The sequence below is a fragment of the Helianthus annuus genome, chromosome 6, assembly GCF_002127325.2.
Source record: "Helianthus annuus cultivar XRQ/B chromosome 6, HanXRQr2.0-SUNRISE, whole genome shotgun sequence".
In the NCBI taxonomy this organism is placed as follows: domain Eukaryota; kingdom Viridiplantae; phylum Streptophyta; class Magnoliopsida; order Asterales; family Asteraceae; genus Helianthus; species Helianthus annuus.
The window spans coordinates 110,083,580-110,155,668 of record NC_035438.2 but is presented as its reverse complement, the minus strand read 5'-3'; positions in this window follow the sequence as shown (position 1 = coordinate 110,155,668).

Here is a 72,089-nt window from a genome sequence, read left to right as displayed (position 1 = left end):
CAAAACTCAGACTATATAATTTGCATAAAGCTCGGACTAGACATCATGTTATTATAAACTCAGACATATGTTTTCACAAACTCTGGGCAACATTAATCATATGAATCGTAAAGATTAAAGCAGTTACGTTTTCCATGTTTCATCATTCTAAAAACCCTAACTTCATACGCAATGACGGCAGAACATAACAAATCATCAAATGCTAATCAACAACAACAATTACCACAATGATAACCTATCCAGCATGTATCTAATCATGTCATAATCTCAACTATTCAAGATCAAATCACAGAATATCACATGAGAAACTAGGGTTTTCCATGAACACATAATCAAGAAATCTATAAACAATAATCATTTGATAGAATCAAGAAATCAACAAACAATAATCATTTACCTTGTGATGATCCTAGAGAAATGTGGAATCAAAAGTGATGATTAGCTTGTCAATGTTGATGGTGATGATTGCTATAGAGCCAAAGAAATGAAAGTACGTGCTTGGATTCTTGTGAGAGGTTTAGTGAATGATTTAGGGTTAAGTATAGTTTAAGTTCACTAATGGCCCTCTACACCCTTAACTAATATATTTTACTATAGTACACCATCTCAAATAGTTTCACAGTTTCACCACCAAGTTTATACATTTGACAAGTTTATCACAATTAACATATAATCATGCACAATCACACAACACACCTCATTGTATCAAAACATATACAATTCCATAACAACTAATTGTGAAATCAATCGACTAAATAATACAAGAACATGCAATAAATGCGAAATAGAAATCTTGGAATTTCGAGTTGTCACATTTAGCGTGTTGTGATAGTTCACAGATGTACTATCATTTCCTCTTTTTCACAACAAAACTCGTTTTTCATTTTATCATGTTTTTGACTTTTTCAAATTTTCTAATGTTTTTCGATTTTCTGAAAATTTCTTACTCCCCCTAAAATTCAAAATCATTAAAAAGAAATTTGACATGCTGTACAAAAAAAATGACAACTGTTGTGAAAAGATTCAATTTCCATCCACTTGGCATAAACAATCAGAACTCCCCCTGACAGCAAACTATTTTCCCATTATGATTTCAAAACACTTAAGTTTGTTTTAATCAAAATGGTTGTTCCAGAAAATTAGTTTTGTTGATTTTACCACTTGTAGACTGGGGATTCATTCATCACTTTGTTCTATTCAAACACTTGAAAAATTTAACAATTTTTTAGGTTCTACCAACAAATACCACTTGTAGAAAATCAAGTACAACTTAATGTCCCTGATTAACCACTTGTAGATCGAAATCTCACAGTTACCAGCTTGTGAATTTCTCAAGAAAGATGCCGATTCCTACTCCCCAATTACAAACCTGGGAGTTTCGGCAAGTCAGGATTTTACATATGAAAAACTGCCATCCAAGCCTGACCAAACTTGGATGTAACCTCCTCAGCTTCTGCTACACTCAGGGTGTAAGTAGCTTTCTTTGTTTCATTAAAATCTTTTACCCCTTTCACCTTACCATCGAACATTTTACCGAAAATCTTTTTAACATTTCCATTAAAAACTTTTTCGGCATCAAATTCTTTCTTTTCAGAATAGAATTGATTCGAGATTTCCACTTTACCAACTTTTGTTTTAAAGTTTTCAGCTCGCAATGGTGGAAAGTTTACATCATCCATTTGCGGAACTGAATTTTCTTCTTTTTGAACAAATTGTCACTCCTCTGACTTTGTGGAATCAGATTCATTGCCAGATTTCACATCAGATTTCTTAACAACCCACATTTGGTTGTCAAGATTCACCCTTCTATTATGTTGAGTTTTTGAAAACTTTGAATTTTTCAATTGGTGGTTCAGTTTTATCAACAATTTTTCCTTTCAGTTTAGAAACAACTTCCTGTTTGGTTTTGGTAGCCTTTGGACAGTTCCATGCAATGTGACCAGCTTCATTGCATCTGTAACATGTTCTTGTTTCCTTTCTCTGATTAGCTCCATTCTTTTCAACATTCTGTTTTTCAGCAAGAAATTATGTGTTTGATTGCTTCCAGAATGAGCTCTTTGCTTCTTTCTCAGAACTTGTCCCTAAAACAAATACAGTTGTTGTTTTAGAGATTTTCTCATTTTTATGATTTTCTAGAGGAATAAAACCTAATCCCTTCTTTTTGTAATTACCGTTATGGTTTGATTTCTTTTGAAAACCAAAACCAAAACCAAAACCAAAACCAAAACCAGAACTGTAACCCTTTTTCTTGCTTAAACGTTGCCGAACTCTTGAAGTGTACTTTTTAGGTATTTCAATAAGATTTAAATCTTTTATTTCAGAAATATTAATTTCTGTTAATTTGAAAACTTTTTTAATTTTCTCAATCTGAACACTTCTTATTGGAAATTCTTCATCAGAATATAATTTGTCTGAATCATTCAAAGTATATGCCACTTTGATTGGTTCGTCATTCAAATTAGATTTTGATAGCAGAAACTCTTTACTGTAAACCCTTTTGACCGACGATTTTGGACAGTTGACTGACGAACTCGAACTTCCAGACTCAAACTTTGACTCTGATTCCTCATCCTTATCCAACACCTGATCGACCACTTTCTTTATTAACACGGACTCATGATTAGTGTCAGACGATGTGAACGTGACGTTAATGTTTTCTGGTAACTCGTCAGTTATTTCAAACTTTAACTTTATATTGACTGCGTTTTTTTACTTGCTCCTCATTTGGTTTTCTGGGAGAATACCCTTCCCAGACCGGAGGTGAACACTTGTTATAACTGACACTCTGTTTCTTACCAGTATCTTTCTCTTTCGGCTTTTCATCTTGAAATGCTTCAAGACCTGCAACAGTTGGATAAATTCGATCAATCAAATAATCAGAACTAGAATAACTTTGCAGTAAACGTCTGATTCTTTCATTTTCAATTCTCTCAGTCTCCAACTCTTGCTTCAGCTTTGCGCATTCTTCAATGTAATGATTTTTAGCTTTCTGTTTGGACATCATTACTGCATTCATCATTGTCAGTGCATCTTCTCTTTCAGAATTTGTCTTTTGTAGACCATTCACTGTTCTGTTCAACATATCATATGATTCTTTCACATAATTGAGATCAAACAATAACTTTTCTTTCATCTTGTTCAACTCACTTAGCTTCTTATCCTTCTCTTCACATTACTTACACGATTCCAAACATTTTAAACATGGTTTTGTTACTTCAAAAATCTTTTCAATCTCGACAATTTTCTCAACTTCAACTACCTTTTCTACTTCAAACACTTTATCAGCTTCAACTATCTTCTCAACAACTTCAACTTCTTCACTTTGTTCAGAATCCTTTTCCTGAACAACGCTTTCACATTTTACCATTCTCTTTTCTTTTGCTGCACGTTTCTCCTTCAGCTTCTCCAATCTATCTGCAAAATAAAATTGAAAACTTTCAGGAGATAATACAGATTTTCCAATATTTATTTGAGTTTCTTCTTCATCATCACTGCTATTAGATGATGATTGATCAAAGACTGTTGTCTTTTCTAAACTTTCATCTGAAGAAACAAACTCTTCATCTTGATTCTTTTCATCACTAGCAATCATGCCCATCCATTCTTTCATCAAATCTGGTTCTTGAACTATTTGTGCAATGAATGCTCCAAGCTTTGTATTAGGTGGAACGTATTTGTCCCAGCTAAAACCTTCAGCTACTTTCTCATCATCTTGATCAATTATACCATAATAAGCTTTCTTATTTGCCTCTTCGATCATTTTCTTCTTTCCGTCTTCAAACTGTTTTGCATTTGATGATGAAGATTGTTGTTGAAATGGTTGTTGAGCAACTTGAAGATAAATTGATTTTTGATAATAATCATTATTGCCGAACGGATTCTTAGCTCCACTTGCTTCCCGATTGGTACATTCCCTCTTGAAATGTCCTTTTTCCCTGCATCGAAAACAAGTAACTTTAGATTTTGTCAAAATCCAAAGTAGAAACATTTGCATCTCTAAAATCATCTCTTCCTGTGATCATTTTAAACTTTTCAGCTCTCCTCAAAACACTCGTTAAACACCATTTAATATCCATAAGTTCCATTTCCTCAGCATCAATCTGATCGTAATCCTCCTTGGTCAACACAGGATTTCCGATCCTTCCTGCAACCAATCCTTCATATGATTCTAACACTGTAGCAAGTAACGCCATGTGACTTTAAGCAACTTCTTCAGAGAAATTTTGACCATTCTGAAGGTGCAACGCGATGTTGCAGTTCAACACCTGACCATTACTACTGTTTGAATTTTGGAATTGATGGCTTGAAGTAGAAACCTTCGGATTAACACTCGAGTATGAAGAAAATCCACTACTGCTATGTGGACTTGGATTGACTGAACTAAATGAATTTCCGGCACTGAAAGCAGTTTAAACCTTTGGACTTAATTCAACATCTTGAACACTTCCTTTGTAGTACATCTTGATGTCTTGTTGACCACTTGGATTGTTCATCCTAGCGATCTTTTGCTGCTCAAGAACTTGTCCTTTAATTTTTTCAATGAATTGAAAAATTGTCAACCCATCATATTCTCCAGTGTTCTTTAATATCATAAAAAATGTACCCCATTCTTTCTACGGTAGAGCATCAGCCAATTTGTCAACCCATTCTTCTCGTTCTTTATTTATATCTAACAAAGACAATGAACGGACTAAGTGACAATATCTCTCAATCAGTTTCTTTGTACCCTCACCCGGTAAACTTGTAAACAGATTAAATTCTTTCTTTAATAAAGCTTTCTTATTCCTGATCATCTTCTCACTTCCTTCAAACTTAATACGAAGTGCATCACAAATCAAACGTGAAGTATTGTCATGTTGAAGTAATATAAAGATGTCTTCTTTCATAGCTTGCTGCAACAAACTAATCATCATCTTTTCTGCTTTATACATGTCTCGTTCTTTATCCGACAATTCAAAAATTTCTTTGATAACTCCTACGTCAGTACGAGGTCTAACATATTTCTTCTCAATACATTCCCAAGATCTCAAATGATTAGCTTGAACCCAGTTCTCAAATCGATCTTTCCAACCATAATATTCTTCAATACCCATTAGCTTCGGGGTTTTTTGCAAAGTTCCTGTTTCATTTTCCATGTTCATGCTTTGAGCAATGGTAGCAGGAGTACTCGCGGCAGTAGCAAATGCGTTATAAAATTCCTCTTCCATGATTCAGTTCTCAACAACTTTCAAAAACACAACTTTCAAACGAAATACAAACTCAAACGAAATGCCTTGTTCAAACGAAATGACCTGCAAAAACAACTTCACACGAAATGAATGATTTCACACGAAATGGTCAAACGAAATACCAAATTGGTGCGAAATGAACTGATTTCATGCGGAATAAGTGATTTCGTACGAAATAGCTGAACTTTCAAGCGAAATGAGGTGATTTCGTATGAAATGGGTGATTTCGTACGAAATGAAGAACTCTCAAACATAATGACAAACTGGTGCGAAATGAGTCTATTTCGTGCGAAATAGATGACTAAAAAGTGATTTCGTGCGAAATCAAATACTCAATTCGTACAAAACGCTGCTGATGTCATCATCTCGAACTGTTTTTGCCAATATTGATCAAGTTCTAAGCTGAATTAAGGTCTGATTCTTTCAAGGTTTGTTAAAACACTATTGTGCGTATAATGTGTGAAATTCAAGTCATTTTAACTGTGAAAACTTGTTAATTTTGAAAAGAAGGTGTAGAAATCAGAAATTTTGAGCTGAATTGGTAACAACTCTTCCTCCTGAGCTCTAATACCACTTGTAGGATCGTTTTCTGACCCGAATGAGTCGATCAGAAGAGATTTTGCTCAATACGAAAGGCGGAAACAGACGTATCGAGGTAATTCAGCTTGAAATTCACTTTGAATGGTCTTTTGATTGATTTGACAAAGTTTTACAGCGAGTAGACACTTCGGCAGCAGTTCGGCACTGAAACCGGAAAGTTACAAAAGAAAATCACAAGGCACCTATTTATAGGCTTGTGGTTTCGCACGGAATGGTTGAAATGAAATCAAGTTCATGCGAAATAGTGATTTCGTGCGAAATAACCAAGTCATTTCGTACGAAATACCTATTTCTCATTTCATGCGAAATCAACTTTCTAACATGTTTTCTCGTTTTTCATGCCCTGATCTATCTATTCTAATACAAGACGAAGTCGACAGACGTATGCACCAACATTTATTTATTACTTCTTTTATTTTTTTCACTTATTAATAATCATCTAATATTTCAATGGTTCTACCATGTGTAATACACATGTTTCAAGCCTAATAATAAATAAGAAACAAATTAAAATTTTAATAAGTAAATAGTACATTGAATTTATCATTTAAATACATATCTTGATAACCGAATGTGTTAATCGATTACATTACATTTATATAACTCGTGCAATATACGAGGTATTTAAAGATATAACTGTATTGTTTATTATATAAAAAAATTATGCAATCTGTGTAAAACACGGGGTTCTAAGCTAGTCATATATATATATATATATATATATATATATATATATATATATATATATAGGATTAGGTTCAAATGTGAACAATTTCTCCAGCATGAACTGCGTGAACTGATCTGAGCCCTTGATTTTTATGACCTTGAGATTTTAAGTGAATGGCATGATGGTAATTATTTGGTTATTTGTTACTATTTAATTAAGTGAATAAGGGTATATGTGTAATTTCCATATCATCTTGATTGCATAAATCCCGTTTATATCTACATTTATGTTTCAAAATCCCACAAAAATCTCTCTCTCTCACATATCATCGACATAAAGAAAAGCAAAGGAGACCATCGATCCCTAAACAATAAACGAACCCAAAATCCATCCTCGCCGTCCGCCTCCCACCGCTACCACCACCTAAAAGCAGAGGAGACCTCTCGTCGTCGCGTTTCCGGTGACGTCAGCGGCGGCGAAGCTGAACAGATCTACCGCCGACGATACAGATAGGAAACACACCACTTACTGGGTGTTTATTTTGAAGATTCAAGTGGATTAGGATGTTTATTTTGAAGATTCAAGTGAATTAGGGTGTTTATTTTGAAGATTCAAGATTCAAGCTGAACAGATCTACCGCTGGTGACGTCAGCGGCGGCGAAGCTGAACAGATCTATCGTCGTCGATTACAGGTATACCGGCTCAATCTGAATGGGTGTTTATTTTGAAGATTCAAGTGAATTAGGGTTTAACATAATTTTGAGTTAGTTGATATTTCAATTTAATATATTATTCAGTTAATAAAGTTGTGTCCTTGATTTAAGGGATTAGAGTTTTGATGATTAAGTTTGTTATCACTTTTGGGATTTTCTTGTAACTGTATTTTAGGCAAACTGTTACATACCTGCATACCGGCTAAAGAATATGATGTGTTTGCACTCTTATAACTGAACATATGTGATTTTGTGTTTGCACTCTTATAACTGAACATATGTGATTTGCTTCTCAGCTTACTCGTTACAATTTAAGGTATACCAGTTCATTATAATTGAACATATGTGACCACTTTTACAATTCAAGGCATACCAGTTCATTATAACTAAACATATGGGATTTTATTGGATTATTTACCTAGTTTTTGTTGTGATAGGTTTTTAATTGTTTTTGCTAGTTATTGTACTTGTAGTTTTTTTGTAGATTGTAATTGTGAGTTTGATTAGCATATGTGTGGATTGTAAAAGTTCGAAAACACGATCGCCAAAATGGATGAATAAGTTGAAAAACTTGTTTAGATTATCTTGATGTTGAATGGTTAATCGCCGTCGTTATCAATAGTGGGTTGGGGTTTAGTTTCTTTTTTTATACCATTGTACACACATGTATTCCGATTATTGGTACAAATGTTTAATGCAATGTACACATGTGTATTCTGATTTTGCTCTGTTTTTAATGCGATGTACACATGTCTATTCTGATTTTGCTCTGGTTTTAACGCGATGTACACATGTGTATTTTGATTTTGCTATGTTTTTAATGCGATGTACACATGTGTATTCTGATTTTAACGCGATGTACACATGTGTATAGCGTCTGTTTTTGTGATATCTCAGATTTTTTTGTGTGTCGAATGTGTAAGGTTGTTGATGTACACTTGTGAATTATGCAAAATATTAGTGCTGAGTTTTTTTTGTGCTATTATAGGAGATGTCGTAACGAGAAAAGTGGAGATGGAAGGTGAATAAGGATGATTCACGTATGAGGTCGATAAGGATGATTCACATATGTTTGTTTGCTTGGTCGATAAGGATGCTTCAGCATACAACGTGGCGAATAGTTGTAAAAGATTATGTTTTTTTTGTTTTTTCGATTATGTTTGGTTTATTGTTTTTAGAAAATGGAACTTGTAATTATATGTTTTTTGTTTAGTTTGGAAAACATTATGCAACTTGTAATTTGTTAAATATAAAATAGTTTTACAGGTATTATTTCTATATATGTATTATGTAGCTAATTACACATATGTACGATGTTGAGTACATATGTGTACTGTTCTATTTATATCCAAGTACACATGTGTATACCGTTGAAATATGAAGGTTACGTGGATCTTAAAAATCAAAATTTGAATTTTGGTTATGAAATCTGAAATAAAAATTAAAATTGAAATCTAGTGATTTGTTGTTTGTTTTGATAATTATTTCATTAATAAATAAAACATAATGTGGATAATGAATGAATTTAAATTAGGAAAGATGTAACTTAATTCAATTATTTAAACCAATTTTTTTAAATAATTACAATCCTACCCTTAATAACTAAAAAGGAAATCAAGGGTCCAGATCTGTTCACGCAGTTCACTCTTGGGAGGTTGTTCACGCTGGAACCCTACCCTATATATATATATATATACTAGCCGTTTACCCGCGCGATGCGGCGGGAAACATATCAATTAGGTTGGTGAGTTTAGGGCTATGTACGGGGCGGTTTGTTTTTGAGCCATAACCAAAACCAAATTCGCGATGCAACGGAAAATACAACACTTGTTAGTAATTCTAAGGGTGTGCATGAGTGCGCCTCGCGCCTTTAATAACTATGGTGGAAGCTAAATTTGTCTCGGTATCCAACTATCTCGGATGGTGAGAAAGGTATTACTTATTTATGTTGACAGCTCCTAAATATGGCCAAGTTAAACCAGCATAGGCTACAATTCACTAAGTTCAGACACACCAACACATTGCAGGTGTAACCAAAATATTTAGAGTACAAATCACAAGTTTCAACAACAAATATACTCTACAAAAAGCTACATTACCTCAAATTTCAACTTTAACCCGGTCGATGAACTGAGACTTATTGAAACTTGTACTCAAATTTCACAAAGCTACAAGTTTCAACAGCAAATCTACTCTTCACAAAGCTACGCTACCTCGATTACATCAATCTAGTAGGATACCCGCGCGATACGGCGGCGGGTGGTGGGTGGTGGGTGGTGGCGGCAGCGGTGGTCAGGGGTGGTAGTGGCGTTGGTAGGCAGTAGCGTGATGGTCAATAAAAAATAGATAATCCTAACGATAGAAAAAAGTAGGTTTTAATAATCTAAACAGTGAGCTATCAATAAAAAATAATTCATAGTAATAGTTTGACCAATGATAATCCTAACTTTTATTTTTGTTGCCAAGAGCAATCGAGGTAGCATAATTGTCATTGATTCTACACTCAAGTTGACCCGGATTCGATTCCTACCCTACGCGAATCGAACGTATAAACCAGTTTAAAACTGGCCGAAGAAAAAGGATCCGAACCGGAAACATCAAAACCGGTTCCACCTCTACCCGGTCAAAACACGGACCTAAACCGGCCAAAATCCAAAAAAGAAAATGGTGCAGACCTGTCAAAACCAGGTAAACACCTCGAACATGCGCTGTACCTATTGTTGACCAAACTCAGATGTGATTTCGGTTTTAAAAAACCCTTTTATGCATCTCTAGCCAATATGTTATAGTAAGAATTCTTAAAATACATTTTTTTCTTAATTATTAAAATACATCTCTAGCTAAAGGATGTTTCAACAATTCCCAAAACATTTTTTTTACTTAATTGTTAAGTAGGTAACACTATGTAAACACTAACTTATTTCTTAGTACACTGCCCAAAACACTCTTTTAACTTAATTTTTTGTTTGCGTTTATCTTTTTAGAGTAAATTACTTTTTGAGTCCCTGTGTTTTAGTGCTTTTAATCACTTGAGTCCAAAATCAAAAAGTTTAACGCCCTGAGTCCCTAGCCATTTATTTTATAACGTTTTGAGTCCAATTTTGTTCATTTTATAACGATTTGAGTCCAAAAAATGGGACTCAAAATGTTAACATTTGGACTCAAAAGGACTCAAATGGTTAAAGAAAATGCTTATAGGGACTCAGGTCGTTAAACTTTTTGCTTTTGGACTCAACTTGTTAAAACTACTAAAACACAGGAACTCAAAAAGTAATTTACCCATCTTTTTATAAAGTAGTTACTTTCAAAAAACATTCCTAACTTAAAATATTGATCATAGACGGATATAATCTATTTAATATATCCAGGTTTTATGTTTATCTTAATGTCATGGAGTGATGACAAACATCCTCATACATATTGCTTGTTTGCCTAAAAATGCATAGCATCATGTGGTGCTTTCCAGATAGCAAAGCCCAACTACATAAACTAAACATCAAATCACATGTTTTGACTTTTCAAAGTCAAACAAATTACTTTTCAAGTTCAAAATAGTTTTAAATTCTTTAGTTTCTCTAATCAAAACTATTTTAAAATCAACAGAAAATCATGTCTCATGTATTACTAACAAAAACATATGTTTTGGAAAACACAAGGTTTGAGGTGTAAAGTCAAACAAATTACTTTTCTAGTTCAATATACTTCTGCATTTTTTGGCTTCATTAACCAAAAGTAATCCTAGAATAAACAGGGAAATAATTTGTGATATATTACTAACAAATAACATATGATTTTTGGAATAAAACAAGGCTTCAAGTGTAAGATATCAAAGCATCCTCTTGATTTGTAAATATATATCTAACAAATAACATATGATTTTTGGAATAAAACAAGGCTTCAAGTGTAAGATATCAAAGCATCCTCTTGATTTGTAAATTCTACAGCGACTCTATTGCCGCTATATTATATAGCTGATCTCCATTAGCTTGGTAGGTAACCATTTTTGAAGAAATTATTTTATATTCAACATAATCGATATATTGTTTGATACAACCTGAAAACAAAAGCATAAAAGAAAATTTAACAAATCATCTTTGACACAACAAATCAACTTTGACTTCTAAAGTCAAAGCAAAAACTTTTAAAAGCAGAACTATGAAACAAGACCATAACTAAAACCATTCAACCAGTCCAGATAAAAACAGAAAACTTGTTTTAGTCTAGATTCGACTCCTTTGATTTGTTTTTAATAAGCATAACCCAGATTGACCTTGTTTCCATTTTTGTGGGTTCAAATTGCCACCTCTGTTTTGTAGACAAGGATGTATAAAAGTGTTATACTACATGATTATCATCTTATAATCGTTTGTGGATACTTATTAAATGTAAGAAACTAAAAGCAGGGTGAGAAATATGTGGTAAAGTGGGTGTGCTTAGTTAAAAATTGGAAGGATCAAAATATTTGGTATGTTTCAGTTGACCTGGCAATACTTCTTTTTTTTTGTCATTTTTAATTGAATTTAGCAAATAATTAATGTATAAATATGCTTCTTTGAGCAAACAGTCATGTAAAAACTCAAATCAAAATAAATAAAAAAGATTTCATGTTGATTTTTGAACCAAATAGGTCCAACCCCATGCCACAAGTCACCAAATGAAGAAGGAAAAAACACCTAGAATAGTGATCCAGCCATAAACCAGGCGATATGAAGCTCGTTATACACTCTTCTGATGCCTTCTACTCTTTCAAGAACCTCGGACTGATACATAAACATGGCAATTGGCAATGTAAATTAAACTTCCCGCCCCTTTGTGTAAAAGATTTTTTAGATGCAATTGGCAACACATCCAATATGAAAATGACAAGTTTCACCTTGAACCCGTTTTGACACATTAACCAACCAATGACCTAGCCTGTTTATCCAATATTAAAATGACATGTTTCACCTTGAACCCGTTTCGACACATTAACCAACCAATCAGACCCACGCCGTCTTGCAAGTTGCAATTATGCAAGATAATTCAAAATATGGGTGCCAAGCATATATAGAACTTTAAGGCCTCAATGATATCATTTTTGTTGTGACTGTTAGCAACATACTATTCTTCTCAGTCGTGACATATTTACCTAAAAATAAGTAGATACAAAGTATATTTTATCTTCACTGTGTCAAATAGATGAACATTTATCTAATAAAATAACATGCCAAATAAGTAGACTATTATTTAATTTTCATAATCCTATTTACATTAATTATTATTTTTTTTTTTTTTGAAATTAAGAGGAATTGGACAAAAACATGTTAGTGGGTAAATCCCAACTGTTTAACCCCGCTTATTTTGCGAACCTCGGTTTGATGAATTTCAAAGACTTAAAATATAAAAATTAGGCTTTCCATACCTTCCAATGCTTCATCATCAATCATCAGTGATGATATACTATTTGGCACGACCTAGATCTTTCAGAAAGCTATGCTCAGGTCCAATCCAGGGTATTCCAACCTACACATCACAAATAATTAAAAGTTTAACGGCTAAAAGCCCTCAAAAATATATACCAAAAGGACCATGAAGCACGATTATTCTTGTTTAGCAATTTCAGAGAAACTCCCACTTCCAAAACACCCAAGACCCCCGACACCTCCGGAAGAAACAAAAAAACAGGACCAGAACTGAGTCGCCTACTGGAACATAGCTGTGTAAGATTGATATATTTATTAACCCCGCCAAAAGAACAAAATAAACACGCCACACAAAACAAACAACCCTTCACGAACCAAAGTACCGAGGCTATAATCTTTACAACCAACAAGCCTAAAAATTTCAAAAGGACAATCATCACAGGTTCGATTATAATCAGTAAATCCATTAGGCTACAATAAATTAGAACTTACGCCCACTTGGGGTCAGGGGCACCACAGATCAGCCCAGGTTTGATTATCACATTGCTGCAGCAGTTCTTTTAATCATGTGTTACCTACATTACAAGTACATGTTCTTTAACATATGAGAGCAATTATTAAAGGTTTATCGTAACATGGATTGCCCTGAATGAACCATATTATTATTGATGCCAAGCATGTGAATATTTGTTTCAGTGACAGGTGAGACCTATGAGCCTTTTTTTCTCTGCCCGAGCTTTTTTTTTTTTGCGTTTCTCGCCTAGGCAACAGGCAAGCATATGCGCCTAGTGCATTTGATAACTATGGCCCAAATCAACTCTTTTGAAAGTAGCGGGTTTATAACTGAGAACTCTATTAGTTTTTTATACAAAAACTGCAATTAAGGTTCAATTTTTTGTGCCTTCAACATAGCTAAACGAAATACTGGAATTTGAAAGTGCAACTACAGTCAAGAATTAACATCATATACAACCTGTAGACACTACTAAAAGTTAGATAAAAACATGTCTTGAGTTCATACCATTAGGATTAAAATCATCCACCTGATCTTTAGTTCCATCATGTGGTTTTTTGACATCAGATTCTTTTGAAGCATCAATAGCATTAGCATTATCATCTTCCATATCCATGTCTACCTGACAAGTTCATAGGAGTCATTATTCATACGATTTGACTCCAAAAGAAACAGATAAATCAAAATTTTGTAGCTTTCTTTGAGTTTACCTGTACCCATGAAAACACAAGAGAACGAGACACAGAGATATTTTAAATTGCTAAATGAAACATCTTTTATCTCTAATTCCTAAAGAAAAGCAGATAATAGGTATTTGGGGGTATGTGTAGGAATTCAAAAAAGAACAACGAAAGGGAATTGAGCCAGATCTCTGGTAACATTTTAGGGTTTAAAGGTTACCTTCACGGTCCCTAAACATTGATGTGTAAGAAAGCTGGAACGGTCGTCTTTTTTAGGTCGGGTCTGAACAACCACGAAGCGGCTTTCTTCGCCGCTTGCGGCGAAACCCTAGCCGCCGTCACCTCCAAATCCGCTAGATCCGGTACCTCTATTAGTGGGTGTAGTCGCCATCGCCACCGCTAGTAGCCGGAACACACAAATTCTCTACGACTCTAGCAAGATGTAAAAATTGTGAGAGAATTGAGAGTGGAATCTGAATTTCAAAATTCAAGGCATGGAGCCAAATAGATTCAGTGAAATCTGTGACCACCAGTTTTGCAAAGAAGGAAAGGAGTGTTTCTCCCTTCTCTCTCGTTTGAAAAAGCTGTACAAAAGTAGGGACTGTATGACAGCTTTCAAAAGGGCATGTGAGGATCATGATCCGTGTGAAGTAATGGACGATAGGATCATGATCAGTGATGGACGGTAGGATCATGATCGTGTGCTTTTGTTTGAGTTAACAAGGGTATTATTGGAAAGTGAGGTTATAAATGTGTTTGTTGTGCTTAAAAGACTTGTACAACATGTTTTATGGGTGTTTTAAGGGAATTCACATGACCTTAAGAAGTCCTTTGGATATGCTTATTAATATAGTATAGATATAATAGTTGAAATTTGTGATAGTGTTTTGGTTTGTAAATTGTAGTGACTGTATATTAAACATCAACTTTTATTAAAGTTCTAGTATAATTGTTTGCTAAAATGAACTATTCGAAATCAATTCAACAAAAACCTAAAATAAATTAAGTTTACATAAGCTTGACTCAATCAAAGCATATTTAGAGGGTGTTTGGGATTACGTTTTGAAGGGATTATTTGATTATTGCGTTTGTAAAACATAAATAATCTAAAAAAGTGTTTGGATGAAAAAGTGATTATCTGCCTCCAAAATGCAGTTTTGGAGAAGCATGTACCTACATGCTTTTTCAAAACGCAATTTTGAAAACGCAAAATCCATTTTAAAAACGCATAATCTATTTTGAAAACGCAACACCAAACACCCCCTTAATATGCGAGTTCTGATAATTTAAACGAGTCGCTGTTGTTTGTTTTTTCCAAAACAGTTCTGCGCAGACTCTTCAGTCTGCGCGGCACAGACCACCCGTAGACATTGCCACACGTAGACTGTTTGTTTTTTCGAAAACGTTTCAATAAAAAACGTCGACGCGAGCTCTTCTTAACGCATACTTGGCCCAGACATTTCTAAGATCTTCTAAGGTCTGCAGATGGTTAAACACCACTACCCACCACGACCGTCCATCACCACCACCACCACCATCGTCCACCACCCACCACCCACCACCCACCACCATTCATCACCACCCCCGTCCACCACCGTCTAGCACCACCACCACCAGTTTATTTTGAAAGTTTACATATGTTAAAAAACAAACAATCTTCTTTTTGTAGACTGCAGAGATTTAGCCCACCTTATACATATGTCTATAGACGTGGTTCGCAGAACACAATTTTAGCTCTTAAAAAAACAAACAACATCTTAGGTCCCCTGTAGTGGTGTCACACCCCAACCGATGGCGAAAACATCGGGGCGCGGCACTGAGCGAAACTGATTGTCCAAGAGAAATCCATAACAACTAAATTACTGTATAATTAACATTATGTCCCATACCTTAACTTATCTAATAAATCAGTTATTACAGACAGAGATATCCCAAAGACAATCATAGTTTCAACAACTCAAAATATTAATGGTTTGTTTCTGGACTCTTCCTAACTTGATTCCACATAGCAAGCATCCTAGCATCTCAAACACCTGTCACATACGTTAAAATAAAAGTCAATACACATAGTGTAAAGGTGAGCATACATGTTTAATAGCATAATAGATAGTGAAATCGTTTTAGGCATAACCAGGATGTAACATGTAGCAAGGTGAAGCTAGTAGGTTATCGACAATGAAATATGCACAGACGTGACTGCGAGTTGTAGAGTGCGCAACACATATCACCACTGTGATACGTGAAGAAATACCCTTAGCAACCCCCGTCCACGATAGGTGCTGAGTCCAAACTATAGTACTATCGTTGCTAAGGTGTCAGGCAACAATCACTGTGTAAACATAACATACAAGCATTCATCGAGTAACACATATAACATGCAGTAAAGGTTAGCGTATGAAAGTGTTTGCGTTATGTGTCGATTGTGATTAAAATATAGGTAACGTGTGTAACACCCAAAAGTGCGTAAAGCAAAAAGGGATCGAGTATACTCACAGATCGTGTTTAGTAAATAAACACTCTCTTGGATTGAGGGGAGTGCTGAAATGTTAGCCTGATTACAGAATGATAGCGTAAGTGAAGAACGGCGCGATGCAAGTGAATAGTGGCGGATTGTTATCCGATCGGATGACCTTCCAGACGGATGGTCATCCGGACGGATGCCCATTCGTTCAGAGGGTAATCCATTTGGGATGGATGTGTTTGTGTATGATGGCTTTGAAGTTTTTGTTGTAGCATTTTAAAAACAAAGAAGTATCTCTACTTTTCAGGTCGTCCGGTCAAACGGTCGCCCGGTCGGATGGTCGTTCACTCGGATAGCGATCCGTTCTAAGTGAGATATTTCAGGAGAACAAGTTCACAGCAGAATAGTCATTCGACCGGATTGTGACAACTGTGCTCTTTAATCGATGAACAATGCAAAACAATGTTAATTATCAATAATACAATGTGTTTTGGTGTTATTATATGTGTTTTATGTGTTTGATGATTTCACAGTTCGATTCGATTCGATTTCAGACTCTAAATCGCTTTCTGGAAAGTTATACGCAAACTATTGCGTAAACGCAGTCAGTTTAACGCGAAAAACACTCTGGGATAGTGAAATAGGCTTAACATACCTTAAATAACCTTCACATAAGTTAGAAATAAGTTTTGGATGGTTTGTTGTGTTGAAAGCAAATCTATTCGATCGAAGGGACTATTTATGTCAAACTGCGAAACTATACCGACTCGTATGGTGTCGAACAGTCCGGAACTTGATCATAAGCTAAACATACCATAAATAACCTAAACATAGCTTAGAAATAAGCTTTGAGGGGTTCGGTGTGTGATAACATGCTTATTTGATCTTACAGGGACTAAAAGTGTCAAAAATGACGTAAGTTTGCATTTTCACGCATATCTTACGTTCTGATCACATCTGGACACCCAAAAAATTATTTAATCATTAAAATATTTTATTTTAGTGATTGGCATGATAAAATTCCATTCTTCGCTTAATTTGGATCGTTTTTGCGTTCGTTACGACTTCCGTCATAATGAACCGAACAACGCGATCGTACGACCAAACGAACTGACATCCGAGATATTTTTGAGCATGTTTTGAGTTCCCAATACTTTAACATCATTTTAGAGCCTTGAAATGAGGTTAACAGGGCTTAAACGTGTCAAAAATGGGCCGAAATGCATGTTTTGCAAGTTCAGGGACTAAAACTGACAATCTGTCAAAGATGGTCAGGCGGGGCGCGTAAGACTAAGTGAAGTCTTATGCGGGGCGCGAGGGCATGTCAGACAGAGACATTGAATTTGGTCATTTAGCTCGTTTTTGCTGGTTTTGATCTCTAGTTTTCAATGCTAGGGGTTGGTTTGTGTGGGGAACAAGTCCCCCAATCAGTCCTTAACACTTGTATGGCTTGGATCATGCCCTCTTCTCCAAGGAATGATCCTAACGATTTGCGAAAAACTATATATAGCCCATCTATTTCACTTGTTTCTTTGCTCATTCCCTTCTTCTCTTCTCTACATCTGCATTAGGAGCTCTCTCAATCTGATTTGGAACTTGGTTTTCTTGTAGAAAAGATAGCAAGGACCCTTGGTGAGCAACCTTTCATTCTTTTTATTGCTTTCTTAGTTTGAAAGTCAAATATAGTTTGACTTTCAGCTTTGACCACGAGTTGGTCAATGAGAAGTTCGCTTGAACTGCGCAACGTGAGCGTAATCACGTTGGTTATACTCCTTAGTGACTATAACCACTGATTACCACGTTGACTAGGTGTAGTGACGAGTCAAAGTTTCGGTCAAAATGCGTTTTAGCACGCATTTTGCCATGGAACTACTATTAGGTATCAAAACACTTTGTTTTGATACCAAATCAGTAGGTTAAACATGTTTTGACATGTTTAACTCGTCACTAATAGTTAGTGCTTGTTTAGAGTCGTAAGTCGAGCGGTCTAAACCACCGCTTAGACTTTCGAGCTCGACCCGTTTGGTCGATCTTTATGTTTAGTGATCATAGTTGCATAGGGAATACCCTTCCGAGGTTATACCTTATGGTCACCGAGTTTAAGTAGTTGTATGATACGAAGATTATATGCCTTAGGTAAATCACCAAAACGCCCTTTTCATGCATAATTGGACTTTAAGCATATGTAACCTAACTTTTGTCACCTAAACTGATTATGCAACCTATTTAAACATGTTTAGGCATATAATACTTGTCATAGGACTAGTTAGACGTCTCGAACGTGCATTTACACGCACGACACGTTAAAGTAGTGTAAGCTACCTTAATGGGTCGCGATGGGTCGAAAGCAATTATGTTAGGTTCCGATTTAGAATGTAGGCTTTGTTAAACCATATCACATGAGTTCCTGCACTCATTTGGTTTACAAGACCTCATTCTTTCCGATCTTCCTATTTAGGCGTCTATTGTTTGACTAGCGATCCGATACTAGGTACCACTTGATTCCTTGATTGCCCGAGCATTGATAGTTCACTAAATCAGGGATACCCTACAATCTCAAGTGAGTACATAGTTCCCCTATTTTACTGTTTTCAATTGTTTTGGGGTGATTCATATGTACAAAACGATATCAAGGTTTAAACGATGATTTCAAAAACGATTAAAGATGGTTTATACTAAACTAATAACGATTTCAATAAGGTGAGCCGACCAGTATTAGGTTATGGTACCATAGGATCTGACAAATCCCGTTATCAGACTACACCCATGGTTATGTGTGGGGGTTATGTAGGTAACGACCGAATGTAATGATTGTTAACTTACCCTTTGGTGGTTTGTTAATACGAGAAACGAGTTAGACGAGTCACGAAGGTTTGAATGTTGTTAGTGAGATGACAAAAAGTAGTTTCACTATTGTTGATGCACTTGTGTCTGTACTTTGTCTGTATTTGGTCACGATGTAAACGATGTCCTTGTCAATCCTGTAAGTTTGACCAAGTCAACTGTTCTCCTAGTTTGACTTGGCCAAACAGTTAGTATATGGTTATTTATGGTCTGTCTCGAAGGATGAGACATCGAAGGATGATGTGGATCCTTCGATGTGCTCGAAAGATTAACCTTCGATAGTTAACCTTCGATAGATGCAGTTGGACCTCGAAGGATATACCATCCTTCGAGATATATGTGTATCGTTCGAGAGCTGGATACTCGACAGATGATCTATCGAGCAGTCCACTTGATCCTTCGGTCAGACCTGCTGTGTATGGGTATAAATACCCATGAAGTGTGTTGTTTTGAGGTGAGACTTGAGAGACTTGTTAGATAGATGCACACATAGAGAGAGTTTGAGAGCATTCTATCCAAACACACACACACACACTAGAGAGTTTGCAAGTTAGATTCGTAAACATTGTGCTTGTAACCGGAACCTTCATTCGTATTAATACAGTGGTGTTAATCGGTGAATCCTTGTGTGTTTGTGTTTATACTTGTCTCATCCCGGTTTGCTTGCTAGCTTGGATTCCGCACTCGCTAGTGGGTTTGTATAACAAGGTTTAGGTTCGTCATCCTCCGAAGAGGGACCTACAAGTGGTATCAGAGCCGTGGCTCTTTTCCTTGTTTAAAACCGGGTTTTGTTCAAGTCTTGGGTTAGTTTTCGTCAGATCTGGAAAACTAACAGTCGCTGTGTTCTTGATGATCTTATCATCTTCATATTTCGAAAGATAAAGTTCATCTTTTTCTTCATACTTCGAAGGATCATTAAGAACCTCGAAAGATCAAAATAGTATTTCGAAAGATCATCTTTTCCAGTCAACTGATTCGAAAGGTCAAACCTGATTTCGAAAGGTCAAAACTTATTTTGAAAGGTCATCACAACAGAATCGATAGATCATCTATTTGTTCGAAGGGTCGTCTTCACAGTTAAACAACTTCGAAGGGTCATTTTTTGTTTTTCGAAGGATCAAGCTAAAATTCGAAGGGTTATTTTTGTTTTTCAAAAGATCAAGCAACAATTCGAAGGGTCATCTCAACAGTGTCTCTCAAAGTTGTTGTTGATCTGTTTGTTTCGAAAGATATATTCGAAGGATAACTTTCATGGTTCAGATCAGAGATATTCGAAAGATATTTTGAAGTTTAGTTTTGTGCCGCCCAAGAAAATAAAGGGACCTACTTGTTGTTTGGTTGTGCACCGCCCAAAAGCACCGTCATTTTGTTGATTGGGGCACCGCCCAAGTGACCAATAAGCTTTGGTCGGTTGTTGTTGGGTTCACGGGCTAAAGCACCGCCCACAAGAAAACAAATAACTCTTGTTTGTTGTTGGTACTCACTGCCCAAGAAAACAAAGACTTTTTGTTGGTTATTGTTTGTGGTCACCGCCCCAAATAGACCAATAAATTTTGTTGGTTCTTGTGATCACCGCCCAAGGTTCACGGCCCAAGAGACCGCCCCAAGTGACCAATAATTTGGTTGTTTGTTGTTTGTGATCAGATATTAAATTCGAAGGATCTATATTAAATCACGGCCCACTTTCTTGTTGATTGGTGTGCACCACCCAAGTAACAAATCAGCTTGGTTGTTTGTTGATTGGTGTTCATTGCCCAAGGATCACGGCCCAAAGCACCACCCAAGAAAATAATTAAAAAAAAAATATCATTGTGTTCACTTTTCAACGGACTGCCAATTTTGTTGATTATTGTGCGCCGCCCAAGTGACTAATAATCATCAACCTTTATGCCGCCCAAGTGACCAATAATCATCAACCCTTTCACCGCCCACTTTTAGATAAACACTTCAAAAGACATATGTTGGCTGTTGATCACCGCCCAAGGCACCAACCAAGTGTCCAATAAGCTTGTTTTGTTTGCTGTTGGTATTCACGGCCCACGTTTAGAAAATCACCAAAGCCCAAGATCTGCTAATCATTTTTATTTTCGTTTGTATCAACTTACGAAAGATCATATCTTTCGAGACCGGTTTGGTGTTTGTCTTTCGTGTGATCTTTCGGTTGATCCTTCGACAGTGGAAAATACACGTGTACAAGTTTATCTCCATCAAGGGCCGAATCTCCCACACCACCTCGAATTACTGCAGAAATGGGAACAAACGGTCAATGGGATCCATCCGCGTGGACTACAACATCCTTGGCTTCGCAATCATCTGATACGCAATCATCTGCTTCTCAATCTGCAACAGATTTCAAGACTGCTTGGATGCAGGCTATTGCCCCACCTTCAGCTGCCATGATATCTGCAAATCAGTGGGCATCAGTTACCAATCAAAGGCAATGTGAACCGAAAATAACAACAGATTGGTTTGACAATCCAATACAAGTTCCTGTAAAGCCGGCTCCAACCACAGACTTGTATGGAAATCCATTACCCCCAGTTGGTTTACAACACCATCGTTCTACTGTAAAACCATCATCTCTTGACCCAAAGAATAATAGTCAGACAAAATCGACGTTGTATGCTGAAATTGTCAAAGATGCAAGCAATGGTGAAGCCTCGGGAAATGATGACAATACTGAACATGACAGAAGTTCAGATGAAGATGTTTCAACTTCAGTTGAGGGTGATACAACTTCAAGTTCAAGCGAGGATGGATCTGAATGTGAATCATCAAGGAAGGTTATTAATTCTGATGCAGAAAGGTCAACACCTGAGAGTGATTCCAGTCAGGTATGTGTCGATGAACCCACTGCTGTAGATTGTGATAATTGTGCTAGATTAACTGTTGAATGTGCTAAATGTGTAGAATATGCAGAAAAGGAAAGTCTTTTTGACATCACACACAAACACAATCAAGAATTGATTGTTGATCTGTCTAAAGCAACTGAGGCTAACTTGTTTTTAACAAGAAATGAAAAAGAGTTTAAAGCAACAATTGCGTCATTAAAATATGATGTTTCTGAACTTCAAAAGGCTGTTTTGAGAAAACAACATGCTAATAATAATTTAATTGACACAATTGAACAACAGATGGTAGAGTTAGCCACAGTCAAGTGTGAATGTGAAACAATCAAGCAGAAATTGGAAAGCTATTCCAATTCCCGCTATGTATTGGATCACATTATTGATGTTCAAAAGAAAAAGAAGGATGAAAAATTCATTGGTGTAGGATACAAATCATGTCCTCCACCAATGAATCATAACTACTCCAAGTTGCCTAATGACGAGGATATGCCCCGTTTTGAACCTACAGTGCCACTCTGTCTTGATGATTTTGCAGTAGGCCTCGGGTTCACAACTGGTACATCATCCTCAGGGCAATCTGAGTCTGAGAATGTGAACAATTCATTGTGTGCTAAGGAACAGAGTCCTCCCATCATTGAGGATGCTGATTCTTCTGATGATGAATCTGATGATACCATCCCAGCAAAGTCTGATGCGGTAGTCAAAGATGAGGACATACCTCTCGAGAACTACATTCTATGTGATCCTCCTGCAAAAACCGCTAAGACTGTTGCGATCGAGTCCACTGCTGAGAAAGAGTCGGAGAGTGTGAGTTTGCTGTACACTCTTGTTGGTGATGATAAAATCTACTCTGACAAAGTTTTTCCTATTAAGAATGTTAATCAATCTTTAATAAATGAAGTCTTTGAAAAGTCGACAAGTAAGTTTTTGGGAAAGGCAGGACCACATGTTACAGTTACGCAGTGTCCTCCTATTCCAAAGGCCGAAATTCGAAAACAATATGGAAATCAAAAATTACCAACAGAAAAGAGGCAGCCAAATCATACCAAACCTAAGGGAAAGGCACCGACTCAGGGTCAGAAGAAACAGACCCAAAAGAAAAACAAGAATGTGAACTTTGTGAAATCTAAGGGAACGGACAAAATCGAAACTTTTGAGAACAAATCTAACTTAGATTTTTTTAAACAAGCAACAGTGTTGAAAAGAAATAATCCAAACTGTTCAAAACCTAGTACCTCGGGATCACAAAGTTCATCGTCATCGGCAAGACGATCACATGATGCTTCGGGGATTGTTGAACGAAGTTATTGTTTTGAATGTGGTACAATTGGACATATAATTCGAAATTGTCCATATCTTCATAAGTTGAAAGCAAAGGTTGATGATCCCCGTGAACAAAATCATGCCGCCCAAGAGAATAGAAAAGGCAAACAGGGCGAAAACAAGAAAAGGGATCGGAAGATAAACTTCGTGAAATCAAGAGGAACTGGTAAAATTGATACTTTCAAAAGCAAATCCAATAAGGATTTTGTTAAACAAAGTAAAATTTTGAAAAGAAACAGTCTAAACAACTATACACAACACACAAACGGTTGTGATGTAGGACCAAGTACCTCAAGATCACGAAGTTCATCATCCAGCTATTACAATTATGATACTCCGAGGTTTGTTGAGCGGAGATCATGCTTTGAATGCTGTGAGTATGGACACATCATTAAGAATTGTCCATATCTCACCAAGAGAAAGTCAAAAATTGAAGTCCCCCATGGTAACAATTACCATAAAAGATCTGTTTCACCAAAACAGGACCCTCATCTTGTTAAACAACGAGAAAAGAAACAGAAAAAGAAACAAAGAAAAGAAGTTGAAAAGGCTTTGAAACCGGAGGTTATCCAAACAAAACCTATTAAATCAGATGTTAAACATGAAAAACAGAAAGAGATTTGGATACCAAAACCGGTAACTGTTTCAGGGGGAGCTACATCAATTCCGAATCATCGGGAAATGGATGTTACAATTCTCGATGATGACGGACGACCCAAGTCTGTGAAGGCTTGGGTCCCCCTCTCCAACTAATCTCTGAATAAGTGTGCAGGATGTTCCAGGAGGAACTATTGATAGTTTTAGGATTGTTGATAGTGGAGCGTCCATGCACAAGATTGGAAACATAAGACTCCGAAATATTGATACATCTAGGAGAATGTTGTTGCCATTGATGGAGAGAGAGAGGAAAGAAAAAGAGAAAGAAGAAGAACGTGGTTGAATGAAGTTGCAAAATTCGACCAGATGAAGAACGCGCCAAAATTTGGTTGCTATGGTTTTTAATCGGGTTCTCAGGAAAGAATACAATGAACGATGTGCAGATGCCGTGGTGTAGATTGAACATCCGCACACCGCTTCTGAAAGAGAAAGACAAAGACCTTTTGCTGGTGCAATGTGGAAGACCAGCCGGAACCAAAGGTTTTTGATCGTGTTGCTGTGAAGAGATTTTTCAGTAGCTACAAAATCGACTTTGAAGTCCACATCCAGTGGATGTCCAGTTTGGGAGAGTGCTCAGATTCCTTGCAATGCACGAAGCAGTTGCAGTATACGGTTTTTAAATTTCTAATTTCTCCTATACTTGTTGATTTTTAGGCTGCTATATGAATTATATCGTCTTGTACAGCACTCTTTGGCCTGACACGTTGATCTCGAATATCACCTCACACGTGATTGTTTCTTTATGAAACTCGTCAATGTTGTTATGGTCCGCACCGCTTACCGACGTGCCAACTGATTTTCCCAAAATTCGATAAATCTTTTCTGATAAAAACTTAATTTGGGTAACCGGCATTAAGGTCAAGCAAGAGTAAAACCAACATCGGAAAATCATTTTTGTAAATATCTTGGTGTTTTAAATTTCTCTTAGTTTATTGATTTTAGGGGGAGTAAATCCAAAAATATGAAAATCCAAAAACATCGAAAAATTTCAAAAACACAAAAACAATAGAAAATCAAAAATGAGTTTCCTGGCGAGCAAAAGAGAAAATGATAGTACATCAGTGGTCTATCCAAGCCTCTTTAAACCCTAAATGAAAAACGATAAGCAGCTCTATATAAGATGTATCGGTAGGCTCACAATCATGTTAAAGTGTGCAGGGTGATATAAATCTTAAACCGACTAAAGACCAGGTGGGAACCATTCATTGGCATATGGTCTTAGTACCGAAATTTCGTTTGATAGATTGCCGTGGTTCTGAGATATTCGGTCTTTATGTTGCTTATCATCTGGGTATCATGGTTGCTTCTATAAATAGACTAAGTCTAAGATCTTCCATGATACTATACATACGTGTATATATTGCATACTGCATTCGACCTCAATAAGTGATAAACAATCACATGTCCATAACAAATAAGTGATAAAATATCACATTATCCGGGAGTCAAGTTCGTCTCTCTGCTGTACGAAAGTACTGACCTGTTCACGGACTTGCTCCTGTGCCCTCATGCATATGAAAATCAAGTTCCTCATCAATAAGTGATTTTATCACATAGGGCTTGTTTTCAAATCAAAATAAGTGAGAATCTCACATCATATACGGTCAAACAGATGATAATCGGTATACTCACCGGTAAGATGAACCATCGTGCATACCTTGATACGGGAATGTGTCGTGATGTGGATGAACACCGGTCAGTAAGTTTAAATCATAACTTAATGTATCTCCTAAACATGATTACATCTGATAAGTTGAGCTTAAGTGGACAACAATACCGATAATTGTTATAGGATGCTTATCTTAATGTTAACTAACTGAACAACAAGAGTGTTTTGGCATGACCGTACACTGATATGATTCTCTTACCCTCGAAACTCGCAAAAAGAATGTATGTATATATTTATTTACTGCTTTCAGTATTTACATTTAGAAAAGTCAAAAATCCCAAAAAGATTTTAGGTGTGTTTTAATTTAAACTTTATAAAAGCGAAAAAGATTTTATTTCTATTTTATTTTCGATCGTACGATGTTGGAACTCGAGTCTTCGTTGCCTGAAACCTGAACGAAACCGAAATGACTAAATCTTCATAAACGGTCGAAATTTGCATGTTTTGAAAGTTGAAATCTGAAATTGATAAATTTGAAAAACTTTCAAACTGTCGGACGGTGTTTGACTGTGACATGGTCATCCGTGTGTCACTTGTTTATGATTAACTATATTCCAAGCAGTTGTTCTCATTACGCGTTTAGATTTCTTGCATGTGCAGATTCTAAAGGCTAGGAGAACATGGTCAATGACAAAGCTTTGGAATGAAGACACGACGAGAAGGCACTCAAAAGATGAAGATGATCGAGTTGCCGCTGGCCATCATCAACACCACAAGGATCTCACTTCATAAAGATAAAGTATTTCACGAGCATAACTTGTCACACCCCCCAAAATCCACCTGCGGAGTATCACCGCTTGGGAGCGTGACTGACCAGGATCAAGCCACCAATCATATCGAACATGTAATTAATGTCAAGTATAATAAATGTAAACAAATCATTCAATACGATTGATGTTCCAACAAAACATAGTTTAAGTTGCGGAAGCGTAACAATGAGAATCCAATGTATGTAAATAGTTCAAGTGTTGTAAGTTTATCAAAACATCCACGATCCATGCACCACAACGACCTGCTCCTCCCTGTGCAAGCTCCATATGTACCTAATGTCCTGCAAGGCATGCAGCAGAAAGTCAACAACTAGTTGAGCGAGTTCACAGTTAACAGTTCAGTAATAGTATTGCGTGAGTAGTAGTATGTTCGTTCGTTATGTCACGTATCGTACTAGTTTCCATCGCGGCCTCCCAGGCAGGTATGCGAAGATATTAGGGGATGTTCATCCCAAGTATTCTAGACTAGGTTTATCTGTATCGCGGCCGACCAGGCAGGTGTGCGAAGATTAGTAAACTACAGTTCGCGGCCTTCCAAAGGCAGGTGTGCGAAGTCAGTCATAATATCGCGGCCAACCCTTGGCAGGTGTGCGAAGATCAGTTCAATAAGTGTTACTAGTCTAGTCGTAGTTCAATCAGCGGAGTATGTACCATAGTTCATCAAATCACATCACTACGTTCCAATATAGATAAGTACCAGTAAACAATCAAATCCCATTCCCACCCTGGGAACCCCATGCCTTGGCTGTGTGAACTCACCTTGGTTTGCTCGGTATGTTATTGCTTCTAGGGTTTATAAATCTCTAAGTCCGTAACACACGACCTAGGATGTGTTGCACATGATACGATGTAAGTGTTTGCATCAAATTAGGGTTTGCAAATCGTTGGCATTCAAGCAGTTGTGTCTTGTGTGTTTATTGTGTACACGACGATATTACATATAATGTTCACACACGCCGAATCATACCGTTGCACACTATTATTCACATAGAATCATACGTCATACAGGCTTAACAGGACTAACATAGTATCGTGTAGCTACTTGTTTCAATTTGACAATTACACAGCATCATACAGTTACACAATATCAGACAAGTGTGTGTGTGGGGGGGGGGGTTTCCCCTGTTTGAAACTCGAATAACACATGACATAGCATACAACCTCGGGCATATAACCAACATACAAATTCGGACATGTATGATCATATTAATCTCGGTCCAATAGTTAGTTCATTAAACTCGGTCCAATATATAATCATTAAACTCGGTCCAATATATAATCATTAAACTCGGACACATGAACTTAATATACTCGGCCCAAAGGGAACTTAATAAACTCGGTCCAAGGGAACTTAATAAACTCGGACCTACACATACTCGGACCATTTGATATACATTAAACTCGGTCTACACAAATCAATATACTCGGACCTTCCATCATCAATAAACTCGGACCTTAATCATTCAAGAAACTCAGACATGTCACAAGATTAAAGGTCGGACTCTCCATAATTTAAGAAACTCGGACATTATGCATGTGTTTAAACTCAGACATACTTGACTGATTTAAACTCGGACCAAAGCAAGAGCATAAAATTCGGACCTTGTGCTTTCTTATTTACAAACTCAGACAACTTGAAAAAATCAAAGCTCGGACATAACAATATCACTTAAACTCAGACAGTTACATGCGTGAACTTCAATTTGCACAGAATCAATATGATCAGAACAGTTACGTATGCGAATATGAAACCCTAAATTCATTCATTTAGGCTGCAGAACTATAATCGATCAACCGATGCTTTACAACGAATAATCATTACAAGAACAATCTAATGAGCATACAACTATTCCTATTCGTTTCTCAAAAATCAGGATCCACAAACATAGAAGTATTATATGTAAAGCTAGGGTTTTTCATGAATCACCCAATCAACAATTAATCACAACAATGGTTAGACAATTACCTTGATTCGATTCTAGATGGATTGGTAATCAACTTGATGCAAAACAACTTGTGAATCCAAGAATGATAAGAAGATGGTTGTAGAGAGGATTAGAGGAGGTGAAAGTACGTGTTTTGGTTTCTTGTGATGATTAGGGAATGATTAGTGAAAGAGATTAGGGTTTTAAGTTGTTAAAGTTTCACTATTCGCACAAAACACCCTAAGGAATTATCTATCACATATTTCATGCACAAGATATACAATTTACAGTTTCACCACCACCTTTAAGTATTTGACAAATCATTCACCAGCAATACATAACCATGCATACTCACACAATACAATTCATCGTATTTAAAACGCATACAATTTCGTAGCAATTTATTTGTGCAATCAATCAACTAAGCAATACAAGAACGTGCAATAAATGCGAAACAGAAATCTTGGAAATTCGAGTTGTCACATTATCCCCAACTTGAAAGAAATTTCGTCCCGAAATTTGGTACGCACTCACTGGGGAAGCTAGGTAAGTTATATCGTTCACTGGTTTTCTTGGGGTGTCACATCATCCCCCCGTTGATTTGGAATTTCGTCCCGAAATTCAGTAGTAGTAGCTTCAGCCTCAGTAGTGGTTGCATTGGTTTCGAATAACTGGGGTACTTTTCTGTCATCCGGTTTTCGCGTTCCCAGGTGTACTCTGGGTCACGTCGGGAGTTCCAACGAACTCGAACAAGAGGGTTTCTCTTGTGTTTGAGGACCTTAACATCCCGGTCCGTGGTTTCGACTGGTTCCTCGACGAACTGCAACCGCTCGTCGATAGTAGGTTCCTTAAAAGGAATTATGAGAGTCTCATCTGACAGACACTTCTTCAGATTCGACACGTGAAATACATTGTGAACTGTACCGAGTTCAGCTGGTAGGTTCAGTCTGTAGGCTACTGGGCCTATTCTTTCAGTGATTTCGAACGGTCCAATATACCGTGGATTGAGTTTGCCTCGTTTACCAAAACGAACCACACCCTTCCAGGGTGAGACTTTTAATAAAACCCGGTCCCCGACCTGAAATTCCAATGGTTTCTTACGCTTATCCGCGTAGCTTTTCTGGCGATCGCGAGTTGTCGCCATGCGTTGTCGTATCTGTGCAATTCGTTCAGTAGCGTCAACTACCATTTCTGGGCCTGTAATCTAACTATCCCCCCCCCCACCTCTGCCCAACCGAGAGGTGACCGGCATTTACGTCCGTACAATGCCTCGAATGGAGCGGCTTGTATGCTGGTGTGATAACTGCTATTATACGAAAACTCCACTAACGGGAGATGCTTTTCCCAGCCGTTGCCGAAATCGATAACACATGCCCGAAGCATGTCTTCAAGAGTCTGGATCGTTCGCTCAGACTGCCCATCCGTCCGAGGATGATATGCTGTGCTCATGTCTAATCGTGAGCCGAAAGATTTGTGCATCGCTGGCCATGGTTCTGACGTGAATCGTGCATCCCGATCCGAAATAATGGTGGTGGGCACCCCGTGCCTCGAAACAACTTCTTTAAGATAAATGTCTGCGAGAGTGGAGAACTTATCCGTTTCTTTTATAGCCAGGAAGTGTGCAGACTTGGTGAGTCGATCCACGATCACCCATATAGTATCATTCGCACGCTGGGATCTAGGTAAGCCTGTAACGAAGTCCATGGAAATTTCTTCCCATTTCCACTGTGGTATCCTGGGTTGCTGAAGTAGGCCTGAGGGTTTCTGATATTCAACCTTGACTCTGGCACAGGTCAAGCACTTGTCAACATAGGTGGCGATGTGGGCCTTCATGCTAGGCCACCAATAAGTAGTTCTGATGTCGTGGTACATTTTGTCTGACCCTGGATGTACCGAGTAGCGAGACTTGTGTGCTTCACCCCACACAAGCTCTCGTAAACCGCCATAAAGTGGGACCCAAATACGCCCCGTTACATAGTAGGCGCCGTCTTCCTTTTGTTCTAATCGTTGCCTTGATCCGCGTTAGGCTTCAGCCCTGACGTTTTCTGGTTTCAATGCGTCAACCTGAGCACTTCGTGTCTGAGCAGGAAGACTGGACTGAATTGTAAGCTGTAGCGCTCGCACGCGCTTAGGTAGGGTGTCCTTTCGACTGAGGGCGTCGGCCACAACATTGGCCTTGCCTGGATGATACTTGATGGCGCATTCGTAGTCGTTCAGTAGTTCAACCCATCTCCGTTGACGCGTGTTCAAATCCTTCTGCTTAAAATATGCTCGAGACTTCTGTGATCGGTGTAAATCGTGCACCTAGTACCGTACAGGGAGTGTCGCCATATCTTAAGCGCGAAAACAACAGATCCCAGCTCTAAATCGTGCGTCGTGTAGTTCCGTTCATGAATCTTGAGTTGTCGCGAAGCGTAAGCAATTAACCTTATCCCGTTGCATCAACACACGACCAAGACCCTGTATCGATGCGTCACAATAAACCACGAAGTCATCTGTGCCCTCCGGCAATGAGAGAATAGGTGCACTGCAAAGCCTATCCTTTAAGTACTGAAAAGCGGTCTCTTGGGAATCTCCCCAACGGTAGGTGACACCTTTCTGTGTCAGCATAGTAAGCGGCTGCGTGATCTTCGAAAAGTCTTTGATGAATCGTCTGTAGTACCCTGCCAAACCCAAGAATTGGCGTATTTCCGTCGGTGTACGCGGTGCAGACCAGTTCCTGATCGAATCTATCTTGGATGGATCGCATCCCTGTTCACCACATGGCCTAAGAAGTGGACTTCACGTAGCCAGAAGTCGCATTTAGAAAACTTTGCGTACCATTGCTCCTTTCGAAGAAGTTCCAAGATAAGACGTAAGTGCTGCTCGTGCTCCTCCTGACTCTTGGAGTAGATCAGAATGTCGTAGATGAAGACAATGACGAATTTGTCCAGGTAGGGTTTGCACACCCTGTTCGTAAGGTCCATAAATACGGCAGGTGCGTTCAATAATATCAAACCATCCATCATATCAAACATAAAGTATAGTAGTTAAAAATAATTCATAAAACCCAATACATTTGATGTTCAAACCAAACTTAGTTTGTATAGCGGAAACATAATAATGAAAACTCAAAATAAGTTATAAATTCAAATATCGTTCATTGCGTCTCCTCGTCCTAACACGAAAGCTTGACCTCTTGCCTCGTTGGCATTGTTGTTGTTGTTTCCCCTGTTGTTGTTGTTGTTCCCGTTGCCCTGGTTATTGTTGTGGTTCTGATTCTGGTTCAACTGAGGGCAATCGCGTTTGTAATGACCTTCTGCCCCACACTGGAAACATCCCCGGTTTCCACGCTGTGGTTGCTGCTGTTGCGGGTTTTGAGGAACTGGTGGCGGAAATTGCTGATCCTGGTTTGCAGGTCGAGAGCTTCTACAATCCTTAGCCTCATGACCCATCTTGAGGCACCTTTGACAACGTTCCCTGCGACATCTTCCGCTGTGGTGCCTGTTGCACTTATTACACAGTGGGTGAATTCCCCGATATCCACCCTGCCCCTGACTGCCAGATGATTGCTGACTCGAGTTCTGATAGTCATTTGTCTTGCGCTGCTGAGACTGAACAGAAACCGATCCCTTGCTGGAATCCCCCTCCCATTTCCTCTTGTTGTCACTGGGAGTAGCAGAAGTGGTGACAGCAGCAGTGGTAGCCTTGACACGTTTTGGCAGTCTGTTCTGATCCACTACCTGATCTGTAATACGGTGAGCGAGGCGCTGAATAGCCTGAATGTTGTCAAGATTGGCCGATGTCACATGGCTCTGGATCTCTGGCGCCAATCCCTTGAGATACATCTCAATGCGCTTGTACGGAGGGTCTACCATAGTTGGACACAGCACGGCCAGCTCGTTTGACCGTTTAGTATACGCTTCGATCTCAGATCCAACCATTTTCAAATTGTACAGCTCGTCTTCCAACTTGTGAATATCTTCACGCGTGCAATATTCCCTTTTGATAAGTTCCTTGAATCGTTCCAGGGTGTGGCGTTAGCAGCTGCCAACCCTAAGATCTGTACTTGCGCGTTCCACCAAGTCAACGCGATTCCTTCCAAAGTGCCAGTGGCGTACTTGACCTTGCGAGCCTCAGGGCACTCGCACATTTCGAATACTGACTCTAGCTTTTCAAACCAATGGAGGAGTCCCACTGCCCCCTCGGTGCCACTGAAAGAATTTGGACGACAGTCCATGAAGTTCTTGAAAGTGCAGACAGGCTGCTGCGCGTGTTGACCCGCTTGAGCTGCTGCAACTGCCGCAGCAACTTGAGCTTGAACGAAAGCCTCTAGCTGGGCTTGTGTCATGCTAATTCTTCCAGACATGATCTTCATAGTAAAAGTAATGTAAGTGAAAGTGGTTCGCGAGTAGAGCGATGACAGAAAAGTGTAAGCACGTAGGTGTTCTCAAGCAATAACAAGTAGTGAGCAAAGTAACGTAAGCATACTACGAGCAAAGTTCTATGCAGTTCTAGCGAGCAGGTAATAAACATAAACCTTATTACCTAGGATGTCGAGTCTTGCACGTGGAGCGAAGCGTCGTTGTGGATCGTTGAGAGCACTGTTCTGGTTATAGTCTGGTTTTAATAAAAACGTTTTTCCCATATTAAAACCAAGTTCTCTATAACCAATGGCTCTGATACCAATCTGTCACACCCCCCAAAATCCACCTGCGGAGTATCACCGCTTGGGAGCGTGACTGACCAGGATCAAGCCACCAATCATATCGAACATGTAATTAATGTCAAGTATAATAAATGTAAACAAATCATTCAATACGATTGATGTTCCAACAAAACATAGTTTAAGTTGCGGAAGCGTAACAATGAGAATCCAATGTATGTAAATAGTTCAAGTGTTGTAAGTTTATCAAAACATCCACGATCCATGCACCACAACGACCTGCTCCTCCCTGTGCAAGCTCCATATGTACCTAATGTCCTGCAAGGCATGCAGCAGAAAGTCAACAACTAGTTGAGCGAGTTCACAGTTAACAGTTCAGTAATAGTATTGCGTGAGTAGTAGTATGTTCGTTCGTTATGTCACGTATCGTACTAGTTTCCATCGCGGCCTCCCAGGCAGGTATGCGAAGATATTAGGGGATGTTCATCCCAAGTATTCTAGACTAGGTTTATCTGTATCGCGGCCGACCAGGCAGGTGTGCGAAGATTAGTAAACTACAGTTCGCGGCCTTCCAAAGGCAGGTGTGCGAAGTCAGTCATAATATCGCGGCCAACCCTTGGCAGGTGTGCGAAGATCAGTTCAATAAGTGTTACTAGTCTAGTCGTAGTTCAATCAGCGGAGTATGTACCATAGTTCATCAAATCACATCACTACGTTCCAATATAGATAAGTACCAGTAAACAATCAAATCCCATTCCCACCCTGGGAACCCCATGCCTTGGCTGTGTGAACTCACCTTGGTTTGCTCGGTATGTTATTGCTTCTAGGGTTTATAAATCTCTAAGTCCGTAACACACGACCTAGGATGTGTTGCACATGATACGATGTAAGTGTTTGCATCAAATTAGGGTTTGCAAATCGTTGGCATTCAAGCAGTTGTGTCTTGTGTGTTTATTGTGTACACGACGATATTACATATAATGTTCACACACGCCGAATCATACCGTTGCACACAATTATTCACATAGAATCATACGTCATACAGGCTTAACAGGACTAACATAGTATCGTGTAGCTACTTGTTTCAATTTGACAATTACACAGCATCATACAGTTACACAATATCAGACAAGTGTGTGTGTGGGGCGGGGGGGTTTCCCCTGTTTGAAACTCGAATAACACATGACATAGCATACAACCTCGGGCATATAACCAACATACAAATTCGGACATGTATGATCATATTAATCTCGGTCCAATAGTTAGTTCATTAAACTCGGTCCAATATATAATCATTAAACTCGGTCCAATATATAATCATTAAACTCGGACACATGAACTTAATATACTCGGCCCAAAGGGAACTTAATAAACTCGGTCCAAGGGAACTTAATAAACTCGGACCTACACATACTCGGACCATTTGATATACATTAAACTCGGTCTACACAAATCAATATACTCGGACCTTCCATCATCAATAAACTCGGACCTTAATCATTCAAGAAACTCAGACATGTCACAAGATTAAAGGTCGGACTCTCCATAATTTAAGAAACTCGGACATTATGCATGTGTTTAAACTCAAACATACTTGACTGATTTAAACTCGGACCAAAGCAAGAGCATAAAATTCGGACCTTGTGCTTTCTTATTTACAAACTCAGACAACTTGTAAAAATCAAAGCTCGGACATAACAATATCACTTAAACTCAGACAGTTACATGCGTGAACTTCAATTTGCAAAGAATCAATATGATCAGAACAGTTACGTATGCGAATATGAAACCCTAAATTCATTCATTTAGGCTGCAGAACTATAATCGATCAACCGATGCTTTACAACGAATAATCATTACAAGAACAATCTAATGAGCATACAACTATTCCTATTCGTTTCTCAAAAATCAGGATCCACAAACATAGAAGTATTATATGTAAAGCTAGGGTTTTTCATGAATCACCCAATCAACAATTAATCACAACAATGGTTAGACAATTACCTTGATTCGATTCTAGATGGATTGGTAATCAACTTGATGCAAAACAACTTGTGAATCCAAGAATGATAAGAAGATGGTTGTAGAGAGGATTAGAGGAGGTGAAAGTACGTGTTTTGGTTTCTTGTGATGATTAGGGAATGATTAGTGAAAGAGATTAGGGTTTTAAGTTGTTAAAGTTTCACTATTCGCACAAAACACCCTAAGGAATTATCTATCACATATTTCATGCACAAGATATACAATTTACAGTTTCACCACCACCTTTAAGTATTTGACAAATCATTCACCAGCAATACATAACCATGCATACTCACACAATACAATTCATCGTATTTAAAACGCATACAATTTCGTAGCAATTTATTTGTGCAATCAATCAACTAAGCAATACAAGAACGTGCAATAAATGCGAAACAGAAATCTTGGAAATTCGAGTTGTCACATAACTCAAGGGGGAGCTTATGTTAAGGGGGAGTTTGTTAACACACTTCCTACATGATACGGGTAGTTTGTTGATACACTCTCTGCTTTCAATACGTGAAGACTTTGAAGATCCTCCGACATTGAAGACTTGAAAGGACATCAGAGTTTTGAGAACTCGAAGACCAAAGACCATCGAAGCTCGAGACGAGTCTACAACTAAAAGAAGATAAAGACAAAGCTACAGCCAAGGGGGAGTTTGTTGATGCACTTGTGTCTGTACTTTGTCTGTATTTGGTCACGATGTAAACGATGTCCTTGTCAATCCTGTAAGTTTGACCAAGTCAACTGTTCTCCTAGTTTGACTTGGCCAAACAGTTAGTATATGGTTATTTATGGTCTGTCTCGAAGGATGAGACATCGAAGGATGATGTGGATCCTTCGATGTGCTCGAAAGATTAACCTTCGATAGTTAACCTTCGATAGATGCAGTTGGACCTCGAAGGATATACCATCCTTCGAGATATATGTGTATCGTTCGAGAGCTGGATACTCGACAGATGATCTATCGAGCAGTCCACTTGATCCTTCGGTCAGACCTGCTGTGTATGGGTATAAATACCCATGAAGTGTGTTGTTTTGAGGTGAGACTTGAGAGACTTGTTAGATAGATGCACACATAGAGAGAGTTTGAGAGCATTCTATCCAAACACACACACACACACTAGAGAGTTTGCAAGTTAGATTTGTAAACATTGTGCTTGTAACCGGAACCTTCATTCGTATTAATACAGTGGTGTTAATCGGTGAATCCTTGTGTGTTTGTGTTTATACTTGTCTCATCCCGGTTTGCTTGCTAGCTTGGATTCCGCACTCGCTAGTGGGTTTGTATAACAAGGTTTAGGTTCGTCATCCTCCGAAGAGGGACCTACAACTATTAAAACAAAAACGATTTGAGACGACTTCAACGAGATAAACGATTTGGATAAACGATTGGTTTTGGGTAGTGATTAGATAATGGGACGGGTGTAGTATGATAGAATCATGGTAGATACGCCGCTGGTACATCTTATATATAAGTGCTTCTATCATATTACATTGCGTGTCATTATTTAGTTCACTGGGGAAACGATTTTGAAACGATGTCACACAACGAGGTTTTTGAAACGATATAAACCATACGAGTGTTATTAACGAGTTTTTACGTGATGTTTACAAGTTGTTATACTAAAACAAATGTTTTTGGGTTAAAACTCATGGCTACGAGATTTTATAAACTATAACCAATTCGATTTGAGTTGGTTAATTATGTTGCAATACACTTTTCAAAACAAGGTTTGTACTTTTGACTCTTGTAGTCTAACGAGGTACTGCAACATATAAACGAGCCATGAATCCGATACTCTCACAAAACCTATGTACTCGCCAGCATTTCTTTGCTGACTTTAATTTTTACATATGTTTCAGGTGGTATTGCTTGATGTTGCTTGCTAGGGAGCTTGTGTCCCTTAGGACTCGGACGAGGCTTTAGTGACTTTAAAACATTTATAAACAATGTGTAGTTTATTTGATTTGGTCTAAAGACAATGAACATTGTATAATATTTCAATAAAACGAAACTTTTAACTACCATGGTTGTGGAACAATAATTCTGTTGCAACACTCCCCGACGTTTCCGCCATGGTTTGTTGTTTTAACGTGGTCGGGGTGTGACAGAAGAAGTTGGTATCAGAGCCAATGGTTATAGGGAATTAGGTTATAAGCAATGCTTTGACTTAGACTATAACTTTCTAGGACCCTAACACAAGTTTACTTGTGTTTAGATTTTAAAACAATACCGTCACCTAGCCTTAGGTGATAACCACAACGAGAACACAATAACGAATCCGCTTCGAAAATTAATCATCTATCCTTGGATGATTGATTACTAGGTTTTGAACCCTCTGTTATATGGTTTTGAACCCTTTTGAGTTTTCAAAATCTCGTCAAAGTTTGGGTCTAAATAATGTGAACACATGCAAACTGGAAGAGTGAATGCTTGTACCCTGAGTTTTCTGTCTAAGGCTAGAGTGTTCGTACAAATCCGCATTATCGGTCCAGTCACTCTTACCTAGGAACTCTTGGGGTGAGTGTTCACTTATAGGCTAGGATGTCTTCGTGATACATTATTATGACCTATTTACTTTGATTTGTCACTGCGTGTCATTTGTTTGTTCGAGGTAACAAACGAATGATCGCCTTCCTTGTGTTTTGTCGATGTTTTCAATACCTCTTTTGTTTCTCCAATTGTCGACCTCACTCGTTTCCCATGTTTCCTTGTTAGACAATGCCTCCTCGACGCGATTCTCGAACCGATGCTCAAACTTTTACTGCTGAGGAAGTCGCAGCCCTTGTCTCTCAGCAAATGGCTGCTGTGCTTCCAGGCATTGTGACCCAAATCCACGAGTTATACAACAACAACAATAATAACAATAATGCTTAGTGTAATTTCAAGAATTTCAATTCTGCGAAGCCGCTTAAGTTTTCAGGGTCGCAAGGAGCAACCGCGCTCCTACAGTGGTTTGAGACTATCGAGAGCACATTCAGACATGTGCAGTGTCCAAATGCGCGTAAAGTTGAGTTTGCATCTAGTGTGTTCGAGAAGCAAGCTCTTACATGGTGGAACGGAGTGATGCGTGATAGGGGTGCCGAAGTGGCACTAGCACAAACTTGGGAAGAGCTCCGAGCTCTCATGATGAGAGAGTTCTGTCCCTGTCACGAGATTCGAGTTTTAGAACGAGAATTTGACGATTTGAAACAAGTCGGGGGAGAACACCGTGCTTATATGGATCGATTTGAGGAGCTCAGTTTGTTGTGTCCCACGATGGTTACCCCATTGGATAAGGCAATTGAGAGGTATATCGATGGTTTACTCGATTCCATATAGGATATTGTGACCGGTGTCAATCCTACTACCGTTCGTCACGCGATCGAGTTGTCTGCTACCCTGACTGAGTCTCAAGTCAGGAAAGGTAAACTCACCCGCAAGGGTGATAAAAAGAAGTCAACCGATTCTGACAAGGAAAAGGGTAAGGGAAAGCAGCAAGGTGAGTCTTTGAAGAAGTAGAGGAAGCGAAAGGGTGCTCAAAACTTTGCTGTCACCAATCAGAACCCACCGACTCAACCTCCTGCGAAGAAAGCATATGCTGGTACCGCACCTCACTGTACTCAATGTAATGGTCACCATGTTGCCCAACAGGCCTGTAAACAGTGTGCTACGTGTGGTAGACTTGGACATTTGGCCAACATTTGTCGTTTTGGTCAAAATCAGGCTGCTCAGGTTCCAGCACAAGCTCAAGGGAATGCTGCGAGATTCCCACCTGGTTCGTGTTTCAATTGCAGAGAAATGGGTCATTTCCGCAACAGTTGCCCAAGATTGGTAAACGCGAATGCGAATGTCAACCCAAATCCGAACGCGAACGCGAATGTGAATCCCGCTCGTGGACGAGCATTCAATTTAAATGGGAACGAGGCGAGGGCGGACAACGAGGTTGTTAACGGTATGTTTCTTGTTAACAATCAACTTGCGTCTATTCTTTTCGATTCTGGTGCCGATAGGAGTTTTGTTTCGTCCTCCTTTGAGCCTTTACTTGCGATACCTAGAACTAAACTAAGGAAGCCCTTATATGTCGAAGTTGCTACTGGTAAACCTCTCGCACTTGATTCTGTTCTTCATGGTTGTCAATTGAACCTCGATAACCATCTTTTCCCTATCGACCTCGTACCGATGCAACTTGGGAGTTTTGACATCATCGTAGGGATGGATTGGTTAACCAAACACCATGCTGAGGTGGTTTGTTTCGATAAGATCGTTCGTATTCCTCTTTCTTCTGGTGACGTCCTTGAGGTTCGTGGCGAGAAACCATCTGTTGGTTTGAAACTCATGTCGTGTACGAAAGCCCAAAGCTATCTACGAAAAGGATATGTTGCTTTTCTAGCTCATGTCACCGAGGAGAAAGGCAAGAACAAGAGTATTCAGGATATTCCGATTGTTCGGGATTATCCAGAGGTGTTTCCTGATGACCTGCCTGGTTTGCCTCCAGTTCGTCAAATCGAGTTTCATATTGACCTTGTACCCAATGCCAACCCAATTGCGAAAGCACCTTATCGTCTTGCACCTTCCGAGATGCAAGAGTTATCGAAACAGCTTTAAGAGTTATCTGATAAAGGATTCATCCGTCCGAGTTATTCACCTTGGGGAGCTCCTGTCCTCTTTGTGAAAAAGAAAGATGGATCTTTTAGAATGTGTATCGATTATCGTGAGCTTAACAAGCTTACCATCAAGAATCGATATCCCCTACCTCGAATTGATGATCTCTTTGATCAGCTGTAAGGTGCTACCTGTTTTTCCAAGATCGACCTGCGTTCTGGGTATCATCAGCTTCGTGTATTCGAAGAAGATTTCCCAACAAACCTTTCCACACGAGATATGGACACTATGAGTTCACTGTCATGCCTTTTGGTTTGACGAATGCTCCAGCTATTTTCATGGACTTAATGAATAGGGTATGTAAACCTTATTTAGACAAGTTCATCATTGTGTTCATCGACGATATTCTTATTTATTCGAAGTCTCGAGCCGATCACGAGCAACACCTTCGCTTAACATTGGAACTCCTAAAGAAGGAACAACTTTTTGCTGAATTCTCCAAGTGTGAATTCTGGCTTAAAGAAGTTTAGTTCTTGGGACATATTGTCAACGAGCAGGGTATTCATGTGGATCCATCCAAAATTGTTGCAATTAAGGATTGGAACACACCGACGACACCCACAGAAGTTCGTTCTTTTCTCGGACTTGCTGGGTATTATCGACGGTTTATTTCAAATTTCTCGAAGATTGTGGTTCCTCTCACTGCTTTGACTCAGAAGAATAAGCCTTTTGAGTGGGGACCCAAGCAAGAAGAAGTGTTCCAAATGCTGAAACAGAAGCTGTGTAACGCTCCTGTTCTATCTTTGCCCAAAGGAAGCGATGATTTCGTTGTCTACTGCGATGCGTCCAACTTAGGCCTTGGTTATGTTCTCATGCAACGAGGCAAAGTTGTAGCATATGCGTCTAGACAATTGAAAATTCATGAGAAGAATTACACAACTCATGATCTCGAACTGGGAGCTGTAGTTTTTGCTCTTAAAATCTGGAGACACTACCTCTATGGCACGAAATGTGTGGTTTTCACAGACCATAAAAGTCTCCAGCATATTCTCAATCAGAAGGAGTTGAACATGAGGCAACGACGTTGGGTTGAACTCCTAAACGATTATGATTGCGAGATTCGCTACCATCCTGGTAAGGCAAATGTTGTAGCCGATGCGCTTAGTCGAAAAGAGCGAGTTAAGCTTCATTCTGTTCAAACTCTATCTGATCTTCAAACTCGTGTTCTTCAAGCTCAGCAATTTTTTGTTTCACAAAATTTGATGGGTACGGAATTGCCACATCAGCTTGGACTTAAACTCGAACCGAAGGACGATGGTTTGCTCTGTTTCAAGGATCGTTTGTGGGTTCCAAAACAAGACGATCTTCGCACTTTACTGATGGACGAATCTCATAAGTCTCGATATTCCATCCATCCTGGTGCTGATAAAATGTACAAGGATCTTCGTACTAAGTTTTGGTGGCCTGGTATGAAGAAAGATGTTGCCTTGTATGTATCGAAATGCCTAACTTGTCTCAAAGTCAAGGCTGAACATCAACGACCTTCTGGTTTGCTTGTACAACCAGAGATACCGGTTTGGAAGTGGGAGAACATTGCTATGGATCTCATCACTAAATTACCACGTACATCTAAAGGTCACGATGCTATTTGGGTTGTCATCGATCGATTAACGAAGTCATCTCATTTTATTGCGATTCGCGAGGATCTATCTGCTGATAAACTTGCAAAGATTTATGTTGATGAGATTGTATCACGACATGGTGTTCCTTTGGATATCATTTCCGATCGTGATGCTCGATTTTCATCTCATTTTTGGAAAACCATGCAATCTGCTATGGGAACCCAATTAAATCTAAGCACTGCTTATCATCCCCAAAAAGATGGACAATCTGAGAGGACGATTCAAACTTTGGAGGATATGCTTAGAGCATGCGTGATAGACTTTGGTGGTAATTGGGATTCTCATCTGCCATTAATCGAGTTCTCTTACAATAATAGTTATCATGCTAGCATCAATATGGCACCATTCGAAGCTCTCTACGGTCGAAAATGTCGTTCACCTGTCTGTTGGAATGAAGTCGGTGAGGCTTAGCTTACTGGACCTGAGCTCATTCTAGAAACGACAGACAAAATCAAGAAAATTCGCGATAATCTTGTGACAGCTAGAAGCCTTCAAAAGAGTTATGCGGATTTACGACGCAAGCCCTTAGAATTTCAAGTCGGAGACCATGTCCTACTCAAGGTGTCACCTTGGAAGGGAGTGGTGAGATTTGGAAGGAAAGGAAAACTTGCACCACGATACGTTGGACCATTTAAGATTGTTGAAAGAGTTGGAAAGGTTACCTATCGACTAGAGCTACCTCCAGAGCTTGGAAATATCCATCCAACTTTTCACGTGTCCAATTTGCGAAAGTGTTTAGCTGACGTTGATCCTCACATTCCTCTCGACGAGATCAAAATCGATGAAATGATGCACTTTGTCGAGAAACATGTGGAGATAGTGGACCGTACATTCAAACAGTTGAAGAACAAACGGATTAAATTAGTCAAGGTTTGTTGGGAATCCAAACGTGGCCCAGAGTTTACTTGGGAACGTGAGGACCAAATGAAGACGAAATATCCGCATTTGTTCTCACAAGTTTCCTCTAGTTAAATTTCGGGACGAAATTTCCTAAAGTAGGGGAGACTGTGACAACTGTGCTCTTTAATCGATGAACAATGCAAAACAATGTTAATTATCAATAATACAATGTGTTTTGGTGTTATTATATGTGTTTTATATGTTTGATGATTTCACAATTCGATTCGATTCGATTTCAGACTCTAAATTGCTTTCTGGAAAGTTATACGCAAACTGGTGCGTAAACGTGATGTGTGTAAAATGCAACATATAAATTACATCAAATGAGGCATAAAACTAACCCTTTTTAAGTACTAATGTTGGAAAAAGTGTGTTTTTGTCTTCCTTTTGTATTTTCAGGATTAAATGAGCTCAAATTAACAAAAGAAGCAAAAAAGACAGCTAAATCTAACATAAATACAAGAAAAGGAACAAAAGTGGATTGCCCGACCCCTCGACAGCATCCTCCCAAGCAAAACAAGGAAGACATAAGGCTAAACACGCCCCGTGCTCAGCGAGCACGGGGCCGTGCTCAAGAAGCAACAGAAAAGACAAACCTGTAGAAGCTTCTATTGCTCACCACGGGGCCGTGCCCAGTGAACAAGGGGGCGTGCCCAAAGTACTGCAGGCGCATTAATTGTAATTGCGAATTACAATTAATGAAGAGAGATAGTGTCAGACAGGCACGGGGCCGTGCCCAGCGGACACGGGGCCGTGCCCAGGCCTTTGTTCAGCCTATAAATAGGAGTGCTTGGATTCATTGCAACTCATCCCTTGGCACACCACCTCTCTCACACTTCATCCACCACCCACCACCATCACAACACCATCATCCACCCCCATCATCCATTGTCCATCATAGAGTGTGTGAGTCGTCTCGGGATCCAAGATTGATTGTAAGAGTTCTTGACAATCAAGGCCATGTTTGGCTAAGTCTCTTACATCACTTGGTGAAGACAAGTGTTTAGTATAATACTTTTTATTTTTAATCTTTTTCACTTTTTATTTGGTTTTGTATTAATGACTTTAATAACTAGTTTCTTATGTTGAAGGTGATTCTTCCTTATCGTTTGTCCATGGTGTCTTGACATTATTTTACTGTCTATATAAAATAAAAGATTTTCACCATTCATATCTCCACGGTCCATATGGAGGTATGTTGGCTACCTGGTCGGGGGTTTAGGGAACGATTTGGTAACTGTCTTGCCCTTGTTCAGCGTTTAGAGGTCCTGCAAGGGACCTGGGTCAAATTTAGTAGTATCTTCTTCAATACCCAAAGGTATTGGATGGTGGGGATCCAAACTCTTTGACCCCCTCATAAGTAAACTAGTATTAATACTATAACCCGGCTATTTAAGACTGTATCCCTGCTGACTCAGACTACTTAGCCGAGGGTAACGTCACCTCCAAAAGAGGGGCCTACCATAATTTGCATTAATAACTTAATTAATTATCTTTCAATAATCTGACCCTTTAGGATTGTATCCTTGCTGACTCAAACTACTGGGTTGAGGGTAACGTCGCCTTCAAAAGAGGGGCCTACTACAATAACTAAGATAATCTCTTAAACAAGTGCAAAAGTGCGAAAATAATCAAAGGTTATACTAATACACGAGTCGGATCCAAGTGATTCATCTTGTCTATCTGTTTTATTTTTATTTTATCTTATTTTTCAGCATTTAGTTAGTTTTATTTTCTTAGTTAAAAAAATCTTTTTCTAACATTTTGATTTGATTAGACGTTGAGGATAAACCGGTACTAAGAGCTCTTGTGTCCTTGGACGACCTCGGTATCTTACCAACACTATACTACGTCCACGATGGGTGCACTTGCCCATATGTGTGTTTAGTGTTAGTAAATATCGTGTTTTATAAATTTAAAACTTGGTTAAAAAGTGTAAAAAGGGCTTAAAATATATATCTAAAACATATTACACTACGCATGCATCAAGTTTTTAGCGCCGTTGCCGGGGACACAAGGATTTTAAGAAAGCTTAAAATCGACGGCATAATCAGTTTTTCAAAACCTTTTTAAAACGCGCGCACATTTTTCTGCATTTTAGTTTAGTTTGCATTTACAGTAGCCTGAACACGCCCCCGTGCTGCATATTTTTAGTTAGATACCCAGATACAGAGTTTGAACACGGGGCCGTGCTCCTTGAACACGCCCCCGTGTCCAACGAGACAAGTAACTTTAATTAAAACGCCCAGATACAGATCCTGAACATGGGGCCGTGTCCACTAAACACGGGGTCGTGTCCAGCCTTCTGTTTCCGTCTTTGTTTTTGTTTTCTGGTCCCGAGACTCAGTTGTGGTCTGTTGAGTGATTCTTAGGATCAATACTCAGGAGGCTACAACTACACTTATGAGGAGAATGATTATATGAGAGACTATTGCACTAATTGTGGAAACCCGCAGTCGGTACAATATTATAACTTATTTCAACCATCCGCTTCATACAACCATTATGAGGAGCCCAGGTACGAGCCATCGACTTCATACACATCCTATGAAGACCCAAGGTATGAACCTCCTCCCTCATACTCATATTTTGATGAACCAAGGTATAAGCCTTCATACTCATACTTTGAAGAGTCAAGATATGAGCCACCACCTTCATACACTTATTATGAGGAATCATGGCGTGAACAACCCACCTCATATGAGTACTATGAAGAACAAAATTACGACCCTTATCCATCATATGCTTACAATGAAGAACAATGGTATGAACCATCTACTTCATATGAGTACTATGAGGAGCCAAGGATCGAACAACCGGATTCAAGCTTTGAGGATCCCGATCCTTACTCTATCACCGACATAGCCGATAAGATAATAGAAAAACTCAAATTTATCGAAAGATGCATAAAAGAATCTCGCGCAAGGGAAGAGGAGTCCCGCGCGAGAGAAGAATTAAAAAAGGAAGAAACGATAATTGAGGAATTAAAAATGGAAGAACAAATAAGTGAAAAACCGACACATGAGCTAAACAACGAAAGGGGTGAGACCGATAACGTTAAAATTCAAGAAGAGTCTAATTTTGAAGAAATTAATCTCTTGTCACCTTCTTTTGAAAATCATTGTTTAGTAACCCCTCATGCTAAGTTTTTAAAAGAGTTAAACACTAATACTAAAATTGAAGAAATGGTAAGTGTTAAGTTAACTAATGATCAAACTTCACTAATAAAAGAAGATCCTTTTGAAATTAACATTACACCGGTTCCATGTTTCTTTCAAAATTCATTTATTAGTAATGTCACCATTGATAAAGATCTTTGTGTTAACATAATGCCCAAACTACATTTTTGAAAAATTAAGTATTAGTGATTTTTCTCCACTTCAAATACCCATTTTTCTATCTAATCGGAAAGTAATAAAATCAATCGGTGTGGTTGAGGATGTTTTGGTTCAAACAAATCAAATGGTTATTCCAACCGACTTTGTCATCCTCAATGACGCTCCTTTAGTCTTGGGAAAATCTTTTGTGAAAACTCATGAAGCTTTGAAAAACCGGAAGTTTAACAATCTACCTCTTCAGTTAGGGGCATTCAAAAGGAGCATAGATCGTGAGCGCTCAATGAAATATCCTTTTGGCAATAATGACCCCCTAATTGAAGATGAAGATGAACCACCTGATACAACTGAAGAAGTTGACCACTTTGTTGAAGAAGAGGTCGCCATAGAACAAGCCTTTAAAGTTCTTGATCTAGATGAGCCACAAAATAAGGTGTCTCTTAAAGACCCACCCATTGAGCTCAAAGAACATCTGAAAGGATTGGAATATGCTTTTCTAGACAAAGATGATCATGCAGCTATCCGATACCTCTTCAAGAAACAAGACGCAAAACCACGTTTGATCAGATGGATTCTACTCCTCCAAGAATTTGATATTGAAATCAAAGACAAAAGAGGAGCAGAAAACATTGCTGCAGATCATCTTTCACGCTTAGAAGACCCAGCTTTGGAGGCAACCAGGGACGAACAGATCAACGAAAAATTTCCAACAGAATCCTTAGAAATGGTGGAAAGCAGACAAGAACCATGGTATGCCGACTACGCTAATTACTTAGCTAGCGGTATAGTCACCAAAGGATGGCCACATCATCAAAGAAAGAAATTCTTTGCCGATGTAAAGCATTACTTTTGGGAAAACCCTTATCTTTTCAAAATGTGTGCTGACCAACTCATCCGAAGGTGTGTCCATGGTGGCAAAGCACAAAGAATTCTCCGCCATTGTCATGAAGGTCCATATAGAGGACATCATGGTGCCGCTAGTACCGCACGAAAGGTATTTGATTCAGGATTTTATTGGCCAACCATTTACAAAGATGCGCAAAATCTTTCAAAGACATGCGATGCCTGCCAAAGATCAGGTAATATTTCTTCCAAAAACAAAATGCCTCAAAATGGCATTCTCGTTTGTGAAATTTTTGATGTGTGGGGACTCGATTTCATGGGACCCTTCCCACCGTCAAAAGGAAACAAATATATACTTGTGGCGGTTGATTACTTGTCTAAATGGGCCGAGGCCGAAGCTCTTCCAACAAACGATGGAAGAGTAGTGGTAAAATTTCTGAAAAAAAATATTCTCTCGTTTTGGAACACCTAAAGCTTTGATAAGTGATAAGGGTACCCATTTTTGCAATCATCAACTCGAAAAAATCTTAACAAGATATGGGGTCTATCACCGGGTCTCAACAGCATATCACCCTCAAACGAATGGACAAGCCGAAGTGACTAACAGAGGTTTAAAACAAATACTTGAAAAAACCGTAGGTTTAAATAAAAAGGAATGGGCTGATAAACTAGATGATGCTTTATGGGCCTTTCGGACTGCTTATAAAACTGCTCGTCTATGGAAAAAGTTGTCATTTGCCAGTAGAAATAGCTCACAGAGCCTACTGGGCAATAAAAAGTGTAAACCTAGACTTAGAAATTGCAGGTAAAAATCGATTTTGTCAAATAAATGAATTAGACGAACTAAGGAATTGTGTATACTCTAACTCTGAAATTTATAAGGAAAGAATGAAAAATTTACACGACAAATATATTAAACCTAATGAATTTCGAGTAGGAGACCAAGTTCTGTTGTTTAATTCACGACTTCGATTATTTCCGGGTAAACTAAAATCTAGGTGGTCGGGACCTTTTTCCATCACCCATATTTTTCCTCACGGTGCAGTAGAAATTAAAGCTCGAAATGGGATTCCATTTAAAGTCAATGGCCAACGGCTAAAACTCTATCGAGGATCCATTGAGGATGAGGAAGAAGAGATCTCGCTTCAAATGGTCAACGAATAAAAAGCATCCACATCATACCTGGTATGTTACGAACAAGTGAGTATACATCGAAACCGGTAAGTCTTCTAACCATGTTTTCGGGAAAAACGGACACTCACACGAGCACACACACACAAAAAAAAATTAAAACTTTGCTCGGCACGGGGCCATGTCCGCTGGACACAGGGCCGTGTCGACGCAACTGTCGGGATAAAACCCTCTTTTCATAACAGTTACATCATTCCACACGCCCCGTTTCCCCGAAAAAGCTCTGGTCCGAGGCGATTTTCTGTAGATTTTCGACGTTACCTCTAGATCTAACAACATCAAGGTATGATTCTATCATCATTAGTAGTTAGATTAGTTACTTGCATGTAGTTAAACATCAAAAATTTGGGGAAAAATCTAGGGTTCTTGAAGTTCATCCGGATCGAACCTCAAATTTTTGAAATAATCTGTTAGTATTAGTTTAGATTAGTGTAATGGGGAGTAAATACACTTGTTTTGTTGATAGATTTGCCCGATTTCTCACAAAAACCTCAAACCCTTGTTTTTGAACCGAAAAAAATAAAATTGAAGGGGTAAACGGGTTGTTTTGGGAAAAACGGCAATTGGGGTTTCATTTTCGGGGGAAACCGCACCTACTTGGCCAAAAATTTTCAGATTTTCGGGACCGGGTCGAAAAATGAAGTTTTTGAGTAACAGACGCCTGGACAGGGGGTCGTGCCCGCTGAACACGAGGCCGTGTCCAGCTAACTGTTTGCAGTTTTTTTTCGAAAATCTTATCGTTTCACGCTAACTTTTTGTGTATTCTTGCAGATGGCGAAGTTCACAAGATTCAATGCCACAGAGCTCGATGCTAGGGCTAGATATGATATACTTCAAACAAGGCCCGAGGAATACTCGAGGCAAGCGTGCACGGACCTATTAACCTTGGTGAACCAGCTCGACCGATTCAACAACCTTGTTACCGGACCACTAAAGGTTGCCTTGACCGCTCGACTTCGTTCGGTACATCAATGTACTATGGAATTCTACAGTACTTTCACCTTCACTTCAAGGTGTGACCCGTTTGACAATGAGGGGGTTGCATTTCGATGTGGTGGGACAAGATACTCGATCTCTATGGCGCAGTTTGGGGCAATAGCGGGACTGTATACGGAAGAAGATTCGGGAAATGAGGAAAACACCAGGGGATTACGAGATCTGGATGAAAATGAGCGCCAAGCCGCATGGGCCCAAATCGGTGAAGGACACTACAACCCCAGCAGCACAAAGAGTACTAAGCTGAGGGATCCGCTTTATCGCTACATTCATAGGCTCCTCACTTACTCTCTTAGCCAAAGGCATGACAGTAGCGGCGTTGTTGGGTTAAAAGATTTGGTAGTCCTTCACTGCATCCACAACCGGAGGGCCCTCGATGTTCCATATCTCCTGCTTCGAAACATGCATCTGAACCGTCGTGCTCGTGCACCAACCCCTATCTTCTTTGGGGGATGGGTGTACCGCCTCTTCAAGCACTTCACGCACATTCCTAGGTCCTTTGAAAGGAGCCCATGGTCGGGACGAGTTGATATACACATTTTCCGCGCCATGAACCTAATTTATGAGGCGGAAGACAGATCAGTGAGCTTTCAAAGGATGCAAGGTCATGCATGGAACCCACAGGAGGCCCTAGTCCTTCACGCTCCACCTCCCCACTACCAGTATCAACCCATGGTGATCCAAGCCAATCCTCCTCCCAAGGAGGCGGTTTTCCTAACCTTCAAAGTTTACATGATCTTTTGCATGAAAACCTCATGTGCACCAGGAACACCTACAACCTTGCCAACAATACATATCACCTGGCCGGGGCTATTGAGCGAAGCATAACCGATATACAAGACGACATCGGGAACATCCGGGAGTATATGGAAAGTCATGGGGACAGAGGTGATGACAGCGATGAGGATATGGACTAGGAGGTTGGAGAAGGAGCAGGAGCGGGTTGATGGCGAGCCCATAGGTTAAGGTCCCTTTTTATCTATCAAAACAATTTCCGGCCTGCGTGCCGAGTGTTAGACAATTTACTTTCCTTAACTCCTTTTTACTTTCTGCTTTATTTTTCTTTTATTTTATGGTTTGGATGATTAACTACGGTAATTTAGGATGTTTGGTATTGCTTGGTATGGTATTTAGTGGTAAAACAGGTACAATTGAGGCTTAGAGTGCTAATCATTAGCACTAATAAAGCCAGGACAGGAAAACCGGAAGAAGAAACCTGTTTTTCAGCCTTGCAGACTGTCCACACAGGGTCGTGTCCAGCCGACACGCCCCCGTGCCCATCGCCCAGACCTGCTATTTGGCAAATTTCTGCAGATTTTTGGTCAGACACGGGGTCGTGCCCAGCGAACACGCCCCCGTGTTCAACTTCTGTAAGTTCTCGTTACTGGCACCTGAACACGGGGCCGTGTCTACTCAACACGGAGCCGTGTCCAGACTGCTAGTAACATAAACTTTTTTGCTTTTAACACCATTTTAGACATTCAATCAACCTAAAAGTTTATTTTTGGGACACATTGAGGACAATGTGTAATTTAAGTGTGGGGGGGGGGATGCTAAAACCTTGAATTTTGCAAGTCCTAATAACAAGCCTTACACAAAACTCTATTGGAACCGCTAATCACCCCAAATTTTTTTCAAAAATTTTCATTTTTTTTACTTGTCTAAGTTTAAGTTGGGAATTCTAAGTCTAACAAGGTTATATTTTTACAAGTTTACAACCGATAGCGTCGTGATAAAAAGAACCAACATAAGAAAATTATGAAACGGCATGACAAGCTTAGTTAAAATTGATTATATATACTTGATCACATAAAAAACCCATTCCCACAAAAGTGAGTTTTGAGCCTTTATTGAGCATACAAATATACATCTTTACGCTAAATGCTCATTTTTCGTTTCTTGTGTGAATAGCCACTTGGTTCTTACGACTCTAGAACTTGCCACGACAATTCATTCCCGATCCTTACCAACTTAAACCCAAGTAAGTAAATGATGGAGGCATTAGGACTAACCCTTTTTCTTTCAACACCATTATTTTTATTTTCACCTACCCAAAAATTCTCCCTAGTTAACCCCTTTGAGCCTAAACCTTTTCATTTCTTAACCCAAAACCCTTTTTACCCACCAAAAACCCTTTTTATTTTTACCTTTTATTTTAGTAACAAGCTCGGTTTTCATGTGACTAAAAAAAACATATTTTACAATGAAGTTGGAAATAAACAAACAAAGCTCCTCAAACAAAAGCTTGTTTGAATAAATACTTCATTAAAAATAAAAAGTCACAAAAACAAAATGTTTTACGAAAACCGACGCTTTTTACGACTTTCGCCCTTTTCTACTAACCACTAACCCAACTAACCACCTTTAGCCCAAGCCTAACCCTTCACCCAAAAAGTCCTCTGGATATTTACAAAGGTATAAAGTTAAAAAGGAGGAGGATTGATTGCTTGGCAAGCTTATGGTAGGAATAAGTTCCATGTCGTTCTCGAGTGATTCACTAAAAATACACCTTCGGCCGAGTGTGAGTGATTTCCCCCGTGAGGTATGTGAACTTGTATATAAATGGAATTTTAGAAAGGTATGTTATGCCTTAACAAATAATTTATCTTATGAACAGTTTTTAATAAATCATGACGAATAGGATTGTAAATAAATAAAAATAAAACCTAAACAATCTTGGAAAATCCCGACACTCTATGACAAGCCCAAAACCTTCTCTTCTACCCATTCCATTTGGGAGCGTAAGCCACATATTATAGAGTTTTGCTTGAGGACAAGCAAAAATTCAAGTGTGGGGATATTTGATGTGTGTAAAATGCAACATATAAATTACATCAAATGAGGCATAAAACTAACCCTTTTTAAGTACTAATGTTGGAAAAAGTGTGTTTTTGTCTTCTTTTTTTATTTTCAGGATTAAATGAGCTCAAATTAACAAAAGAAGCAAAAAGATAGCTAAATCTAACATAAATACAAGAAAAGGAACAAAAGTGGATTGCCCGACCCCTCGACAGCATCCTCCCAAGCAAAATAAGGAAGACAGAAGGCTAAACACGCCCCATGCTCAGCGAGCACGGGGCCGTGCCCAAGAAGCAACAGAAAAGACAAACATGTAGAAGCTTCTATTGCTCACCACGGGGCCGTGCCTAGTGAACACGGGGGCGTGCCCAAAGTACTGCAGGCGCATTAATTGTAATTGCGAATTACAATTAATGAAGAGAGATAGTGTCAGACAGGCACGGGGCCGTTCCCAGCGGACACGGGGCCATGCCCAGGCCTCTGTTCAGCCTATAAATAGGAGTGCTTGGATTCATTGCAACTCATCCCTTGGCACACCACCTCTCTCACACTTCATCCACCACCCACCACTATCACAACACCATCATCCATCACCATCATCCATTGTCCATCATAGAGTGTGTGAGTCGTCTCGGGATCCAAGATTGATCGTATGAGTTCTTGACAATCAAGGCCATGTTTGCCTAAGTCTCTTACATCACTTGGTGAAGACAAGTGTTTAGTATAATACTTTTTATTTTTAATCCTTTGCACTTTTTAATTGGTTTTGTATTAATGACTTTAATAACTAGTTTCTTATGTTGAAGGTGATTCTTCCTTATCGTTTGTCCGTGGTGTCTTGACATTATTTTACTATCTATATAAAATAAAATATTTTCACCATTCATATCTCCACGGTCTATATGGAGGTATGTTGGCTACCTGGTCGGGGGTTAAGGGAACGGTTTGGTAAGGGTCTTGCCCTTGTTCAGTGTTTAGAGGTCCTGCAAGGGACCTGGGTCAAATTTAGTAGGATCTTCTTCAATACCCAAAGGTATTGGATGGCGGGGATCCAAATTCTTTGACCCCCTCATAAGTAAACTACAATTAATACTATAACCCGGCTATTTAGGACTGTATCCCTGCTGACTCAGACTACTTAGTCGAGGGTAACGTCATCTCCAAAAGAGGGGCCTACCATAATTTGCATTAATAACTTAATTAATTATCTTTCAATAATCCGACCCTTTAGGATTGTATCCTTGCTGACTCAAACTACTGGGTTGAGGGTAACGTCACCTTCAAAAGAGGGGCCTACTACAATAACTAAGATAATCTCTTAAACAAGTGCAAAAGTGCGAAAATAATCAAAGGTTATACTAATACACGAGTCGGATCCAAGTGATTCATCTTGTCTATCTGTTTTATTTTTATTTTATTTTATTTTATTTTTCAGCATTTAGTTAGTTTTATTTTCTTAGTTAAAAAAATCTTTTTCTAACATTTTGATTTGATTAGACGTTGAGGATAAACCGGTACTAAGAGCTCTTGTGTCCTTGGACGACCTCGGTATCTTACCAACACTATACTACGTCCACGATGGGTGCAATTGCCCATATGTGTGTTTAGTGTTAGTAAATATCGTGTTTTATAAATTTAAAACTAGGCTAAAAAGTGTAAAAAGGGCTTAAAATATATATCTAAAACATATTACACTACACACGCATCAAAACGCAATCATTTTAACGCGAAAAACACTCCGGGATAGTGCAATAGTCTTAACATACCTTAAATAACCTTCACATAACTTAGAAATAAGTTTTGGATGGTTTGGTGTGTTGAAAGCAAATCTATTCGATCGCAGGGACTATTTATGTCAAACTGCGAAACTATACCGATTCGTATGGTGTCGAATAGTCCGGAACTTGATCATAAGCTAAACATACCATAAATAACCTAAACATAGCTTAGAAATAAGCTTTGAGGGGTTCCGTGTGCGAAAACATGCTTATTTGATCTTAGAGGGACTAAAAGTGTCAAAAACGACGTAAGTTTTCATTTTCGCGCATATCTTACGTTCTGATCACATCTGGAAACCAAAAATATATGTAATAATTAAAATATTTTATTTTAGTGATTGGCATGATAAAATTCCATTCGTCGCTTAATTTGGATCGTTTTTGCGTTCGTTACGACTTCCGTCGTAATGAACCGAACAACGCGATCGTACGACCAAACGAACCGACATCCGAGATATTTTTGAGCATTTTTTGAGTTCCCAATACTTTAACATCTGTTGATGCACGGAATGTCTGTTGACTGCGTCTACAAAAAGTCTGAAGTCAAGATTGGTCAAGAGGGGGTCAAACTGTAAATATTATGCAAAATAGTAGTCGGTCCGCTTATTTGTCAGTATATATACCCTGGACCGCTTTTATGTCATGTTGGACCGCTCTTGTGTCATTGTGTGGATCGCTTTTGTGTCAAGTGATCTGGTCCGCCTATATGGCCTGTTACATAAGCGAACCAGGAACACTATAAATAGGTCAGAGCGGTTCATAACTGGAGTAGGTATGTGTGTGTGCTTAGGAGCCGAAACTCTGTCAAAATCTCATCAGAAAGCAATAAACAGATAGGAATTGAAAGGATAAGCTGTGGTAATTTCATATATGTTGATTTCGCCTTCATACATGAAGATGAGCTACTCTGACTGACTTTTCGGGTCAAAGAACGGTCCAACAAGTGGTATCAGAGCTCAGGACGAGGAGTTCATACTACTACAGCATAGATCTGCAGAAATCTCTCTTTTCTACTCCCTTTCTCTCATACTTTTTCAGTTTCTAGTGGTTCCAACGGTCAAAATTGTCTGAAATTTGAGTATAACGTATAAAACACACTAATAACAAACCCTAGAAAGTCTCAGGTTAAAATTCGGACTAAAAATGGTCAAAATCAGTTAAAAACTGTGGTCCGCTTTTACGGACATCGCGAGATTTTGGACCGCTTTTGTGACACTTTCTGGTCCGCTGTTACGTACATCACTCGGCCCGCTCGAACGATCATAGTCTGGATCGCTCATAAGTTTGTTGTTGGCTCGCTCGAACAGACATAATTGGTTTGGTCCGCTCGAACGGACATAGTTGGATCGCTTTTCTGACATCTTGTGGTCCGCTCGAGAGAACATATTTGGTATTGTCTGGTCCGCTTATTCGGACACATACTGGTTCGCTTGTACTGTAGTCTGTGTTTTGGGTTTGCTTATTTGAACCTAATCAGTTCGCCTTTCTGTCACTTATACAAGATTGATTCGCTTTTGTGGTTCTGTTTTTCAAAAATCTCGAAAATTTTTCTATGTGTTGGTTGATTTTGCAGGTACGATCAAAATGGATGATATTTTCATGAATCCGTTCAGCGATATGTATGCATTCACGGGTAGTTCGGGAAACAACGATACATCTTCGAACAATACAAATGAGAATCAATCAAAGGAGAAAAAGAAGGAAGCTTGGGAGTCTGAGAGTGCATTCGGTACATTTAACAAACCTCCGAAGCTTATGGCAATCGAGGAATATAGCCGTTGGTCGAGAAAATTTGAGGATTGGTTGATGGCTTTCGCGTTTGCAAGTTGGAAGAGTTTGAAAAATGGATATGTTCATGGAGACAAAAGTGGAGAAACTTTATCATCAGCTGACGAAATTGAATCCTTTGTGGCAGAGCAAAAGTGTGTGGCATTACTGTTTCAATCGGTGCGAGAAGATGTTATTTCGCTGATAGATTACTCCAATGCTAAAGATTTGTGGGAAAAAATTGAAAAGAAGTGTCTTGGTAGCAAAGAGATTGTAAAAAATAAAACGAAACTTCTTAGAAAAGAGTTTGACATGTTTAGTTGTCTTAAAAATGAATCGGTTTGTAAAATGATTGAAAGGTTCGGTCATCTGAAGCTGGAACTTGCACGACATAAGATCACGTATTCTGATGAAGAACTTGTTGACAAACTGTTTGATTCATTACCAGATGAAGTGGATTGGAGATACTACGCACTGATGTTGAAGAACACTATTGCTCCTGAAAATTTGACTCCAGATGTTGTGATTGAGAGACTTGAAAGTCATGAGCTTGAATTGAAGAAAACTTACAAAGTCAATCACTCATCCTATCAGCAAAACTTGGATCTTTACTATCCGAAAAGCTTGATGTCGAAAGCTACTTCTCCAAAGATTGCATTTTCAACTGAGAATGTATCCCCAGCAAGTAAAGAAAATCAAAGCAGTCCAAGCAGTGAAAGTCACAGTGGTTATCACAGTGGATCTACGTCTTCTATAAATCGTTCTGATGCGAAGTTTTCGTGCAACATCGCGATAGATCTGAAGAACGCACAGAATTTTGATGAGGAGTCGGCCAAGCAACAAATGGTTTTCCTGGCGTCCGTGTTGGAGTCCTATGAAGGTTTGGTGGCCGGAAAGATCGGGAACACAAATCTGACAAAAGAAGACTACGATCAGATAGACCCGGAGGAAATGGAACTGATAGATATTCGTTGGGCGATGGCAAGTGCTGTTCGACGTGCTCAGCGTTTCATGGAAATTACCGGGAGGAAGACAATCGGAGGTCCGTCTACAAAGCTGGGGTTCGATAAGTCAAAGGTGACATGTTTTAAGTGTAAACAGAAGGGTCATTTCAAGAGGGAATGCAGGAATGCATATGTTGATGAATCTGAGAATCCGTTTCGAGATGACTATTACAAGAAGGCAATCTACCATCAGAATAAATCCGAGCCGCCCAGATTGAAGCAGCAGGAAGAGAACAGAGACAAATCGAGGGCTTTAGCTGTGATTTATGATGATGAGGGTTACGATTGGAGCAAAGAGGTTTTGCCGGAAGAAGATGCTATTGGTTATGCTTTCATGGCAAAGAATGAGCCTATTCCATGGAAAGATAATCGAACAGAGGAACAGAAGTATAAATACCGGAAGATGGTTGCTGAAAACAAGATTATCAGACTTTCTGGTGTATATCTAGAGGCAAAAAGAGCGAATAGATGGGATCCAGACAGAGAGTGCTATCTTGATAAGTATGGCAACATTGCAATTGATGACAAAATGCTTGATATCGAGGCCATCATCAAGGAGTATAAAGAAGAAGATGAATATTGGCAGCACAAGTGGTGGGGAACACCAATGTCAAAGATGATTGAAGAAGAGAAAGAAAAAGAGGAGAAAGAAAAGAAAGAAAAAGAAGAGATTGATGAAGTGAAAAAGATTGATACGGGCTTGATCGATGTTACGCAGGAGTTGACAGCTGAAAATCTGGGAAAGATGGCTGACAAAGTGCTAGCTGCAAAAGCACTTGAGGTAGATTCTAATTCTGTTTCTGAATCTAAGGATCATGTCAGTCCAAATGTGTCAGCTAATGCGTCAGGTAAGAAGATTGATGGAAACATTGACTGCAAAAATTGCACAAAAGAATGCAATTTCTGTAGCACTGTCACGTACCTCAACAAGGAGAAAATTAAAAACCTGACAGCTAAGGTCAGTAGTGTTGAGGATCAAATACTCGGTCGTGACAAAACTGTGAGAGCTTCAACTGAACGGATCAAAGAGTTAACTTCTCAAATGGAAAAAGATAAAATTAATCATGAAAAGGTTAAAACTGAAAATGAAAAGTTAATTCTTAAAAACCGTAAAATTTCTGAAAAATTTGAAAAGCTCAAAACCACAGTTAAAGAAAGTGATGAACGAAATGGTAAAACGTTTAAAGAAAATGAACATTTACGAGCGGTGGTGAGAATAAAAGAAGAATCAATTAATAAACAACTGGATAAGATCGCTAAATTGAAACTTAAAGTTCAAGAAGCTGAAATAGAGAATGAGCGAATTCAGTTGAAACTTAACAGTTATAACTTTGCAAGCTTTGTGTTGCAGCATATTGTTCCTAAACCTATAAGAAAAAACAAAGTTGGCGAGGATGTGTTTTCAGATGGTACCGGTGTAGGGTTTCACAAAGTTCAACCGTCGATTTTGCACAATTACACTAAAAAGGAATCTGGGTTGGTTGAACTTGAGGAAGAAAGTGATGTTACACTTCCTGAAAACATTGATGTCACGTTCACGTCCTCCAATGACGAGGGTGTCCAAAGTGATGTGGTGAAAAGTGTGGTAGACAATGTGCTTAAACCGGATTGTGACACTTCTGAGGAGGATGGGTGTTTTCTTGACAGATACATTCCGAAACAAAAGTCCAAGAACAACTTAGATGAAGAATCAAACCTTGTCATGTACAAGATGATGGGTTCGGATAAGTTGTTTTCGGATTCAGAGTTTCCGATCGAGAATGTTAACTTGAACAAATTGACAAATGTTTTCAAACTTGTTGAAGTCGAATTGCCAGCAGTGAATACTCTGAGTCGAAAGAAAGACAGGGTTTACAACAAGAAAACTGGTTATCCACCGCGTTTTTACAATAACAATAGAAACAATTGGTCGGGTGGTTATCAGGGGGGTAAACTGTTTCAGAAAAGGAATGTTTCACACAAGAGGTTTGTCGAAAAGAAAAAATTTGTGAACAGTTCAAGTTCACTTGCTGATGAAGAAAAAGAAATTTTTTTAAAATCAAACAAAGAATTTTTTGAGAAGAGAGCTTCGCAGGCTCAGTCTGAAGGCACGAGTCGGGTAGCTGATACTCGTACTTGTTTTAGATGTGAACAGGTTGGTCATATTGCACGAAAGTGTACATATGTGAAGCCTAGGACTGAAGCTGTGAAGGTTCAACAAAAGAAAGTTGATGTGAAGGGTAAAGCACCAATGTATGTTGAGAAGAAAGTGGTTGAGAAGAAAAACGTTAAAATCGACAACGTAAAAGCAAAAACTGAACCCGTAAAGAAGTTGGTAACTCAAAATGATAAATTTTATAAAAGGGTTGCAGAAACTCAACAGGTGTGGAAACCAAAAACTGAATCAAAGGTTGAGAAGAAAGTTACAAATTCTGAAGAGAAAAAGGATGAAGAGCCAATTATTGTTGATTATGATGCAAATTTTCCGCCACTTAAGGCTGAGAATTTCAAAATTCAAATTGCGAGAGTCAAGGTTGCACCTAAGGCTGATGAGGCCTGGGTGGACTCAATGTTTGACTAAACAGTTTGAATTTCCGGAGCTTCCTAGATTGCGAAGCATGAATCGGCATCTTTCTTGAAGTTTTTTAAATGATGATTTGTTATGTGCAGGATCTTCCAAAACTTGTATCCAGGTGGATAATGGATAGTGGAGCGTCAAGGCATATGACAGGGAAGACCGCATTACTGTATGATGTGAATAGCATTAACGGTGGTTATGTGGGTTTTGCGGGTAATCAAGGAGGAAGGATCATAGGTGAAGGAACATTGTCAAATGGCATTATAACGTTTGAAAGAGTTAACTACACCGCTGAGCTGGAGAACAACCTGCTAAGTATCTCCCAGATCTGTGACAGGATGTATATTACTCATTTCACCGACAAAGAATGTTTGATCTTGAAACCGGGATTTGTGATACCTGAAGAGTGGATCATCATGAGGGCACCAAGAATCAACGATCTGTACGTGTTGGACACGAGCGTTGCTACTACAACCACGGGTCAGGCTCATTGTTTTGTGTCCAGAGCAACGGAAAAAGAGTCAAGGTTATGGCACCGAAAGATGGGGCATATTCACCTAAGGAAAATGAATCACTTGGTACATAATGATTTGGTTACTGGAGTGAATATTAAAGGTTTTCATCTGGAAGGGGAGTGCATAAGTTGTGTCAAAGGCAAACAGAAGAAAAAGTCACATCCCTCAAAGCAAGTCAATTCAGTTTCAAGACCTTTGGAAAGACTTCACATGGATTTGTTTGGTCCAGTGAATGTCAAGAGTATAACAGGAGATTTATACTGTTTGGTCGTGACTGATGATTATTCCAGATTTTCTTGGGTGATGTTTTTGAAATCAAAAGATGAGACTTTTGATAGCTTGATGGCATTGTTTAAAAGAATTGAGAATCTGTACCAGAGGCCGATCTGTAGAATTCGCAGTGATAATGGTACTGAATTCAAAAACAGTAAGATGGAAGAATTTTGTGATGAAAGATGTATACTGCATGAGTTTAGTGCTCCGTACACTCCTCAGCAGAATGGAGTTGCAGAACGCAAAAACCGGACGCTAATCGAGACAGCCAGAACGATGCTTGCAGACTCTAAGTTACCAATTAATTTCTGGGCTGAAGCTGTTTCTGCTGCATGCTATACTCTCAACAGAGTTCTTACTGTAAAGAAGTTCAACAAGATGTGTTTTGAGCTACTCAATAAACGCAAGCTGAATTTGAAGTATCTAGAACCGTTTGGGTCACCCTGTACAGTGATAGAGCCTAAAGGAAAGTTTGGTCCGAAGAGCGTTGAGGGAATCTTTGTGGGTTATTCAAGTCCTTTGCGACGTGTCTTCATTCCAAGTGACAAGCAGATTATTGAGGCAGCAAATGTTGAATGTCAGGGGTACACTATGCCGCCACAGAATCCTGGGGATTCATGGTGTTTTCATTGTGACAAACTTTGGGATTCGTTTGACATGAGAGAAGAATCAGAGGAAGAAGAAGATTTCTTTGATGAGCTGGATATTTTGCGAGAGTACGAGTCGCAACTCAGGTTTCCAGCGGAGTATTCTAGAAGACCTCGGGAAACTTCAAATAACGATGAAGCAGGTCCTAGTAATGCTGGTGAACATGATGATGAAGTTGCTCTTGGTAATCAGTCGAAGGTGAATGATGATCAAGAAGCTGAAAATATGCCAGTTTTTGACCATGGTGATTCAGACCTTGAGGGGGAGCAGATCCAGTTGTCAAGTCAAATAAACCAAGTTGATGAACAAGATGCAGAACAGAATGTTACTAATCTGGAGGGAAATGTAGACGTTCCAAGCGAAGTGATGCCGCGAACTCTTTCTTATCATCCAGAGGAGTTGATAATAGGAGAATTGCAATCGGGCGTTCGCACGAGACGTCAAATTGATCAGGGCTTAACATGTTTTTATTCTACAGTAGCACCTTTACAAACTGAATTTTCATTAAGTTGTTTTATCTCGCAGGTCGAACCGAGAACTTACAAAGAGGCGTTTACTGAAGACTCTTGGGTCATAGCAATGCAAGAAGAGTTAAGTCAGTTTGAAAAGTGGGGGGTGTGGAAGTTAGTTGATTTGCCGGATGGTCAAAGGAAAATCAATACAAAATGGGTTTTCAAATGTAAGAGGGACGATAGAGGAGTGGTTGTAAGGAACAAAGCTCGACTCGTTGTTCAGGGTTTTAGTCAACAGGAGGGGATTGATTTTACCGAAGTCTATGCTCATGTCGCACGACTAGAGGCTATCAGAATTTTCCTAGCATTTGCGTCTTGGAAGAATTTCAAAGTATATCAGTTAGATGTTAAATCAGCGTTTCTTTATGGGAAGGTCAAAGAGGAGGTTTATGTTGGTCAGCCGCCGGGCTTTACTGACCCAATCCACAAGAACAAAGTTTATCTGCTGGACAAAGCGTTGTATAGTCTACATCAGGCGCCGAGAGCCTGGTACGAGACTTTGTCTCAACACCTACTCGCTAACCAGTTCATACGTGGAAAAGTGGATGCCACTCTCTTCACTAAAGTCGTTGATGGTCATCTTCTGATAGTACAAATTTATGTGGATGATATAATTTTTGGGTCAACAAATGAGAAATTATGCAAAGATTTCGAACAGGTGATGAAGCAGAAGTTTGAAATGTCATCAATGGGGGAGATGAAATTCTTTCTGGGTCTACAAGTTGAACAACTTCCTGAAGGAATTTTCATTCATCAAACGAAGTACGTGCATGATATTCTAGAGAAATTTGGAATGTCAAGTTCTACTCCAGCTACTACCCCACTTGCGACTAATCATGGGATTCACCCAGATTTCACCGGAGACAGGGTTGATGAGACACTTTATCGATCCATGATAGGTTCTTTGATGTACCTAACTGCTTCACGTCCTGACATCATGTACCCAACGTGCCTCGCAGCAAGATTTCGGTCTAACCCGAGAGAATCGCACATGATTATTGTCAAGAGGATATTACGTTACCTGAAAGGTACTCCGTCATTGGGGTTATGGTATCCTAGAAAAGGCGATTTTACACTCGAAGGGTATTCCGATTCAGATTTCGGATGCTGCAAAGTCAACACGAAATCAACAACTGCAGGATGCTAGTTCTTTGGTCCGAGATTGGTTACTTGGCAGTGTAAGAAACAAACATCTGTGGCGCTATCTACATGTGAAGCGGAGTATGTTTCTGCTAGCAGTTGCTGCTCTCAGATCCTGTGGATACAGCAACAGATGCGCGACTACGGTTTGCAGTTTCTTAACACACCTCTGTTTGTTGATAATGAGGCCGCAACTAATATAACTAAAAATCCAGTACATCACGCTAAAACTAAACATATCGAGATTCGTCATCACTTTATTCGCGATTGCTTCGAGAAAAAGTTGATACGAATTGAGAAAATCCACACTGACGAACAAAAAGCTGATTTGCATACCAAAGCTTTTGATAAAAATCGGTTTCAATATTTGTTAAAACTTAATGGTATGAAATTGCTTTCGGTGTCGGATGGGGTTGTGAGCGTTGATGAGAGTACTGTTGCGGATGAAGATGAGAAACAATCTGCGATGGTTTGTCGGTTTTTTACGTGTTTTGGTATTTAGGGGGAGATAGATAGTTGTACATAGTTTATTTTCAGGAAAAATTCAAAAACAGTAAAAAATTGCAAAAATACAAAAACATGATAAAATTGAAAAAGAGCTTGTGTATATAGGGAAAATGATAGTACATCGGCTAGACAATTACAGTATGCTAAAGATTTGGAAAGACAAATTGAGTTAAACAGTCTCACTAACGATGTGTCGATAGGTTTTCGTACATTTAGTAGATTTATTAGGGATATAAATCTAAAATTTCAAACTGGTGAAATTCGTGGGGAACACTACTTGGATATATAGGTAACCCCTGAAATCTCGTTTGAAAGGTCTCGTATTCTGATATACTAGGTGGTTATACTCTATGATGTCTGGGGTATTATTCCGGGACTTCTGCTGAACGGTAGTTCTGACCTAGTCCTTGGCTAATATTTTATCCAAAATGCTTGAAATATAGCATGAAGCCCTCAGCTGATTAGACAATAAAATTGATAATCAGTTGTTGTAGCTGAAAAGATCCTCTAAAGGGGACACACTGCAAAGTCGAAGTTGATATCTCTCTGCTGAACGGAAGTTCTGACCTGAGATCCCTCAGTTCTCGCATTTAACCCCTAATTTATGTACAGACATCATTGTAGTATTCTTGCCTGTAAGACTGAATATTGGGATTCTGGATACGGGAGTATATTCAAGAGGTGGAACACATGAATTGATCTATGTTCTTAAAACACTTAAACAGTATCCTGAATAGATTGAAGTTTGTGTGAGAATTTAAGATGGATCAGTACATCGACAATCGAGGTGAATTGTTTAAGTCTGAATATGTAATATAGCTTAACGGTACTTGTAATCTGTCTGAAAAGCTGATATGATTCCCTGACACGCTCACCAAAAATAAGTTGTAAATAGTTTATTTTCTGCAATTTAAGTTTTCTGTTGTTTCATTTCTTAGTTTAGATCATTTTAAAATCCAAAAAGATTTTATTTCTGCTTTATTTTAGACAAACCAGAGTAGAAAGTTGATTGTCGGATTCTAGAAAGATGAAGCAGATACAGGAGATTCTGAGCTGAAGATCGAGGAGAGCTTACATTGTTGCAAATGTGTTTTGTTTTCAAAGTCAAAACAAGTTCATTAAATTGATACTTGTTATTTTAAAAAAAAAATTTGAAAAAATTGAAAAATAGCGTTACTAAATCAGTTTGATTCGTCAAAAGATCAACCAGGGTCATTAAATTGAACTTGGTAGATTAATCAAGTATTCAGGGTCATTAACCTGAACTTGAAAACTTGAGTGGATTTCTAAAGCTGATTTAATTGGTGTTTATTGTTAAAAACAAATAGATTGTAATGTTATTGGTTGAGAAACAGGTTTGGAGACTTTATTTCCCAACTGAAGCAAATTGTTAAAGCTTGAACCAGATATCTCAAGATTCCAGCATACTGAGAGGGGAAGTCTGTGAAAGGGGAAGTTTGGATCGACAGCTATTGGGAAGTTGATGTTAGAGTAAGGTGTTAATGCTGAAACCTGTGAAGAATGCTTGTGAGAAAACAGAGTTGAGGAAAAGACTAAGACTGAAGACTATGGAACTGAAGACTGATAAAGACTACGTCAACATCCAAGGGGGAGTCTGTTGATGCACGGAATGTCTGTTGACTGCGTCTACAAAAAGTCTGAAGTCAAGATTGGTCAAGAGGGGGTCAAACTGTAAATATTATGCAAAATAGTAGTCGGTCCGCTTATTTGTCAGTATATATACTCTGGACCGCTTTTATGTCATGTTGGACCGCTCTTGTGTCATTGTGTGGATCGCTTTTGTGTCAAGTGATCTGGTCCGCTTATATGGCCTGTCACATAAGCGAACCAGGAACACTATAAATAGGTCAGAGCGGTTCATAACTGGAGTAGGTATGTGTGTGTGCTTAAGAGCCGAAACTCTGTCAAAATCTCATCAGAAAGCAATAAACAGATAGGAATTGAAAGGATAAGCTGTGGTAACTTCATATATGTTGATTCCGCCTTCATACATGAAGATGAGCTACTCTGACTGACTTTTCGGGTCAAAGAACGGTCCAACAACATCATTTTAGAGCCTTGAAATGAGGTTAACGGGGCTTAAACGTGTCAAAAATGGGCCGAAATGCATGTTTTACAAGTTCAGGGACTAAAACTGACAATCTGCCAAAGATGGTCAGGCGGGGCGCGTAAGACTAAGTGAAGTCTTACGCGGGGCGCGAGGGCATGTCAGACAGAAACATTGAATTTGGTCATTTAGCTCGTTTTTGCTGGTTTTGATCTCTAGTTTTCAATGCTAGGGGCTGGTTTGTGTGGGGAACAAGTCCACCAATCAATCCTTAACATTTGTATGGCTTGGATCATGCCCTCTTCTCCAAGGAATGATCCTAACGGTTTGCGAAAAACTATATATAGCCCATCCATTTCACTTGTTTCTTTGCTCATTCCCTTCTTCTCTTCTCTACATCTGCATTAGGAGCTCTCTCAATCTGATTTGGAACTTGGTTTTCTTGTAGAAAAGATAGCAAGGACCCTTAGTGAGCAATCTTTCATTCTTTGTATTGATTTCTTAGTTTGAAAGTCAATATAGTTTGACTTTCAGCTTTGACCACGAGTTGGTCAACGAGAAGTTCGTTTGAACTTCGCAACGTGAGCGTAATCACGTTGGTTATAGTCCTTAGTGACTATACCCACTGATTACCACGTTGACTAGGTGTAGTGACGAGTCAAAGTTTCGGTCAAAATGCGTTTTAGCACGCATTTTGCCACGGAACTACTATTAGGTATCAAAACACTTTGTTTTGATACAAAATCAGTAGGTTAAACATGTTTTGACATGTTTAACTCGTCACTAATAGTTAGTGCTTGTTTACAGTCGTAAGTCGAGCGATCTAAACCACCGCTTAGACTTTCGAACTTGACCCGTTTGGTCGATCTTTAGGATCCGACCAAGCATGTTTAGTGACCATAGTTGCATAGGGAATAACCTTCCGAGGTTATACCTTATGGTCACCGAGTTTAAGTAGTTGTATGATAGGAAGATTATATGCCTTAAGTAAATCACTAAAACGCCCTTTTCATGCATAATTGGACTTTAAGCATATGTAACCTAACTTTTGTCACCTAAACTATTATGCAACCTATTTAAACATGTTTAGGCATATAATACTTGTCATAGGACTAGTTAGACGTCTCGAACGCGCATTTGCGCGCACGACACGTTAAAGTAGCGTAAGCTACCTTAATGGGTCGCGATGGGTCGAAAGCACTTATGTTAGGTTCCGATTTAGAATGTAGGCTTTGTTAAACCATATCACATGAGTTCCTGCACTCATTTGGTTTACAAGACCTCATTCTTTCCGATCTTCCGATTTAGGCGTCTATTGTTTGACTAGCGATCTGATTCTAGGTACCACTTGATTCCTTGATTGCCCGAGCATTGATAGTTCACTAAATCAGGGATACCCTACAATCTCAAGTGAGTACATAGTTCCCCTATTTTACTATTTTCAATTGTTTTGGGGTGATTCATATGTACAAAACGATATCAAGGTTTACACGGTGATTTCAAAAACGATTAAAGATGGTTTATACTAAACTAATAACGATTTCAGTAAGGTGAACAAGACTTGTTGGTTGTAATTACATAACGAATGACATTCATTAGCTTTGGCCGAGCCGACCAGTATTAGGTTATGGTACCATAGGATCTGACAAATCCCGTTATCAGACTACACCCATGGTTATGTGTGGGGGTTATGTAGTTAACGACCGAATCTGATGATTGTTAACTTACCCTTTGGTGGTTTGTTAATACGAGAAACGAGTTAGACGAGTCACGAAGGTTTGAATGTTGTTAGCGAGATGACCAAAAGTAGTTTCACTATTAAAACGAAAACGATTTGAGACGACTTCAACGAGATAAACGATTGGTTTTGGGTAGTGATTAGATAATGTGACGGGTTTAGTATGATAGAATCATGGTAGATACGCCGCTGGCACATCTTATATATAAGTGCTTCTATCATATTACATTGCGTGTCATTATTTAGTTCACTGGGGAAACGATGTCACACAACGAGGTTTTTGAAACGATATAAACCATACGAGTGTTATTAACCAGTTTTTACGTGATGTTTACAAGTTGTTACACTAAAAAAATGTTTTTGGGTTAAGACTCATGGCTACGAGATTTTATAAACTATAACCAATTCGATTTGAGTTGGTTAATTATGTTGCAATACACTTTTCAAAACAAGGTTTGTACTTTTGACTCTTGTAGTCTAACGAGGTACTGCAACATATAAACGAGCCATGAATCCGATACTCTCACAAAACCTATGTACTCGCCAGCATTTCTTTGCTGACTTTAATTTTTACATATGTTTCAGGTGGTATTGCTTGATGTTGCTTGCTAGGGAGCTTGTGTCACTTAGGACTCGGACGAGGATTTAGTGACTTTAAAACAGTTATAAACAATGTGTAGTTTATTTGATTTGGTCTAAAGACAATGAACATTGTATAATATTTCAATAAAACGAAACTTTTAGCTACCATGGTTGTGGAACAATAATTCTGTTGCAACACTCCCCGACGTTTTCGCCACGATTTGTTGTTTTAACGTGGTCGGGGTGTGACACGGATGGTCATCCGATCGGATGACTATTCGTTAGAAACTAATGATCTTTGAAAATTTTGTAAAATGTTTAAGTGTTGAGACTACAAGTCATCCGATCAGATTGTCGTTCGATCGGATGGCAATCCGATGTACGGCAGTCCGCTTGGTGACTTGCTCATTTTGAAAGTTGTTAAGTTTGAAAGTCTGTGGTTTGACCGAGACGGTATGACAACGTGTTAAACAACGGGAACTCCATCAAGCACAAGTCATCTGATCGGACGGGAATCACCCCAGTCTGATCAGTTAACTGTCCTTAACAATTGTTCAAGTTCAACCCGCTAAGTCAGTTATCTCGTTGATAGGAATCAGATCTCAAACCGACACATCACTAGAGAATGAGTGGAAGGACTGAATGAGCTCTGATTCTATCGGTTTTGAGTACATGGGTGTAAAAGAGTTGAAAGAAAAGTTATAAAACATCTTTTAATCCTTTTAATCCTGAAAATGTTTAGATTTTAGGCGAAATCAGTGTTTAAACATGTTGAATCACTTAGATCTGAGTTGTTCTTGGTGGAATGAGGTCAAATCTTGAAGTTCACGAGAACCCCATGATGACATCATCCTAGAACACCTCAAACCAGCCGATTTCATGGTTAAAAGTTGAGATTCAAAGGTGAAAATGATGAAGAAGTGTGTATAGATCATAGAAGTACAAGATTTGAAGTAGAAACTTATAAGAATCGCGAGAAATCGAGAGAAAATAGCCCAAAGTGTGCTGGTCGGACGAGAGAGCTGTCACATCACTGTTCATGATGTGACAGGAGGTATTTATAGGTGTCTAAAAGAGGAAAGGCGGTGCAGTGATGGATCGGAGGGCAGTCTGATCGGATGGCCATCCCTACAGATGTTCATCCGGATGGATGACCATTCGATCGAATGGTAATTCGATCGAACGGCGCAAGTACGTTGGGTTTCGATGTTTCGTTTCGTGCGTTGAGCGTTGCGATGTGTTGCGAGTAAGCGATGTGATGGATTTAATTAATAGTCACACAAATAACCTAACTAACATTTATCAATATAGTTCACTTGCATTTAACGTTTGCGATTAGATTGCGTTGCGATAGAGTTGCGATTGCGTTTTCGATTACCCACCACAAACGTAATATAAACATTCACAAGTAACACATAAATAGCACACACACATAAAACAATATCCAATCACATAATTCGAGTTGCAATGCGATAGCGATAAGACAGCGTTAAGTCGATTAGCGATAAACTGTGGTTGTTAGCATTTACTCCACATAATACAACTAAAGTAACATAAAATAGAGTATCGATTACAAGTTGAGGAGTACAATCAATAATTAAGCAAGGAATGACATATCGCCTTTAGCAATCTTTTCTACCTTTAACTTTGACTTTGACTTTGACTTGTACTTTGACTTTGAAACGCGGGATGTTACAGCCTCCCCTAGTTTAGGGAATTTCATCCCGAAATTAAGGCGCAGGCGTAACAAACAACTGTGGATACTTCGCCTTCATGTCACTTTCGAGTTCCCAGGTGAACTCTATGCCGCGTTTGCCTTCCCAGCGAACCTTCACAATGGGAATTCGTGAGCGCCTGAGCTTCTTGGTTTTTCGGTCCATGATCTCGACAGGCTTTTCCACGAAGTTTAATGTTTCGTCCCCTTGTAGATCCTCAAGTGGTACTTGTAAATTCTGCTCAGCTAGGCACTTTCTGAGGTTCGATACAAGGAAAGTCGGGTTGACATTGCTAAGTTCCTCCGGTAGTTCGAGTCTGTAGGCCACCTTGCCGATCCTTTCCAGAATCTTAAAGGGTCCCACATATCGAGGCGTGAGCTTTCCTTTCTTGCCGAATCTGATCACACCCTTCCAAGGTGAAACCATTAGGAGTACGTGATCGCCAACGTCAAATTCAAGAGGCTTGCGGCGTCTATCGGCGTAACTTTTCTGACGACTCCGAGCTTTCAGCAGATTGTCTCGAATTTGGAGGATTTTGTCAGTCGTTTCTTGCAACAGCTCAGGATCGGTAATTTGTGCATCTCCGATCTCATGCCATACAATAGGCGATCGACATTTTCTTTCGTATAATGCCTCAAACGGTGCCATTTGAATGCTAGAATGATAATTGTTATTGTACAAGAATTCGACTAAAGGTAAGTGCGCATCCCAATTACCACCGAAATCTATAACACACGAGCGAAGCATGTCTTCAAGGGTACGAATCGTTCTTTCAGTCTGACCGTCGGTTTGGGGATGGAAATCAGTAGTTAGATTAAGAATAGTACCGAGAGCAGATTGAAACGTTTCCCAAAGATGTGAGGTAAACAGACCATCGCGGTTAGAGATGATATCACAAGTCGTCCCGTGTCGACAGATAATTTTGTCGGTGTAGATCCGAGCTAATCGTTCTACCTTAAAGTCTTCTTGTATCGGCAGAAAATGAGCAGATTTAGTAAGACGATCAACGACAACCCAGATGCTGTCGTGACCTGATGGCGTTCGAGGGAGTTTTGTTATGAAGTCCATAGCTATACTTTCCCATTTCCACATAGGGATCTCGGGTTGGACGAGTAAGCCAGAGGGTCTTTGTTGCTCGGCCTTGACTTTCGAACAAGTCAGGCACTTTGAAACATAGATAGCGATATCATTCTTCATGCCCGACCACCAGTTGTAACGCCCGGCTATTTTGTACTTTCCATTGATAGGAAGTTTTGTTCGTAATTCTATTTTTTTGGAAACCTTGTATTCTTGTAATCATTTCCTTTCTTTGTAATCTTTATTAAATCGGGACTTGGATCATTAATGAAACTGGTATTTTATTTCATATATGTTGTATGCACTCTAATTATGCTCGTATGTTCAACTTCGTGCATCAATCCATGTTAATCATTATACTTGGACTCTATGTGTGAAACTTGTGATCAAACTAAACTTATGCTTCGAACGTGTTTTGAACAAGAACGACACTTGAATTGATACTCATACGCTCGATTATACTTGGTTTATACTCCTCATGCATAATCATATCTTAATCTATGCCATTGTGGCAAATGTGGTCCCTAAAACACTTTAAAACATCAACCATACAACTCTAGGGGCCAAAATTGTAATAAAATGAAACTTATCCAGAACCACAAGTGGCTCGCGGCCCACGCGGACTTAGCCTGAAACCTTAGGCGGGCCGCGTGAGGTCCCTGGTCGGCAGAAGCTCCAACAGTCGCGACCAGCTCCATTGTTTGAGCGGGATTTCAAGTTTAAACCGAGTTTTGGCTCTAGTAAACATCTCTAATCAACCCTAATCACCTCCCTATAAGTACCCAAGCTTCCCCAAGCACTTGGACACTTTCACCACTCTCAAATTTCACCAAAACACTCCCAAATTCAAGCAAGAACTTGCATTTTCGGACAGATTCATACCTCTACACTAAACTTGGTATAACTTGCTCATTTCTTGATGAAAACACTTGATTCTTCTTCCTATTTGCTTGGTTAATCATGGAGTTTGATTCCTTGACTTCTCCTTGGAGAAATCAGACCTGGAATTGCTCCGAAATTGACCAAAAACTTTCTGTTTTGTTACATCTTATGCAAACTTCATCCAACTTGTGTTTAACACAACTCAAACCAATGTCCTAATGCTTACAACCTCTCTTATGGTTGGTTAAGCTTAAAAACATGGTTGAGACATCTAATTTAGAGGTTAAAACCTCATAAACTTTCTATTTTAGTTAGGGTTTTACCCACAAGTAGTGTTCAAGTATGAAGCTTGATGAATGTGTGATGGTTGGACAAGCTTGGGCTATCCTTCATAAGAATCCACTCATTACTTGATGTTTTCTATAGATTAGTTGTTGTTATTTCCTTAATACTTGTATGTTCATGACCCTCCTTGTTGTTTATAACAACAAGTGTAGTGGTGAACAATAGAGGTGCCTAAATGGGAGCTTGTTCTTCCTACCTCATGCATGTACTCTATGACACAAAGAGGTGCCTAAATGGAGACATTGATCTCCTACCTCATGCTTGAATCATAAGACTTGTAACCAATATAATATCTAGGCTATTCTATATACATACATATATACCTAAGTAACTAAACTTGATGATAACCTAATAGTTACTTGTCAAGAATATGTTACATCATCTATGACCATGCTCTTGTTACGACTCTAATGGACCTTTGAATCCATGAAATCATACCAACTCTCTTGAGTTCTAATAGTGTCAAGAACAAGGGTTATGTGTACAAGATGATTATTTTTACGTATATTATTTCTATACATTTTAAACTCCGAATCTATAATCTTCCGTAAACGCCAAACTCACACACCTTGTTTGCCTCGTGTAGAAGGACAAGGTGCTCCAAACTAATCCATCCACCAACTCACTCGCGGGAATTCAAGTAGGAAAAGCTTGCAACCACCGTGAGTATACTCGTATTCCCCCTTTTACTTTTATCACTTTTGGGGTGTAACATGTTTTATCTATCAACAAACTTACACATGAACATTTTGCCTAAACACATGAACATTCCTATAACATGCTTGTATACGTGATGGCTTGATACTTTAAGCTTGGGTGAAACTTATGTGTTGAATTTATCATTAACTTCGTACGAGCCAAACCGTGACATATGTAGCGCTATAGGATTAACGACCCGCCCTTTATCATCGGTAATGTCATGAGCATATTGCGTTTCCTTGGTTTGATATGTTAGACGCATGCCATATTTAAATGTTTATCTTGAATCACATGCTTGCTATGAGGAATTGTTTAAAACTTATCTTTTGCTATGTATGTATCAAACTTGTATACTCGCCTTTGCTTTTGCATTGAATTATTTTAAACATGTTACAGGTTGATGATGACGATGCTATGAAAAGAAGTAGCGTTGATGCCTAGATACACATATAGACGTTTAGGTTTAATATGTCGTATCAGTTTTGCTTATGTTATCATGTATTTCTTTTGAAGTTGTTGTTACTTGAGTTTATGTAATGTTGACAATTGAAAGTTATGAAATGAAATGGGGATTATTTAATTATCGTCACAAATAGTGTTATGATGTCTCGAGCAATCTTCACACTTCGTCTCATCCCGATGTTTCCGCCATTGGTTGGGGTGTGACAGATTGGTATCAGAGCCATAACTATAGGGAATTAGGAAAATTGCCATGCTTTTGCCCTGATCTATAGTTCTAGGAATTCTGCCTCTTATTTGTTGTTTAAAACTTTTGTACTCTACCATGCATGCTTCCTAGCTGTACTTTTGATTAAATTTATGCGCCTTTCCTAAGGCTAACACGAATACACTTATGCTATTTTATACTCTTGTAACATCAACGAGACAACTTTACCAAAATAGGCGTGAAACCCCAAATTGGTAAACGACTCTCACTCTACCTTTAATCTATTTTTGCACGAAATTTCACCATTAA